This window comes from Melospiza melodia, chromosome 6 (genome assembly GCF_035770615.1).
Source record: "Melospiza melodia melodia isolate bMelMel2 chromosome 6, bMelMel2.pri, whole genome shotgun sequence".
Lineage (NCBI taxonomy): Eukaryota > Metazoa > Chordata > Aves > Passeriformes > Passerellidae > Melospiza > Melospiza melodia.
The window spans coordinates 37,404,860-37,475,979 of NC_086199.1; positions in this window are offsets into that span (position 1 = coordinate 37,404,860).

The following is a 71,120-nucleotide window of genomic DNA, read 5'->3' on the forward strand; positions in this document are numbered from 1 at the left end:
GTTAGGGAAGAGACACTTGTGCCAGAGTTTTACATTCTTCTTGAACACTGCTTAAGGAACTTAGATGCCATGTCCATTTGGATCTCTGTCTGCACAGAACTTTGTCATGCCAGCGCTTTGAAATGCATCTTGAAGAGAATTCACTAGCACAGAATGAAAGAGAGTGGAAGGGGTTGGTGGGGCTAACCAGGCCCAACCCCCCTGCCTAAACCAGGATACCTAGAGCCTCTTGCCCAGGATTCTATCTGGGTGTACTTTTAATGTCTTCAAAGATCCAGGCTCCACAATCTTTCTGGGCAGTCTGTGCCGTGGTTCAGTCACCCTGACAGTAAAGAAACATTTACTGATGTTCAAAGGCAATCTCCTGTATTTCAGTGTGTGCCCACTGCCTCTTGTCTTTTCCCTCAGCATCACTGAAAAGACACTGATTCCCTCCCCTTTGCACTATTGCTTCCATATGTATGTGTGATGCCATGTAGAGGTATGTCAAAAACCTCCCTGAAGCCCAGGCAGATAATATTCCCTTCATCTACCAGTCAAGTTGATTCATCAGAGGAGTTTAAAGTGATGTTCAGCATGAAATTCCCCTGAAAAATCATGCTAACTACATTATTTGGTCATCTGTCATGTGCCTGGCAAGGATTTCCAGGAAGAGCTGCTTCATCAACTTCCTGGGGATAAAAAAGAGGCTGGCTGGTTTGTACTATGGCGAGTCCTCTTAATTGCCTTTTTTGAAGATGGGTGTCATTTGCTAACATCCACTCTTTAGCTCCTCTTCTCATCTACACCTCGGCAAAAAGCTTTTCCACTATGTCTGGCTAGGAAAAACTGTGCCAGCACAGAAAACATCTCCCATCGTGTTCTAGAAGTTGCACGGATGTCTGCCAAGTGTTTGGCAGGAAGAAAAGAAAAGTTGTCCAAAACAGCTTCCAATCGAATGTTCCTGTGATTGGAAAAGTCAGGAGAGTGCAAAGGTACTGTTTTCTATCAGTTGGCAAGGTGCGCACACAATCCCAGTGTTGTACAGCTTGCTTCTTCACCTTCCCGAAGCTGCCGCTCTCGCCGGCTGCCGGAGCCCAAGAAGCGGCTTCTTCGCGCAAAGACGATTGTGCCGCTCACAGTGCTCTCCTTAGCGCGGCTTCTGCCGAAAGACGCCCGGCAGCGGCTCTTACCTCCGGAGAGCATCCTACCTTCGTCTTTAGCTCCTCTTCTCATCTACACCTCGGCAAAAAGCTTTTCCACTATGTCTGGCTAGGAAAAACTGTGCCAGCACAGAAAACATCTCCCATCGTGTTCTAGAAGTTGCACGGATGTCTGCCAAGTGTTTGGCAGGAAGAAAAGAAAAGTTGTCCAAAACAGCTTCCAATCGAATGTTCCTGTGATTGGAAAAGTCAGGAGAGTGCAAAGGTACTGTTTTCTATCAGTTGGCAAGGTGCGCACACAATCCCAGTGTTGTACAGCTTGCTTCTTCACCTTCCCGAAGCTGCCGCTCTCGCCGGCTGCCGGAGCCCAAGAAGCGGCTTCTTCGCGCAAAGACGATTGTGCCGCTCACAGTGCTCTCCTTAGCGCGGCTTCTGCCGAAAGACGCCCGGCAGCGGCTCTTACCTCCGGAGAGCATCCTACCTTCGTCTTTCGCGTCTTTTGTAGTCTACATCTTAGCAAAACGCTTCTCCACTATGTCTGGCTAGGAAAAACTGTGCCAGCACAGAAAACATCTCCCATCGTGTTCTAGAAGTTGCACGGATGTCTGCCAAGTGTTTGGCAGGAAGAAAAGAAAAGTTGTCCAAAACAGCTTCCAATCGAATGTTCCTGTGATTGGAAAAGTCAGGAGAGTGCAAAGGTACTGTTTTCTATCAGTTGGCAAGGTGCGCACACAATCCCAGTGTTGTACAGCTTGCTTCTTCACCTTCCCGAAGCTGCCGCTCTCGCCGGCTGCCGGAGCCCAAGAAGCGGCTTCTTCGCGCAAAGACGATTGTGCCGCTCACAGGGCTCTCCTTAGCGCGGCTTCTGCCGAAAGACGCCCGGCAGCGGCTCTTACCTCCGGAGAGCATCCTACCTTCGTCTTTCGCGTCTTTTGTAGTCTACATCTTAGCAAAACGCTTCTCCACTATGTCTGGCTAGGAAAAACTGTGCCAGCACAGAAAACATCTCCCATCGTGTTCTAGAAGTTGCACGGATGTCTGCCAAGTGTTTGGCAGGAAGAAAAGAAAAGTTGTCCAAAACAGCTTCCAATCGAATGTTCCTGTGATTGGAAAAGTCAGGAGAGTGCAAAGGTACTGTTTTCTATCAGTTGGCAAGGTGCGCACACAATCCCAGTGTTGTACAGCTTGCTTCTTCACCTTCCCGAAGCTGCCGCTCTCGCCGGCTGCCGGAGCCCAAGAAGCTTCTTCTTCGCGCAAAGACGATTGTGCCGCTCACAGTGCTCTCCTTAGCGCGGCTTCTGCCGAAAGACGCCCGGCAGCGGCTCTTACCTCCGGAGAGCATCCTACCTTCGTCTTTCGCGTCTTTTGTAGTCTACATCTTAGCAAAACGCTTTTCCACTATGTCTGGCTAGGAAAAACTGTGCCAGCACAGAAAACATCTCCCATCGTGTTCTAGAAGTTGCACGGATGTCTGCCAAGTGTTTGGCAGGAAGAAAAGAAAAGTTGTCCAAAACAGCTTCCAATCGAATGTTCCTGTGATTGGAAAAGTCAGGAGAGTGCAAAGGTACTGTTTTCTATCAGTTGGCAAGGTGCGCACACAATCCCAGTGTTGTACAGCTTGCTTCTTCACCTTCCCGAAGCTGCCGCTCTCGCCGGCTGCCGGAGCCCAAGAAGCGGCTTCTTCGCGCAAAGACGATTGTGCCGCTCACAGTGCTCTCCTTAGCGCGGCTTCTGCCGAAAGACGCCCGGCAGCGGCTCTTACCTCCGGAGAGCATCCTACCTTCGTCTTTCGCGTCTTTTGTAGTCTACATCTTAGCAAAACGCTTTTCCACTATGTCTGGCTAGGAAAAACTGTGCCAGCACAGAAAACATCTCCCATCGTGTTCTAGAAGTTGCACGGATGTCTGCCAAGTGTTTGGCAGGAAGAAAAGAAAAGTTGTCCAAAACAGCTTCCAATCGAATGTTCCTGTGATTGGAAAAGTCAGGAGAGTGCAAAGGTACTGTTTTCTATCAGTTGGCAAGGTGCGCACACAATCCCAGTGTTGTACAGCTTGCTTCTTCACCTTCCCGAAGCTGCCGCTCTCGCCGGCTGCCGGAGCCCAAGAAGCGGCTTCTTCGCGCAAAGACGATTGTGCCGCTCACAGTGCTCTCCTTAGCGCGGCTTCTGCCGAAAGACGCCCGGCAGCGGCTCTTACCTCCGGAGAGCATCCTACCTTCGTCTTTAGCTCCTCTTCTCATCTACACCTCGGCAAAACGCTTTTCCACTATGTCTGGCTAGGAAAAACTGTGCCAGCACAGAAAACATCTCCCATCGTGTTCTAGAAGTTGCACGGATGTCTGCCAAGTGTTTGGCAGGAAGAAAAGAAAAGTTGTCCAAAACAGCTTCCAATCGAATGTTCCTGTGATTGGAAAAGTCAGGAGAGTGCAAAGGTACTGTTTTCTATCAGTTGGCAAGGTGCGCACACAATCCCAGTGTTGTACAGCTTGCTTCTTCACCTTCCCGAAGCTGCCGCTCTCGCCGGCTGCCGGAACCGAAGAAGCGGCTTCTTCGCGCAAAGACGATTGTGCCGCTCACAGGGCTCTCCTTAGCGCGGCTTCTGCCGAAAGACGCCCGGCAGCGGCTCTTACCTCCGGAGAGCATCCTACCTTCGTCTTTCGCGTCTTTTGTAGTCTACATCTTAGCAAAACGCTTCTCCACTATGTCTGGCTAGGAAAAACTGTGCCAGCACAGAAAACATCTCCCATCGTGTTCTAGAAGTTGCACGGATGTCTGCCAAGTGTTTGGCAGGAAGAAAAGAAAAGTTGTCCAAAACAGCTTCCAATCGAATGTTCCTGTGATTGGAAAAGTCAGGAGAGTGCAAAGGTACTGTTTTCTATCAGTTGGCAAGGTGCGCACACAATCCCAGTGTTGTACAGCTTGCTTCTTCACCTTCCCGAAGCTGCCGCTCTCGCCGGCTGCCGGAGCCCAAGAAGCGGCTTCTTCGCGCAAAGACGATTGTGCCGCTCACAGTGCTCTCCTTAGCGCGGCTTCTGCTGAAAGACGCCCGGCAGCGGCTCTTACCTCCGGAGAGCATCCTACCTTCGTCTTTCGCGTCTTTTGTAGTCTACATCTTAGCAAAACGCTTCTCCACTATGTCTGGCTAGGAAAAACTGTGCCAGCACAGAAAACATCTCCCATCGTGTTCTAGAAGTTGCACGGATGTCTGCCAAGTGTTTGGCAGGAAGAAAAGAAAAGTTGTCCAAAACAGCTTCCAATCGAATGTTCCTGTGATTGGAAAAGTCAGGAGAGTGCAAAGGTACTGTTTTCTATCAGTTGGCAAGGTGCGCACACAATCCCAGTGTTGTACAGCTTGCTTCTTCACCTTCCCGAAGCTGCCGCTCTCGCCGGCTGCCGGAGCCCAAGAAGCGGCTTCTTCGCGCAAAGACGATTGTGCCGCTCACAGTGCTCTCCTTAGCGCGGCTTCTGCTGAAAGACGCCCGGCAGCGGCTCTTACCTCCGGAGAGCATCCTACCTTCGTCTTTCGCGTCTTTTGTAGTCTACATCTTAGCAAAACGCTTTTCCACTATGTCTGGCTAGGAAAAACTGTGCCAGCACAGAAAACATCTCCCATCGTGTTCTAGAAGTTGCACGGATGTCTGCCAAGTGTTTGGCAGGAAGAAAAGAAAAGTTGTCCAAAACAGCTTCCAATCGAATGTTCCTGTGATTGGAAAAGTCAGGAGAGTGCAAAGGTACTGTTTTCTATCAGTTGGCAAGGTGCGCACACAATCCCAGTGTTGTACAGCTTGCTTCTTCACCTTCCCGAAGCTGCCGCTCTCGCCGGCTGCCGGAGCCCAAGAAGCGGCTTCTTCGCGCAAAGACGATTGTGCCGCTCACAGTGCTCTCCTTAGCGCGGCTTCTGCCGAAAGACGCCCGGCAGCGGCTCTTACCTCCGGAGAGCATCTTACCTTCGTCTTAAGCTCCTCTTCTCATCTACACCTCGGCAAAACGCTTTTCCACTATGTCTGGCTAGGAAAAACTGTGCCAGCACAGAAAACATCTCCCATCGTGTTCTAGAAGTTGCACGGATGTCTGCCAAGTGTTTGGCAGGAAGAAAAGAAAAGTTGTCCAAAACAGCTTCCAATCGAATGTTCCTGTGATTGGAAAAGTCAGGAGAGTGCAAAGGTACTGTTTTCTATCAGTTGGCAAGGTGCGCACACAATCCCAGTGTTGTACAGCTTGCTTCTTCACCTTCCCGAAGCTGCCGCTCTCGCCGGCTGCCGGAGCCCAAGAAGCGGCTTCTTCGCGCAAAGACGATTGTGCCGCTCACAGTGCTCTCCTTAGCGCGGCTTCTGCCGAAAGACGCCCGGCAGCGGCTCTTACCTCCGGAGAGCATCCTACCTTCGTCTTTCGCGTCTTTTGTAGTCTACATCTTAGCAAAACGCTTCTCCACTATGTCTGGCTAGGAAAAACTGTGCCAGCACAGAAAACATCTCCCATCGTGTTCTAGAAGTTGCACGGATGTCTGCCAAGTGTTTGGCAGGAAGAAAAGAAAAGTTGTCCAAAACAGCTTCCAATCGAATGTTCCTGTGATTGGAAAAGTCAGGAGAGTGCAAAGGTACTGTTTTCTATCAGTTGGCAAGGTGCGCACACAATCCCAGTGTTGTACAGCTTGCTTCTTCACCTTCCCGAAGCTGCCGCTCTCGCCGGCTCCCGGAACCGAAGAAGCGGCTTCTTCGCGCAAAGACGATTGTGCCGCTCACAGGGCTCTCCTTAGCGCGGCTTCTGCCGAAAGACGCCCGGCAGCGGCTCTTACCTCCGGAGAGCATCCTACCTTCGTCTTTCGCGTCTTTTGTAGTCTACATCTTAGCAAAACGCTTCTCCACTATGTCTGGCTAGGAAAAACTGTGCCAGCACAGAAAACATCTCCCATCGTGTTCTAGAAGTTGCACGGATGTCTGCCAAGTGTTTGGCAGGAAGAAAAGAAAAGTTGTCCAAAACAGCTTCCAATCGAATGTTCCTGTGATTGGAAAAGTCAGGAGAGTGCAAAGGTACTGTTTTCTATCAGTTGGCAAGGTGCGCACACAATCCCAGTGTTGTACAGCTTGCTTCTTCACCTTCCCGAAGCTGCCGCTCTCGCCGGCTGCCGGAGCCCAAGAAGCGGCTTCTTCGCGCAAAGACGATTGTGCCGCTCACAGGGCTCTCCTTAGCGCGGCTTCTGCCGAAAGACGCCCGGCAGCGGCTCTTACCTCCGGAGAGCATCCTACCTTCGTCTTTCGCGTCTTTTGTAGTCTACATCTTAGCAAAACGCTTCTCCACTATGTCTGGCTAGGAAAAACTGTGCCAGCACAGAAAACATCTCCCATCGTGTTCTAGAAGTTGCACGGATGTCTGCCAAGTGTTTGGCAGGAAGAAAAGAAAAGTTGTCCAAAACAGCTTCCAATCGAATGTTCCTGTGATTGGAAAAGTCAGGAGAGTGCAAAGGTACTGTTTTCTATCAGTTGGCAAGGTGCGCACACAATCCCAGTGTTGTACAGCTTGCTTCTTCACCTTCCCGAAGCTGCCGCTCTCGCCGGCTGCCGGAGCCCAAGAAGCGGCTTCTTCGCGCAAAGACGATTGTGCCGCTCACAGTGCTCTCCTTAGCGCGGCTTCTGCCGAAAGACGCCCGGCAGCGGCTCTTACCTCCGGAGAGCATCCTACCTTCGTCTTTCGCGTCTTTTGTAGTCTACATCTTAGCAAAACGCTTTTCCACTATGTCTGGCTAGGAAAAACTGTGCCAGCACAGAAAACATCTCCCATCGTGTTCTAGAAGTTGCACGGATGTCTGCCAAGTGTTTGGCAGGAAGAAAAGAAAAGTTGTCCAAAACAGCTTCCAATCGAATGTTCCTGTGATTGGAAAAGTCAGGAGAGTGCAAAGGTACTGTTTTCTATCAGTTGGCAAGGTGCGCACACAATCCCAGTGTTGTACAGCTTGCTTCTTCACCTTCCCGAAGCTGCCGCTCTCGCCGGCTGCCGGAGCCCAAGAAGCGGCTTCTTCGCGCAAAGACGATTGTGCCGCTCACAGTGCTCTCCTTAGCGCGGCTTCTGCCGAAAGACGCCCGGCAGCGGCTCTTACCTCCGGAGAGCATCCTACCTTCGTCTTTCGCGTCTTTTGTAGTCTACATCTTAGCAAAACGCTTCTCCACTATGTCTGGCTAGGAAAAACTGTGCCAGCACAGAAAACATCTCCCATCGTGTTCTAGAAGTTGCACGGATGTCTGCCAAGTGTTTGGCAGGAAGAAAAGAAAAGTTGTCCAAAACAGCTTCCAATCGAATGTTCCTGTGATTGGAAAAGTCAGGAGAGTGCAAAGGTACTGTTTTCTATCAGTTGGCAAGGTGCGCACACAATCCCAGTGTTGTACAGCTTGCTTCTTCACCTTCCCGAAGCTGCCGCTCTCGCCGGCTCCCGGAACCGAAGAAGCGGCTTCTTCGCGCAAAGACGATTGTGCCGCTCACAGGGCTCTCCTTAGCGCGGCTTCTGCCGAAAGACGCCCGGCAGCGGCTCTTACCTCCGGAGAGCATCCTACCTTCGTCTTTCGCGTCTTTTGTAGTCTACATCTTAGCAAAACGCTTCTCCACTATGTCTGGCTAGGAAAAACTGTGCCAGCACAGAAAACATCTCCCATCGTGTTCTAGAAGTTGCACGGATGTCTGCCAAGTGTTTGGCAGGAAGAAAAGAAAAGTTGTCCAAAACAGCTTCCAATCGAATGTTCCTGTGATTGGAAAAGTCAGGAGAGTGCAAAGGTACTGTTTTCTATCAGTTGGCAAGGTGCGCACACAATCCCAGTGTTGTACAGCTTGCTTCTTCACCTTCCCGAAGCTGCCGCTCTCGCCGGCTGCCGGAGCCCAAGAAGCGGCTTCTTCGCGCAAAGACGATTGTGCCGCTCACAGGGCTCTCCTTAGCGCGGCTTCTGCCGAAAGACGCCCGGCAGCGGCTCTTACCTCCGGAGAGCATCCTACCTTCGTCTTTCGCGTCTTTTGTAGTCTACATCTTAGCAAAACGCTTTTCCACTATGTCTGGCTAGGAAAAACTGTGCCAGCACAGAAAACATCTCCCATCGTGTTCTAGAAGTTGCACGGATGTCTGCCAAGTGTTTGGCAGGAAGAAAAGAAAAGTTGTCCAAAACAGCTTCCAATCGAATGTTCCTGTGATTGGAAAAGTCAGGAGAGTGCAAAGGTACTGTTTTCTATCAGTTGGCAAGGTGCGCACACAATCCCAGTGTTGTACAGCTTGCTTCTTCACCTTCCCGAAGCTGCCGCTCTCGCCGGCTGCCGGAGCCCAAGAAGCGGCTTCTTCGCGCAAAGACGATTGTGCCGCTCACAGTGCTCTCCTTAGCGCGGCTTCTGCCGAAAGACGCCCGGCAGCGGCTCTTACCTCCGGAGAGCATCTTACCTTCGTCTTTAGCTCCTCTTCTCATCTACACCTCGGCAAAACGCTTTTCCACTATGTCTGGCTAGGAAAAACTGTGCCAGCACAGAAAACATCTCCCATCGTGTTCTAGAAGTTGCACGGATGTCTGCCAAGTGTTTGGCAGGAAGAAAAGAAAAGTTGTCCAAAACAGCTTCCAATCGAATGTTCCTGTGATTGGAAAAGTCAGGAGAGTGCAAAGGTACTGTTTTCTATCAGTTGGCAAGGTGCGCACACAATCCCAGTGTTGTACAGCTTGCTTCTTCACCTTCCCGAAGCTGCCGCTCTCGCCGGCTGCCGGAGCCCAAGAAGCGGCTTCTTCGCGCAAAGACGATTGTGCCGCTCACAGTGCTCTCCTTAGCGCGGCTTCTGCCGAAAGACGCCCGGCAGCGGCTCTTACCTCCGGAGAGCATCCTACCTTCGTCTTTCGCGTCTTTTGTAGTCTACATCTTAGCAAAACGCTTCTCCACTATGTCTGGCTAGGAAAAACTGTGCCAGCACAGAAAACATCTCCCATCGTGTTCTAGAAGTTGCACGGATGTCTGCCAAGTGTTTGGCAGGAAGAAAAGAAAAGTTGTCCAAAACAGCTTCCAATCGAATGTTCCTGTGATTGGAAAAGTCAGGAGAGTGCAAAGGTACTGTTTTCTATCAGTTGGCAAGGTGCGCACACAATCCCAGTGTTGTACAGCTTGCTTCTTCACCTTCCCGAAGCTGCCGCTCTCGCCGGCTCCCGGAACCGAAGAAGCGGCTTCTTCGCGCAAAGACGATTGTGCCGCTCACAGGGCTCTCCTTAGCGCGGCTTCTGCCGAAAGACGCCCGGCAGCGGCTCTTACCTCCGGAGAGCATCCTACCTTCGTCTTTCGCGTCTTTTGTAGTCTACATCTTAGCAAAACGCTTTTCCACTATGTCTGGCTAGGAAAAACTGTGCCAGCACAGAAAACATCTCCCATCGTGTTCTAGAAGTTGCACGGATGTCTGCCAAGTGTTTGGCAGGAAGAAAAGAAAAGTTGTCCAAAACAGCTTCCAATCGAATGTTCCTGTGATTGGAAAAGTCAGGAGAGTGCAAAGGTACTGTTTTCTATCAGTTGGCAAGGTGCGCACACAATCCCAGTGTTGTACAGCTTGCTTCTTCACCTTCCCGAAGCTGCCGCTCTCGCCGGCTGCCGGAGCCCAAGAAGCGGCTTCTTCGCGCAAAGACGATTGTGCCGCTCACAGTGCTCTCCTTAGCGCGGCTTCTGCCGAAAGACGCCCGGCAGCGGCTCTTACCTCCGGAGAGCATCCTACCTTCGTCTTTCGCGTCTTTTGTAGTCTACATCTTAGCAAAACGCTTCTCCACTATGTCTGGCTAGGAAAAACTGTGCCAGCACAGAAAACATCTCCCATCGTGTTCTAGAAGTTGCACGGATGTCTGCCAAGTGTTTGGCAGGAAGAAAAGAAAAGTTGTCCAAAACAGCTTCCAATCGAATGTTCCTGTGATTGGAAAAGTCAGGAGAGTGCAAAGGTACTGTTTTCTATCAGTTGGCAAGGTGCGCACACAATCCCAGTGTTGTACAGCTTGCTTCTTCACCTTCCCGAAGCTGCCGCTCTCGCCGGCTCCCGGAACCGAAGAAGCGGCTTCTTCGCGCAAAGACGATTGTGCCGCTCACAGGGCTCTCCTTAGCGCGGCTTCTGCCGAAAGACGCCCGGCAGCGGCTCTTACCTCCGGAGAGCATCCTACCTTCGTCTTTCGCGTCTTTTGTAGTCTACATCTTAGCAAAACGCTTCTCCACTATGTCTGGCTAGGAAAAACTGTGCCAGCACAGAAAACATCTCCCATCGTGTTCTAGAAGTTGCACGGATGTCTGCCAAGTGTTTGGCAGGAAGAAAAGAAAAGTTGTCCAAAACAGCTTCCAATCGAATGTTCCTGTGATTGGAAAAGTCAGGAGAGTGCAAAGGTACTGTTTTCTATCAGTTGGCAAGGTGCGCACACAATCCCAGTGTTGTACAGCTTGCTTCTTCACCTTCCCGAAGCTGCCGCTCTCGCCGGCTGCCGGAGCCCAAGAAGCGGCTTCTTCGCGCAAAGACGATTGTGCCGCTCACAGGGCTCTCCTTAGCGCGGCTTCTGCCGAAAGACGCCCGGCAGCGGCTCTTACCTCCGGAGAGCATCCTACCTTCGTCTTTCGCGTCTTATGTAGTCTACACCTCGGCAAAACGCTTTTCCACTATGTCTGGCTAGGAAAAACTGTGCCAGCACAGAAAACATCTCCCATCGTGTTCTAGAAGTTGCACGGATGTCTGCCAAGTGTTTGGCAGGAAGAAAAGAAAAGTTGTCCAAAACAGCTTCCAATCGAATGTTCCTGTGATTGGAAAAGTCAGGAGAGTGCAAAGGTACTGTTTTCTATCAGTTGGCAAGGTGCGCACACAATCCCAGTGTTGTACAGCTTGCTTCTTCACCTTCCCGAAGCTGCCGCTCTCGCCGGCTGCCGGAGCCCAAGAAGCGGCTTCTTCGCGCAAAGACGATTGTGCCGCTCACAGGGCTCTCCTTAGCGCGGCTTCTGCCGAAAGACGCCCGGCAGCGGCTCTTACCTCCGGAGAGCATCCTACCTTCGTCTTTCGCGTCTTTTGTAGTCTACATCTTAGCAAAACGCTTTTCCACTATGTCTGGCTAGGAAAAACTGTGCCAGCACAGAAAACATCTCCCATCGTGTTCTAGAAGTTGCACGGATGTCTGCCAAGTGTTTGGCAGGAAGAAAAGAAAAGTTGTCCAAAACAGCTTCCAATCGAATGTTCCTGTGATTGGAAAAGTCAGGAGAGTGCAAAGGTACTGTTTTCTATCAGTTGGCAAGGTGCGCACACAATCCCAGTGTTGTACAGCTTGCTTCTTCACCTTCCCGAAGCTGCCGCTCTCGCCGGCTGCCGGAGCCCAAGAAGCGGCTTCTTCGCGCAAAGACGATTGTGCCGCTCACAGTGCTCTCCTTAGCGCGGCTTCTGCCGAAAGACGCCCGGCAGCGGCTCTTACCTCCGGAGAGCATCCTACCTTCGTCTTTCGCGTCTTTTGTAGTCTACATCTTAGCAAAACGCTTTTCCACTATGTCTGGCTAGGAAAAACTGTGCCAGCACAGAAAACATCTCCCATCGTGTTCTAGAAGTTGCACGGATGTCTGCCAAGTGTTTGGCAGGAAGAAAAGAAAAGTTGTCCAAAACAGCTTCCAATCGAATGTTCCTGTGATTGGAAAAGTCAGGAGAGTGCAAAGGTACTGTTTTCTATCAGTTGGCAAGGTGCGCACACAATCCCAGTGTTGTACAGCTTGCTTCTTCACCTTCCCGAAGCTGCCGCTCTCGCCGGCTGCCGGAGCCCAAGAAGCGGCTTCTTCGCGCAAAGACGATTGTGCCGCTCACAGTGCTCTCCTTAGCGCGGCTTCTGCCGAAAGACGCCCGGCAGCGGCTCTTACCTCCGGAGAGCATCCTACCTTCGTCTTTCGCGTCTTATGTAGTCTACACCTCGGCAAAACGCTTTTCCACTATGTCTGGCTAGGAAAAACTGTGCCAGCACAGAAAACATCTCCCATCGTGTTCTAGAAGTTGCACGGATGTCTGCCAAGTGTTTGGCAGGAAGAAAAGAAAAGTTGTCCAAAACAGCTTCCAATCGAATGTTCCTGTGATTGGAAAAGTCAGGAGAGTGCAAAGGTACTGTTTTCTATCAGTTGGCAAGGTGCGCACACAATCCCAGTGTTGTACAGCTTGCTTCTTCACCTTCCCGAAGCTGCCGCTCTCGCCGGCTCCCGGAACCGAAGAAGCGGCTTCTTCGCGCAAAGACGATTGTGCCGCTCACAGGGCTCTCCTTAGCGCGGCTTCTGCCGAAAGACGCCCGGCAGCGGCTCTTACCTCCGGAGAGCATCCTACCTTCGTCTTTCGCGTCTTTTGTAGTCTACATCTTAGCAAAACGCTTCTCCACTATGTCTGGCTAGGAAAAACTGTGCCAGCACAGAAAACATCTCCCATCGTGTTCTAGAAGTTGCACGGATGTCTGCCAAGTGTTTGGCAGGAAGAAAAGAAAAGTTGTCCAAAACAGCTTCCAATCGAATGTTCCTGTGATTGGAAAAGTCAGGAGAGTGCAAAGGTACTGTTTTCTATCAGTTGGCAAGGTGCGCACACAATCCCAGTGTTGTACAGCTTGCTTCTTCACCTTCCCGAAGCTGCCGCTCTCGCCGGCTGCCGGAGCCCAAGAAGCGGCTTCTTCGCGCAAAGACGATTGTGCCGCTCACAGTGCTCTCCTTAGCGCGGCTTCTGCCGAAAGACGCCCGGCAGCGGCTCTTACCTCCGGAGAGCATCCTACCTTCGTCTTTCGCGTCTTTTGTAGTCTACATCTTAGCAAAACGCTTCTCCACTATGTCTGGCTAGGAAAAACTGTGCCAGCACAGAAAACATCTCCCATCGTGTTCTAGAAGTTGCACGGATGTCTGCCAAGTGTTTGGCAGGAAGAAAAGAAAAGTTGTCCAAAACAGCTTCCAATCGAATGTTCCTGTGATTGGAAAAGTCAGGAGAGTGCAAAGGTACTGTTTTCTATCAGTTGGCAAGGTGCGCACACAATCCCAGTGTTGTACAGCTTGCTTCTTCACCTTCCCGAAGCTGCCGCTCTCGCCGGCTCCCGGAACCGAAGAAGCGGCTTCTTCGCGCAAAGACGATTGTGCCGCTCACAGGGCTCTCCTTAGCGCGGCTTCTGCCGAAAGACGCCCGGCAGCGGCTCTTACCTCCGGAGAGCATCCTACCTTCGTCTTTCGCGTCTTTTGTAGTCTACATCTTAGCAAAACGCTTCTCCACTATGTCTGGCTAGGAAAAACTGTGCCAGCACAGAAAACATCTCCCATCGTGTTCTAGAAGTTGCACGGATGTCTGCCAAGTGTTTGGCAGGAAGAAAAGAAAAGTTGTCCAAAACAGCTTCCAATCGAATGTTCCTGTGATTGGAAAAGTCAGGAGAGTGCAAAGGTACTGTTTTCTATCAGTTGGCAAGGTGCGCACACAATCCCAGTGTTGTACAGCTTGCTTCTTCACCTTCCCGAAGCTGCCGCTCTCGCCGGCTGCCGGAGCCCAAGAAGCGGCTTCTTCGCGCAAAGACGATTGTGCCGCTCACAGGGCTCTCCTTAGCGCGGCTTCTGCCGAAAGACGCCCGGCAGCGGCTCTTACCTCCGGAGAGCATCCTACCTTCGTCTTTCGCGTCTTATGTAGTCTACACCTCGGCAAAACGCTTTTCCACTATGTCTGGCTAGGAAAAACTGTGCCAGCACAGAAAACATCTCCCATCGTGTTCTAGAAGTTGCACGGATGTCTGCCAAGTGTTTGGCAGGAAGAAAAGAAAAGTTGTCCAAAACAGCTTCCAATCGAATGTTCCTGTGATTGGAAAAGTCAGGAGAGTGCAAAGGTACTGTTTTCTATCAGTTGGCAAGGTGCGCACACAATCCCAGTGTTGTACAGCTTGCTTCTTCACCTTCCCGAAGCTGCCGCTCTCGCCGGCTGCCGGAGCCCAAGAAGCGGCTTCTTCGCGCAAAGACGATTGTGCCGCTCACAGGGCTCTCCTTAGCGCGGCTTCTGCCGAAAGACGCCCGGCAGCGGCTCTTACCTCCGGAGAGCATCCTACCTTCGTCTTTCGCGTCTTTTGTAGTCTACATCTTAGCAAAACGCTTTTCCACTATGTCTGGCTAGGAAAAACTGTGCCAGCACAGAAAACATCTCCCATCGTGTTCTAGAAGTTGCACGGATGTCTGCCAAGTGTTTGGCAGGAAGAAAAGAAAAGTTGTCCAAAACAGCTTCCAATCGAATGTTCCTGTGATTGGAAAAGTCAGGAGAGTGCAAAGGTACTGTTTTCTATCAGTTGGCAAGGTGCGCACACAATCCCAGTGTTGTACAGCTTGCTTCTTCACCTTCCCGAAGCTGCCGCTCTCGCCGGCTGCCGGAGCCCAAGAAGCGGCTTCTTCGCGCAAAGACGATTGTGCCGCTCACAGTGCTCTCCTTAGCGCGGCTTCTGCCGAAAGACGCCCGGCAGCGGCTCTTACCTCCGGAGAGCATCCTACCTTCGTCTTTCGCGTCTTTTGTAGTCTACATCTTAGCAAAACGCTTTTCCACTATGTCTGGCTAGGAAAAACTGTGCCAGCACAGAAAACATCTCCCATCGTGTTCTAGAAGTTGCACGGATGTCTGCCAAGTGTTTGGCAGGAAGAAAAGAAAAGTTGTCCAAAACAGCTTCCAATCGAATGTTCCTGTGATTGGAAAAGTCAGGAGAGTGCAAAGGTACTGTTTTCTATCAGTTGGCAAGGTGCGCACACAATCCCAGTGTTGTACAGCTTGCTTCTTCACCTTCCCGAAGCTGCCGCTCTCGCCGGCTGCCGGAGCCCAAGAAGCGGCTTCTTCGCGCAAAGACGATTGTGCCGCTCACAGTGCTCTCCTTAGCGCGGCTTCTGCCGAAAGACGCCCGGCAGCGGCTCTTACCTCCGGAGAGCATCCTACCTTCGTCTTTCGCGTCTTATGTAGTCTACACCTCGGCAAAACGCTTTTCCACTATGTCTGGCTAGGAAAAACTGTGCCAGCACAGAAAACATCTCCCATCGTGTTCTAGAAGTTGCACGGATGTCTGCCAAGTGTTTGGCAGGAAGAAAAGAAAAGTTGTCCAAAACAGCTTCCAATCGAATGTTCCTGTGATTGGAAAAGTCAGGAGAGTGCAAAGGTACTGTTTTCTATCAGTTGGCAAGGTGCGCACACAATCCCAGTGTTGTACAGCTTGCTTCTTCACCTTCCCGAAGCTGCCGCTCTCGCCGGCTGCCGGAGCCCAAGAAGCGGCTTCTTCGCGCAAAGACGATTGTGCCGCTCACAGTGCTCCCCTTAGCGCGGCTTCTGCCGAAAGACGCCCGGCAGCGGCTCTTACCTCCTGAGAGTGGCAGCTTCGGGAAGGTGAAGAAGCAAGCTGTACAACACTGGGATTGTGTGCGCACCTTGCCAACTGATAGAAAACAGTACCTTAGCACTCTCCTGACTTTTCCAATCACAGGAACATTCGATTGGAAGCTGTTTTGGACAACTTTTCTTTTCTTCCTGCCAAACACTTGGCAGACATCCGTGCAACTTCTAGAACACGATGGGAGATGTTTTCTGTGCTGGCACAGTTTTTCCTAGCCAGACATAGTGGAAAAGCGTTTTGCTAAGATGTAGACGACAACAGAGGCTAAAGAGTGGATGTTAGCAAATGACACCCATCTTCAAAAAAGGCAATTAAGAGGACTCGCCATAGTACAAACCAGCCAGCCTCTTTTTTATCCCCAGGAAGTTGATGAAGCAGCTCTTCCTGGAAATCCTTGCCAGGCACATGACAGATGACCAAATAATGTAGTTAGCATGATTTTTCAGGGGAATTTCATGCTGAACATCACTTTAAACTCCTCTGATGAATCAACTTGACTGGTAGATGAAGGGAATATTATCTGCCTGGGCTTCAGGGAGGTTTTTGACATACCTCTACATGGCATCACACATACATATGGAAGCAATAGTGCAAAGGGGAGGGAATCAGTGTCTTTTCAGTGATGCTGAGGGAAAAGACAAGAGGCAGTGGGCACACACTGAAATACAGGAGATTGCCTTTGAACATCAGTAAATGTTTCTTTACTGTCAGGGTGACTGAACCACGGCACAGACTGCCCAGAAAGATTGTGGAGCCTGGATCTTTGAAGACATTAAAAGTACACCCAGATAGAATCCTGGGCAAGAGGCTCTAGGTATCCTGGTTTAGGCAGGGGGGTTGGGCCTGGTTAGCCCCACCAACCCCTTCCACTCTCTTTCATTCTGTGCTAGTGAATTCTCTTCAAGATGCATTTCAAAGCGCTGGCATGACAAAGTTCTGTGCAGACAGAGATCCAAATGGACATGGCATCTAAGTTCCTTAAGCAGTGTTCAAGAAGAATGTAAAACTCTGGCACAAGTGTCTCTTCCCTAACTGAATCCCTTTCATGGGAAAATTCCCAGCTCTAGAAAGATCTTCTGATACGCATGCTTAAGACTGACACTGGCTGAGCAAATTTCTCCCTATGTATATCTAAGACCAGTTAGGATCTTCACCCAAAGTGCAGTCAACATAGTCACAGAATGCCTATTGTTAAGAAGTGACAGCTTCCATCAGAATGGCAGCTATTGGTCCACAAAATGGATTAATGGATGGGAATTATCTACGTGGGTTAAAAACAAAAATAAAGAGTTGGTCTTTATTTATCAATTTCATGGCAATATTGATAAGGGAAGAAAAAGATCTAAGTCCTTGACTTTCTGGACTCGAGGAAAGATTTTAAAAATTCCTTGTAAAAATGTATGATCACAATCAGACTATTGAAACCATTTTAGTTGGGAACAAAGTTCCAAAATTGTCTAGATAGTGGCAAAGAAGCCAAGAAAATAGGAAAGAAACAAAAAGAGAGCAAAAGAGTCAGCTTCAGTGTACAAGCTCGTTCTAGAAGTAGTCTGCTGGGAAAAGGAACCCCCAGCTAAATTTCCAATGTATTCCTGCGCTTGATTCAGTAACTGGTCAATGTAAAAACCAATCCTTTTGTACAACTTCTTCCAGCAACAAAAACTCCAACAGGTTGACACTACCATCATGCCTGTTCCAGACATATTTAAAAGAGAAATGATGATTTTCTTGAAAACCTACTTACATAAAAGTTGCAAAATGGTGGAGGGATTCCCACATCCTCCTTCCTCCATCTGGCTTGAAAGTATATTTGATAAAATATGCAACAAAGCACATGATTTATAAGGGAGAGTCAAATGGATGATTTGGGAATCGATCTCTTGTTGATAGTAAACTTCATATCCACTCGGTGTGACCTTTTTAAAACAAAATGTGGAGCTGAGGCATGAATCTGCCACAACAATTGTAAAGCAAACATACACACTCCCCTTCATATGCCCCCCCCTCCACACACACCTAGGCACACACAGAGATCAGCATAGCAGATCATGAACACCTTGGAAAAGACTGAAATGCTAAATGCCTCTCTTGATGGGCAAAAGAGCTGGTGCAGTAATTCAAATGCCTGGTACAAAAATTCTGTTTAATATTTAGCTCCTATTTAAAACACAGCTTTTCATTTCATTCTATTTACAGAATATTTTCATTTCATTTGTTTCTTTAAAATTACTTAGTTCTCACCTGTTGTATGTCTAGGAATATTTTCTTCCAAAAATAGAAAAAAATAGATGATATCTTTTCAGCAGAAAACATTGGTTGATACAATTTTAAACCATCATGATATGGAAGAATTCTTCTGTCCCTCTCGAAGGTGGAAGAAGCATTTGGATCACAGATCATCTACAATGAAATACTTGACATGTTTAAGATGCTTTCAATCAATTTTGATCGTCAATTGCTTATTTGTTGTAAACAGTAATTTTTCAGTGAAGGGAAAGTGTGTGTGGTATATCTACATGATATGTTCAAAGGCAGTTCCTACTAATGGCCAGGCTGAATTCCAGTAAATAATGTCCCGAATGATATTTTGCCGCCTTCTTTGGCACTTCATGAAATCTTACCCCGATGAAGTGCTGAAACAAAGAGATTTTCTCTTAGAGAGTGTCTCATGTTGTAACCTATCCCATGGATTTTATGCTGTAATTCTTATCTCTTTTAAAATTTACTATCTTCTGTACAGTTTTCATGAAACTTTCTGTTACAGTAGTGAATAGCACAGATAAATGTCATTTTGTACAACTTTGAATTTACCCCAAGAGCTGAGAGAAAACTTGATCCTATACTTCAATCCGAGTTTCTTCTATAGTCCAACTTTGTTTCTCTACCATCAAGCTTCTCCTTTGTTGCTGCTCCAAGCCCCGTCCAAGGTGACCTTGAATACTTTCAGGGATGGGACACCCACAACTTCTCTGGGCAACCTGTTCCAGTGTTCCAGCACTCCCACAGTAAAAAAGGCCTTCCTTTCATCTAATATGTGTAGGAAATCATAAATCTAGGCATAGAAGCTTGGAGTGCAAATTTGAAATTCTTTGGATTTGAAGCACATTTTATATGAATACTGACTTACAGATGACTAAAAGATGTTGATGGGCATTTGAGCTGACAAGTTTTGAAAAAGTGCACGGAAATTAAAATTGAAACCACTAAAATTAAAAACTCCTTGCCATTTTCTTTTTCCTCTCCTATTCAAAATTGCATATGTCAGATATCAGTGCTTCATGCAAACCTCTCAGATGCTCTCAGAGAAAAAGCTTTTCTTTCAGACTAAGTTGCGGTTGACGTAGAACACTAGCAGGAGTGAAAGATTTTCTGGGCATCGGGGCAGCCCGTTCTCCTTGGATTTGTGTGCAGAATGCATTTTATCCAAACTGGAAAATAGATCCCAGCTCTGTTCTATTCATCATTCTTACTTCATCAGGCCAGAAGATTCTGTGAAAAGTAGCCTGTGGACCTTGAAGACAGCGCATGTGAACCAGATGAGAGGTGATAGAGAAGTTGAGGGAGAGAAGAAAGAGCATGAGGCTGAAACCAGAAAGTATTTCTCCACGTGATCATGGAAGATTGCAGGAGCCACTTGGTACTATCAAACCAGCCCAACTTGGCACTGGTGCCACCTTGGGTCTGGGAGCCATGTTGCATATCGTGCATTTTAAGGAGCCAGCTGGCCACACCCAGCCATATGCCCCCAAACACAAACCAAGGCCCTTTTCTCTGGCAAACAAAACTCAGCTGCCCTGCTTCTGGATGGCAGATTGCAGGAACCACTTGGTACTATCAAACCAGCCCAACTTGGCACTGGTGCCACCATGGGTCTGGTCACCATCCTGCCTATTGTAGCTTTTCAGGAGCCAGCCGGTCACTCTCAGCCATAGGCCCCCAAACACAAACCTCGGCCCGTTTCCCTGGCAAACAAAAGTAAGCTGCCCCGCTTCTGGATGGCAGATTGCAGGAGCTACTTAGTACTATCAAATCAGCCCGACTTGGCACAGGTGCCACCTTGGATCTGGGAACCATCCTGTGTATCGTGGATTTTCAGGGGCCAGCCAGCCACTCTCAGCCATATGCCCCCAAAAACAAACCACGGACCTTTTCTCTGGCAAACAAAACTCAACTGCCCCTCTTCTGGATGGCAAATTTTAGGACGCACTTTGTACTACGAAAACCGCCCGACGTGGCACTGGTGCCACCTTGTGTCAGGGAACCATCCTGCATATCGAGCTTTTTAAGGAGCCAGCCGGCCAGGCCCAGCCATATACCCCCAAAAACAAACCACGGATCATTTCTCATGGAAACAAAAATCCGCTGCCCCGCGTCTGGATGGCAGATTGCAGGAGCCACTTTGCACCATCAAACCAGCCCGACTTGGCACTGGTGCCACCTTGGGTCTGGGAACAATCCTGCGTATCGTACATATTCAGGAACCAGCCGAACACTCCCAGCCACAGGCCCCCAAACACAAACAACGGCCCATTTCCCTGGCAAACAAAACTCAGCTGCCCCGCTTCTGGATGGCAGTTTGCAGGAGCCACTTGGGACTATCAAACCAGCCCGACTTGGCACTGGTGCCACCTTGGGTCTGGGAACCATCCTGCGTATGGTGGATTCTAAGGAGCCAGCCGGCCACTCCCAGCCACAGGCCCCCAACAAAAACCACGGCCCTTTTTTCTGGCAAACAAAACTTAGCTGCCTCACTTCTGGATGGCAGATTGCAGGAGCCACTTGGTGTAATCAAACCAGCCCGACTTGGCACTGGTGCCACCTTGGGTCTGGGAACCATCCTGCGTATCGTGGATTCTAAGGAGCCAGCCGGCCACTCCCAGCCACAGGCCCCCAAACAAAATCAACGGCGCTGTTCCCTGGAAAACAAAACACGCCTGCCAACTTTTTGATGGAGTTTGCAGGAGCCACTTGGTACTATCAAACCAGCCCGACTTGGCACTGGTGCCACCTTGGGTCTGGGAATCATCCTGCGTATCGTGGATTCTTAGGAGCCAGCCGGCCACTCCTAGCCACAGGCCCCCAAACAAAAACCTAGGCCTATTTCTCTGGCAAACAAAAGTAAGCTGCCCCGCTTCTGGATGGCAGATTGCAGGAGACACTTGGTACTATCAAACCAGCCCAACTTGGCACTGGTGCCACCTTGGATCTGGGAACCATGCTGTGTATCGTGGATATTCAGGGGCCAGCCGGCCACTCTCAGCCATATGTCCCCAAACAGAAACCTCGGCCCTGTTCTCTGGCAAACAAAACTCAACTGCCCCTCTTCTGGATGGCAAATTGCAGGATGAACTTGATACTAAAACCGCAGGCCGACTTGGTAGTGGTGACACCTTGGACCTGGGAACCATCATGCGTATCGAGCATTTTAAGGAGCCAGCCGGCCACTCCCAGCAATATGCCCCCAAAAACAATCCACGGAATTTTTCTCTGGCAAACAAAAATCAGCTGCCCCGCTTCTGGATGGCAGATTGCAGGAGCCACTTTGCACCATCAAACCAGCCTGACTTGGCACTGGTGCCACCTTGCATCTGGGAACCATGCTGCCTAGCGTGGATTTTCAGGAGCCAGCCGGCCACTCTCAGCCATAGGCCCCCAAACAAAACCCACGGCCCGTTTCCCTGGCAAACAAAATTAAGCTGCCCCGCTTCTGGATGGCAGATTGCAGGACGCACTTGGTAGTATCAAACCAGCCCGACTTGGCACTGGTGCCACCTTGGGTCTGGGAACCATCCTGCGTATCGTGGGTTCAAAGGAGCCAGCCGGCCACTCCCAGCCACAGGCCCCCAAATACAAACAACGGCGCTTTTCCCTGGAAAACAAAACTCGCCTGCCAACTTTTTGATGGCAGATTGCAGGAGCCACTTGGTACTATCAAACCAGCCCAACTTGGCACTGGTGCCACCATGGGTCTGGTCACCATCCTGCCTATTGTAGCTTTCCAGGAGCCAGCCGGTCACTCCCAGCCATACGTCCCCAGTCACAAACCTCGGCCCGTTTACCTGGCAAACAAAAGTAAGCTGCCCCGCTTCTGGATGGCAGATTGCAGGAGCCACTTGGTACTATCAAACCAGCCCGACTTGGCACTGGTGCCACCTCTGGTCTGGGAACCATGCTGCGTAAGACAGATTCTAAGGCGCCAGTCGGCCACTCCCAGTCACAAGCCCCCAAACACAAACAACGGCGCTATTCTCTGGCAAACAAAACTCCACTGCCCCTCTTCTGGATGGCAAATTGCAGGACGCACTTGGTACTATAAAAACAGCCCTACTTGGCACTGGTGCCACCTTGGGTCTGGGAACCATCCTGCGTATCGATCTTTTTAATGAGACAGCCGGCCACTCCCAGCCATATGCCCCCAAACACAACCCACGGCCCTTTTCTCTGGCAAACAAAACTCAACTGCACCGCTTCTGGATGGCAGATTGCAGGAGCCACTTGGTACTATCAAACCAGCCCAACTTGGCACTGGTGCCACCTTGGGTCTGGGAACCATCCTGCCTATCGTGGATTCTAAGGAGCCAGCCGGCTACTCCCAGCCACAGGCCCCCAACAAAAACCACGGCCCTTTTTTCTGGCAAACAAAACTTAGCTGCCTCACTTCTGGATGGCAGATTGCAGGAGCCACTTGGTGTAATCAAACCAGCCCGACTTGGCACTGGTGCCACCTTGGGTCTGGGAACCATCCTGCGTATCGTGGATTCTAAGGAGCCAGCCGGCCACTCCCAGCCACAGGCCCCCAAACAAAATCAACGGCGCTGTTCCCTGGAAAACAAAACACGTCTGCCAACATTTTGATGGAGTTTGCAGGAGCCACTTGGTACTATCAAACCAGCCCGACTTGGCACTGGTGCCACCTTGGGTCTGGGAAACATCCTGCGTATCGTGGATTCTTAGGAGCCAGCCGGCCACTCCTAGCCACAGGCCCCCAGACAAAAACCTAGGCCTATTTCTCTGGCAAACAAAAGTAAGCTGCCCCGCTTCTGGATGGCAGATTGCAGGAGACACTTGGTACTATCAAACCAGCCCAACTTGGCACTGGTGCCACCTTGGATCTGGGAACCATGCTGTGTATCGTGGATATTCAGGGGCCAGCCGGCCACTCTCAGCCATATGTCCCCAAACAGAAACCTCGGCCCGTTTCTCTGGCAAACAAAACTCAACTGCCCCTCTTCTGGATGGCAAATTGCAGGATGAACTTGATACTAAAACCGCAGGCCGACTTGGTAGTGGTGACACCTTGGACCTGGGAACCATCATGCGTATCGAGCATTTTAAGGAGCCAGCCGGCCACTCCCAGCAATATGCCCCCAAAAACAATCCACGGAATTTTTCTCTGGCAAACAAAAATCAGCTGCCCCGCTTCTGGATGGCAGATTGCAGGAGCCACTTTGCACCATCAAACCAGCCCGACTTGGCACTGGTGCCAGCTTGCATCTGGGAACCATGCTGCCTAGCGTGGATTTTCAGGAGCCAGCCGGCCACTCTCAGCCATAGGCCCCCATACAAAACACACGGCCCGATTCCCTGGCAAACAAAATTAAGCTGCCCCGCTTCTGGATGGCAGATTGCAGGACGCACTTGGTAGTATCAAACCAGCCCGACTTGGCACTGGTGCCACCTTGGGTCTGGGAACCATCCTGCGTATCGTGGGTTCAAAGGAGCCAGCCGGCCACTCCCAGCCATAGGTCCCAAGTCACAAACCTCGGCCCGTTTCACTGGCAAACAAAAGTAAGCTGCCCCGCTTCTGGATGGCAGATTGCAGGAGCCACTTGGTACTATCAAACCAGCCCAACTTGGCACTGGTGCCACCTCTGGTCTGGGAACCATGCTGCGTAACACAGATTCTAAGGCGCCAGTCGGCCACTCCCAGCCACAAGCCCCCAAACACAAACAACGGCGCTATTCTCTGGCAAACAAAACTCAACTGCCCCTCTTCTGGATGGCAAATTGCAGGACGCACTTGGTACTATAAAAACAGCCCTACTTGGCACTGGTGCCACCTTGGGTCTGGGAACCATCCTGCGTATCGATCTTTTTAATGAGACAGCCGGCCACTCCCAGCCATATGCCCCCAAACCCAACCCACGGCCCTTTTCTCTGGCAAACAAAACTCAACTGCACCGCTTCTGGATGGCAGATTGCAGGAGCCACTTGGTACTATCAAACCAGCCCGACTTGGCACTGGTGCCACCTTGGGTCTGGGAAACATCCTGCGTATTGTGGGTTGTCAGGAGCCAGCCGAACACTCTCGGCCACAGACACCAATCAAAAACAACGGCCCGTTTCACAGGCAAACAAAACTCAGCTGCCCCGCTTCTGGATGGGAGATTGCAGGAGGCACTTGACACTGTGAAACCAGCCCCACTTGGCACTGGTGCCACCTTGGGTCTGGGAACCATGCTGCGTATCATGGATTTTCAGGAGCCAGCCGGCCACTCCCAGCCACAGGCCCCCAAACACAAACCACAGCATTTTTCTCTGGCAAACAAAATTCAGCTGCCCCGCTTCTGGATGGCAGATTGCATGAGCCACTTGGGACTATCACACCAGCACAACATGGCACTGCTGCCACCTTGGATCTGGGAACCATCCTTCCTATCGTGGATTTTCAGGGGCCAGCCGGTCACTCTCAGCCATAGGCCCCAAACACAAACCACGGCCCTTTTCTCTGGAAAACAAAACTCAACTGCCCCTTTTCCTGATGGGAGATTGCAGGAGCCACTGGGTACTATGAAACCAGCCCTACTTGGCACTGGTGCCACCTTGGGTCTGGGAACCATCCTGCTTATCGTGGATTCTAAGGAGCCAGCTGGCCACTCCCAGCCACAGGCCCCAAAACACACACAACGGTGCTTTTCCCTGGAAAACAAAACTCGCCTGCCAAACATTTGATGGCAGATTGCAGGAGCCACTTGGTTTTATCAAATCAGCCCAACTTGGCACTGGTGCCACCATGGGTCTGGTCACCATCCTGCTTATCGTAGCTTTTCAGGTGCCACCCAGTCACCCCCAGCCAGAGGCCCCTAGACAAATATTTCGGCCCGTTTCCCTGGCAAACAAAAGTAAGCTACCCCGCTTCTGGATGGCAGATTGCAGGAGCCACTTTGCACCATCAAACCAGCCCAACTTGGCACTGGTGCCACCTCTGGTCTGGGAACCATCCTGCGTATCGTGGGTTCTAAGGAGCCAGCTAGCCACTCCCAGCCACAGGCCCCCAAACACAAACAACGGCGCGTTTCCTTGGAAAACAAAACTCGCCTGCCAACTTTTTGATGGCAGATTGCCGGAGCCACTTGGTACTATCAAACCAGCCCAACTTGGCACTGGTGCCACCATGGGTCTGGTCACCATCCTGCCTATCGTAGCTTTTCAGGAGCCAGCCGGTCACTCCCAGCCATAGGCCCCCAGACAAATATCTCGGCCCGTTTCCCTGGCAAACAAAAGTAAGCTGCCCCGCTTCTGCATGGCAGATTGCAGGAGCCACATGGTACTATCAAACCAGGCCAACATGGCACTGGTGCTACCTTGGCTCTGGGAACCATCCTGCTTATCGTGGATTTTCAGGGGCCAGCCGGCCACTCTCAGCCATATGCCCCCAAACACATACCACGGCCCTTTGCTCTGGCAAACAAAACTCAACTGCCCCTCTTCTGGATGGCAAATTGCAGGACGCACTTGGTACTACGAAAACAGCCCGACTTGGCAGTGATGCCACCTTGGGTCAGGGAACAATCCTGCGTATCGATCTTTTTAAGGAGCCAGCCGGCCACGTCCAGCCATATACCCCTAAAAAAAAACCACGGAACTTTTCTCCAGCAAACAAAAATCCGCTGCCCCGCGTCTGAATGGCAGATTTCAGGAGCTATTTAGTATTATCAAACCAGCCCGACTTGGCACTGGTGCCACCATGAGTCTGGTAACCATCCTGCCTATCGTAGCTTTTCAGTAGCCAGCCGGTCACTCCCAACCATAGGCCCCCAGACAAATACCTCGGCCCGTTTCCCTGGGAAACAAAGGTAAGCTGTCCCGCTTCTGAATGGCAGATTGCAGGAGCCACTTGGTACTATCAAACCAGCCCAACTTGGCACTGGTGCCACCTTGGGTCTGGGAACCATCCTGCGTATCCTGGGTTCAAAGGAGGCAGCCGGCCACTCCCAGCCACAGGCCTCTAAACAAGAACAACGGCGCTTTTCCCTGGAAAACAAAACTCGCCTGACAACTTTTTGATGGCAGATTGCAGGAGCCACTTGGTACTATCAAACCAGCCCAACTTGGCACTGGTGCCACCATGGGTCTGGTCACCATCCTGCCTATCGTAGCTTTTCAGGAGCCAGCCGCTCACTCCCAGCCATAGGCCCCCAGACAAATATCTCGGCCCGTTTCCCTGGCAAACAAAAGTAAGCAGCCCCGCTTCTGGATGGCAGATTGCAGGAGCCACATGGTACTATCAAACCAGGCCAACATGGCACTGGTGCCACCTTGGTTCTGGGAACCATCCTGCCTATCGTGTATTTTCAGGGGCCAGCCGGCCACTCTCAACCATATGCCCCCAAGCATATACCACGGCCCTTTTCTCTGGCAAACAAAACTCAACTGCCCCTCTTCTGGATGGCAAATTGCAGGACGCACTTGGTACTACGAAAACAGCCCGACTTGGCAGTGATGCCACCTTGGGTCAGGGAACAATCCTGCGTATCGATCTTTTAAGGAGCCAGCCGGCCATGTCCAGCCATATACCCCCAAAAAAAACCACGGAACTTTTCTCCAGCAAACAAAAATCCGCTGCCCCCTGTCTGGATGGCAGATTGCAAGAGCTATTTAGTATTATCAAACCAGCCCGACTTGGCACTGGTGCCACCATGAGTCTGGTAACCATCCTGCCTATCGTAGCTTTTCAGTAGCCAGCCAGTCACTCCCAGCCATAGGCCCCCAGACAAATACCTCGGCCCGTTTCCCTGGCAAACAAAATTAAGCTGTCCCGCTTCTGGATGCCAGATTGCAGGAGCCGCTTGGTACTATCAAACCAGCCCAACTTGGCACTGGCGCCACCTTGGCTCTGGGAACCATCCTGCCTATAATGGGTTCAAAGGAGGCAGCCGGCCACTCCCAGCCACAGGCCTCCAAACACAAACAACGGCGCTTTTCCCTGGAAAACAAAACTGGCCTGCCAACTTTTTGATGGCAGATTGCAGGAGCCACTTGGTACTATCAAACCAGCCCAACTTGACACTGGTGCCACCATGGGTCTGGTCACCATCCTGCCTATCGTAGCTTTTCAGGCGCCAGCCGGTCACTCCCAGCCATAGGCCCCCAGAGAAAAACCTCGGCCCGTTTCCCTGGCAAACAAAAGTAAGCTACCCCGCTTCTGGATGGCAGATTGCAGGAACCACTTTGTACCATCAAACCAGCCCGACTTGGCACTGGTGCCACCTCTGGTCTGGGAACCATCCTGCGTATCGTGGATTCTAAGGAGCCAGCTGGCCACTCCCAGCCACAGGCCCCCAAACAAAAACAACGGCGCTTGTCCCTGGAAAACAAAACTCAACTGCCAACTTTTTGATGGCAGATTGCAGGAGCCACTTGGTACTATCAAACCAGCCCAACTTGGCACTGGTGCCACCATGGGTCTGGTCACCATCCTGCCTATCGTAGCTTTTCAGGAGGCAGCCGGTCACTCCCAGCCATAGGCCCCCAGACACAAAGCTCTGCCAGTTTCCCTGGCAAACAAAAGTAAACTACCCCGCTTCTGGATGGCAGATTGCAGGAGTCACTTTGCACCATCAAACCAGCCCGACTTGGCACTGGTGCCACCTCTGGTCTGGGACCCATCCTGCGTATCGTGGATTCTAAGGAGACCGCTGGCCACTCCCAGCCACAGGCCCCCAAACACAAACAACGGCGCTTTTCCCTGGAAAACAAAACTCGCTTGCCAACTTTTTGATGGAAGATTGCAGGAGCCACTTGGTACTATCAAACCACCCCAACTTGGCAACAAGTGGTTCCTGCAATCTGACATCCAGAAGCGGGGCAGCTTACTTTTCTTTGCCAGGGAAACGGACCGTTGTTTGTGTTTGGAGGCGTATGGCTGGGAGTGGCCGACTGGCTCCTTAAAATCCACGATACGCAGGATGGTTCCCAGACCAGAGGTGGCACCAGTGCCAAGACGGGCTAGTTTGATGGTGCAAAGTGGCTCCTGCAATCTGCCATCCAGAAGCGGGGTAGCTTACTTTTGTTTGCCAGGGAAACGGGCCGAGCTTTTTGTCTGGGGACCTATGGCTGCGAGTGACCGGCTGGCTCCTGAAAAGCTACGATAGGCAGGATGGTGACCAGACCCATGGTGGCACCAGTGCCAAGTTGGGCTGGTTTGATAGTACCAAGTGGCTCCTGCAATCTGCCATCAAAAAGTTGGCAGGAGAGTTTTGTTTTCCAGGGAAAAGCGCCGTTGTTTGTGTTTGGGGGCCTGTGGCTGGGAGTGGCCGGCTGGCTCCTTATAATCCACGATACGCAGCATGGTATCCAGACCCAAGGTGGCACCAGTGCCAAGTTTTGCTGGTTTGATAGTACCAAGTGGTTCCTGCAATCTGCCATCCAGAAGCAGGGCAGCTTACGTTTGTTTGCCAGGGAAACGGTCCGAGGTTTTTGTCTGGGGGCCTATGGCTGGGAGTGACCGGCTGGCTCCTGAAAAGCTACGATAGGCAGGATGGTGACCAGACCCATGCTGGCACCAGTCCCAAGTTGGGCTGATTTGATAGTACCAAGTGGCTCCTGCAATCTGCCGTCAAAATTTTGCAGGCGAGTTTTGTTTTCCAGGGAAAAGCGCCGTTGTTTGTGTTTGGGGGCCTTTGGCTGGGAGTGGCCGGCTGGCTCCTTAGAATCCACGATACGCAGGATGGTTCCCAGACCCAAGGTGGCACCAGTGCCAAGTCGGGCTAGTATGATGGTGCAAAGTGGCTCCTGCAATCTGCCATCCAGAAGCGGGGCAGATTACTTTTGTTTGCCAGGGAAAAGGTCCGAGCTTTGTGTCTCGGGGCCTATGGCTGGGAGTGACCGGCTGGCTCCTGAAAAGCTACGATAGGCAGGATGGTGACCAGACCCATGGTGGCACCAGTGCCAAGTTGGGCTGGTTTGATAGTACCAAGTGGCTCCTGCAATCTGCCATCAAAATGTCGGCAGGCGAGTCTTGTTTTCCAGGGAAAAGCGCCGTTGTTTGTGTTTGGGGGCCTGTGGCTGGGAGTGGCCGGCTGGCTCCTTAGAATCCACGATACGCAGGATGGTTCCCAGACCTGAGGTGGCACCAGTGCCAAGTCGGGCTGGTTTGATAGTACCAAGTGCGTCCTGCAATCTGCCATCCAGAAGCGGGGCAGCTTACTTTTGTTTGCCAGGGAAACGGGCCGAGCTTTTTGTCTGGGGACCTATGGCTGGGAGTGAGCGGCTGGCTCCTGAAAAGCTACGATAGGCAGAATGTTGAGCAGACCCATGGTGGCACAAGTGCCAAGTTGGGCTGGTTTGATAGCACCAAGTGGCTCCTGCAATCTGCCATCAAAATTTGGCAGGCGAGTTTTGTTTTCCAGGGAAAAGCGCCGTTGTTTGTGTTTGGGTGCCTATGTCTGGGAGTGGCCGGCTGGCTCCTTAGAATCCACGATAGGCAGGATGGTTCCCAGACCAGAGGTGGCACCAGTGCCAAATCGGGCTGGTTTGATAGTACCGAGTGCGTCCTACAATCTGCCATCCAGAAGCGGGACAGCTTGCTTTTGTTTGCCAGGGAAACGGGCCGAGCTTTGTGTCTGGGGGCCTATGGCTGGGAGTGACCGGCTGGCTCCTGAAAAGCTAAGATAGGCAGGATGGTGACCAGACCCATGGTGGCACCAGTGTCAAGTTGGGCTGATTTGATAGTACCAAGTGGCTCCTGCAATCTGCCATCAAAAATTTGGCAGGCGAGTTTTGTTTTCCAGGGAAAAGCGCCGTTGTTTTTGTTTGGGGGCCTGTGGCTGGGAGTGGCCGGCTGGCTCCTTAGAATCCACGATACGCAGCATGGTTCCCAGACCAGAGGTGGCACCAGTGCCAAGTCGGGCTGGTTTCATAGTACCAAGTGGTTCCTGCAATCTGCCATCCAGAAGCGGGGCAGGTTACTTTGGTTTGCCAGGGAAAAGGGCAGAGCATTGTGTCTGGGCGCCTATGGCTGGGAGTGACCGGCTGGCTAATTAGAATCCACGATAGGCAGGATGGTGACCAGACCCATGGTGGCACCAGTGCCAAGTCGGGCTGGTTTGATAGTACCAAGTGGCTCCGGCAATCTGCCATCCAGAAGCGGGATAACTTACTTTTGTTTGTCAGGGAAACGGGCCGAGGTTTGTGTCTGGGGGCCTATGGCTGGGAGTGACCGGCTGGCTCCTGAAAAGCTACGATAGGCAGGATGGTGACCAGACCCATGGTGGCACCAGTGCCAAGTTGGTCTGATTTGATAAAACCAAGTGGCTCCTGCAATCTCCCATCAAAAATTTGGCAGGAGAGTTTTGTTTCCCAGGGAAAAGCGCCGTTGTTTGTGTTTGGGGGCCTGTGGCTGGGAGTGGCCGGCTGGCTCCTTAGAATCCACGATACGCAGCATGGTATCCAGACCCAAGGTGGCACCAGTGCCAAGTTTTGCTGGTTTGATAGTACCAAGTGGTTCCTGCAATCTGCCATCCAGAAGCAGGGCAGCTTACTTTTTTTTGCCAGGGAAACGGGCCGAGGTTTGTGTCTGGGGGCCTATGGCTGGGAGTGACCGGCTGCCTCCTGAAAAGCTACGATAGGCAGGATGTTGAGCAGACCCATGGTGGCACCAGTGCCAAGTTGAGCTGGTTTGATAGTACCAAGTGGCTCCTGCAATCTGCCATCAAAAAGTTGGCAGGCGAGTTTTGTTTTCCAGGGAAAAGCGCCGTTGTTTGTGTTTGGGGGCCTGTGGCTGGGAGTGGCCGGCTGGCTCCTTAGAATCCACGATACGCAGGATGGTTCCCAGACCAGAGGTGGCACCAGTGCCAAGTTGGGCTGGTTTGATAGTACCAAGTGCGTCCTGCAATCTGCCATCCAGAAGCGGGGTAGCTAACTTTTGTTTGCCAGGGAAACGGGCCGAGGTTTGTGTCTCGGGGCCTATGGCTGGGAGTGACCGGCTGGCTCCTGAAAAGCTACGATAGGCAGGATGGTGACCAGACCCATGGTGGCACCAGTGCCAAGTTGGGCTGGTTTGATAGTACCAAGTGGCTCCTGCAATCTGCCATCAAAAAGTTGGCAGGCGAGTTTGTTATCCAGGGAAATGCGCCGTTGTTTGTGTTTGGGGGCCTGTGGCTGGGAGTGGCCGGCTGGCTCCTTAGAATCCACGATACGCAGCATGGTTCCCAGACCTGAGGTGGCACCAGTGCCAAGTCGGGCTGGTTTGATGGTGAAAAGTGGCTCCTGCAATCTGCCATCCAGTAGCGGGATAACTTACTTTTGTTTGCCAGGGAAACGGGCCAAGGTTTTTGTCTGGGGGCCTATGGCTGGGAGTGACCGGCTGGCTCCTGAAATGCTACGATAGGCAGGATGGTGACCAGACCCATGGTGGCACCAGTGTCAAGTTGGGCTGGTTTGATAGTACCCAGTGGCTCCGGCAATCTGCCATCAAAATTTGGCAGGCGAGTTTTGTTTTCCAGGGAACAGCGCCGTTGTTTTTGTTTGGGGGCCTGTGGCTGGGAGTGGACGGATGGCTAATTAGAATCCACGATACGCAGGATGGTTCCCAGACCAGAGGTGGCACCAGTGCCAAGTCGGGCTGGTTTGATTGTGCAAAGTGGCTCCTGCAATCTGCCATCCAGAAGCGGGGCAGCTTATTTTTCTTTGCCAGGGAAACGGGCCGAGGTTTTTGTCTGGGGGCCTATGGCTTGGAGTGACCGGCTGGCTCCTGAAAAGCTACGATAGGCAGGATGGTGACCAGACCCATGGTGGCACCAGTGCCAAGTTGGGCTGGTTTGATAGTACCAAGTGGCTCCTGCAATCTGCCATCAAAATGTTGGCAGGCGAGTTTTGTTTTCCAGGGAAAAGCGCCGTTGTTTGTGTTTGGGGGCCTGTGGCTGGGAGTGGCCGGCTGGCTGCTTAGAATCCACGATACGCAGGATGGTTCCCAGACCAGAGGTGGCACCAGTGCCAAGTCGGGCTGGTTTGATAATACCTAGTGGATCCTGCAATCTGCCATCCAGAAGCGGGACAGCTTACTTTTGTTTGCCAGGGAAACGGGCCGAGCTTTGTGTCACGGGGCCTATGGCTGGGAGTGACCGTCTAGGTCCTGAAAAGCTACGATAGGCAGGATGGTGACCAGACCCATGGTGGCACCAGTGCCAAGTTGGGCTGATTTGATAGTACCAAGTGGCTCCTGCAATCTGCCATCTAAAAGTTGGCAGGCGAGTTTTGTTTTCCAGGGAAAAGCGCCGTTGTTTGTGTCTGGGGGCCTGTGGCTGGAGTGGCCGGCTGGCTCCTTAGAATGAACGATACGCAGGATAGTTCCCAGACCTGAGGTGGCACCAGTGCCAAGTCGGGCTAGTTTGATGGTGCAAAGTGGCTCCTGCAATCTGCCATCCAGAAGCGGGGTAGCTTACTTTTGTTTGCCAGGGAAACGGGCCGAGGTTTTTCTCTGGGGGCCTATGGCAGGGAGGGACCGGCTGGCTCCTGAAAAGCTACGATAGGCAGGATGGTGACCAGACCCATGGGGGCACCAGTGCCAAGTTGGGCTGATTTGATAGTAGCAAGTGGCTCCTGCAATCTGCCATCAAAATGTTGGCAGGCGAGTTTTGTTTTCCAGGGAAAAGCGCCGTTGTTTGTGTTTGGGGGCCTGTGGCTGGGAGTGACCGGCTGGCTCCTTAGAATCCACGATACGCAGGATGGTTCCCAGACCCAAGGTGGCACCAGTGCCAAGTCGGGCTGGTTTGATAGTACCAAGTGGTTCCTGCAATCTGCCATCCAGAAGCAGGGCAGCTTACTTTGTTTGCCAGGGAAACGGGCCGAGCTCTTTGTCTGGGCGCCTATGGCTTGGAGTGACCGGCTAGGTCCTGAAAAGCTACGATAGGCAGGATGGTGACCAGATCCATGGTGGCACCAGTGCCAAGTTGGGCTGGTTTGATAGTACCAAGTGGCTCCTGCAATCTGCCATCAAAATGTCGGCAGGCGAGTTTTGTTTTCCAGGGAAAAGCGCCGTTGTTTGTGTTTGGGGGCCTGTGGCTGGGAGTGGACGGATGGCTCCTTAGAACCACGATACGCAGGATGGTTCCCAGACCAGAGGTGCCACCAGTGCCAAGTCGGGCTGGTTTGATAGTACCAAGTTGTTCCTGCAATCTGCCATCCAGAAGCGGGGCAGCATACTTTTGTATGCCAGGGAAACGGGCCGAGGTTTGTGTCTGGGGGCCTATAGCTGGGAGTGACCGTCTGGCTCCTGAAAAGCTACGATAGGCAGGATGGTGACCAGACCCATGGTGGCACCAGTGCCAAGTTGGGCTGATTTGATAGTAGCAAGTGGCTCCTGCAATCTGCCATCAAAAAGTTGGCAGGCGAGTTTTGTTTTCCAGGGAAAAGCGCCGTTGTTTGTGTCTGGGGGCCTGTGGCTGGGAGTGGCCGGCTGGCTCCTTACAATGAACGATACGCAGGATGGTTCCCAGAGCTGAGGTGGCACCAGTGCCAAGACGGGCTAGTTTGATGGTGCAAAGTGGCTCCTGCAATCTGCCATCCAGAAGCGGGGTAGCTTACTTTTGTTTGCCAGGGAAACGGGCCGAGGTTTTTCTCTGGGGGCCTATGGCAGGGAGGGACCGGCTGGCTCCTGAAAAGCTACGATAGGCAGGATGGTGACCAGACCCATGGTGGCACCAGTGCCAAGTTGGGCTGATTTGATAGTAGCAAGTGGCTCCTGCAATCTGCCATCAAAATGTTGGCAGGCGAGTTTTGTTTTCCAGGGAAAAGCGCCGTTGTTTGTGTTTGGTGGCCTGTGGCTGGGAGTGACCGGCTGGCTCCTTAGAATCCACGATACGCAGGATGGTTCCCAGACCCAAGGTGGCACCAGTGCCAAGTTGGGCTGGTTTGATAGTACCAAGTGGTTCCTGCAATCTGCCATCCAGAAGCGGGGCAGCTTACTTTTGTTTGCCAGGGAAACGGGCCGAGGTTTTTCTCTGGGGGCCTATGGCTTGGAGTGACCGGCTAGGTCCTGAAAAGCTACGATAGGCAGGATGGTGACCAGATCCATGGTGGCACCAGTGCCAAGTTGGGCTGGTTTGATAGTACCAAGTGGCTCCTGCAATCTGCCATCAAAAAGTTGGCAGGCGAGTTTTGTTTTCCAGGGAAAAGCGCTGTGGTTTTTGTTTGGGGGCCTGTGGCTGGGAGTGGCCGGCTGGCTGCTTAGAATCTACGATACGCAGGATGGTTCCCAGACCAGAGGTGGCACCAGTGCCAAGTCGGGGTGGTTTGATGGTGAAAAGTGGCTCCTGCAATCTGGCATCCAGAAGCGGGATAACTTACTTTTGTTTGCCAGGGAAACGGGCCAAGGTTTTTGTCTGGGGGCCTATGGCTGGGAGTGACCGGCTGGCTCCTGAAAAGCTACGATAGGCAGGATGGTGACCAGACCCATGGTGGCACCAGTGTCAAGTTGGGCTGGTTTGATAGTACCAAGTGGCTCCGGCAACCTGCCATCAAAATTTGGCAGGCGAGGTTTGTTTTCCAGGGAAAAGCGCCGTTGTTTTTGTTTGGGGGCCTGTGGCTGGGAGTGGCCAGATGGCTAATTAGAATCCACGATACGCAGCATGGTTCCCAGACCTGAGGTGGCACCAGTGCCAAGTCGGGCTGGTTTTATACTATCAAGTGCGTCCTGCAATCTGCCATCCAGAAGCGGGGTAGCTTACTTTTGTTTGCCAGGGAAACGGGCCGAGGTTTGTGTCTGGGGGCCTATGGCTGGGAGTGACCGGCTGGCTCCTGAAAAGCTACGATAGGCAGGATGGTGACCAGACCCATGGTGGCACCAGCGCCAAGTTGGGCTGGTTTGATAGTACCAAGTGGCTCCTGCAATCTGCCATCAAAAAGTTGGCAGGCGAGTTTTGTTTTCCAGGGAAAAGCGCCGTTGTTTGTGTTTGGGGGCCTGTGGCTGGGATTGGACGGATGGCTCCTTAGAATCCACGATACACAGCATGGTTCCCAGACCAGATGTGGCACCAGTGCCAAGTCGGGCTAGTTTGATGGTGCAAAGTGGTTCCTGCAATCTGCCATCCAGAAGCGGGGCAGCTTACTTTTGTTTGCCAGGGAAACGGGCCGAGGTTTGTGTCTGGGGGCCTATGGCTGGGAGTGACCGGCTGGCTCCTGAAAAGCTACGATAGGCAGGATGGTGACCAGACCCATGGTGGCACCAGTGCCAAGTTGGGCTGGTTTGATAGTACCAAGTGGCTCCTGCAATCTGCCATCAAAAAGTTGGCAGGCGAGTTTTGTTTTCCAGGGAAAAGCGCCGTTGTTTGTGTTTGGGGGCCTGTGGCTGGGAGTGGCCGTCTGGCTGCTTAGAATCCACGATACGCAGGATGGTTCCCAGACCAGAGGTGGCACCAGTGCCAAGTTGGGCTGGTTTGATAGTACCAAGTGCGTCCTGCAATCTACCATCCAGAAGCGGGGCAGCTTACTTTTGTTTGCCAGGGAAACGGGCCGAGGTTTGTGTCTCAGGGCCTATGGCTGGGAGTGACCGGCTGGCTCCTGAAAAGCTACGATAGGCAGGATGGTGACCAGACCCATGGTGGCACCAGTGCCAAGTTGGGCTGGTTTGATAGTACCAAGTGGCTCCTGCAATCTGCCATCAAAAAGTTGGCAGGCGAGTTTGTTATCCAGGGAAAAGCTCCGTTGTTTGTGTTTGGGGGCCTCTGGCTGGGAGTGGCCGGCTGGCTCCTTAGAATCCATGATACGCAGGATGGTTCCCAGACCAGAGGTGGCACCAGTGCCAAGTCGGGCTGGTTTGATGGTGCAAAGTGGCTCCTGCAATCTGCCATCCAGAAGCGGGATGACTTACTTTTGTTTGCCAGGGAAACGGGCCGAGGTTTTTGTCTGGGGGCCTATGGCTGGGAGTGACCGGCTGGCTCCTGAAAAGCTACGATAGGCAGGATGGTGACCAGACCCATGGTGGCACCAGTGCCAAGTTGGGCTGGTTTGATAGTACCAAGTGGCTCCTGCAATCTGCCATCAAAAAGTTGGCAGGCGAGTTTTGTTTTCCAGGGAAAAGTGCCGTTGTTTGTGTTTGGGGGCCTGTGGGTGGGAGTGACCGGCTGGCTCCTTAGAATCCACGATACGCAGGATGGTTCCCAGACCAGAGGTGGCACCAGTGCCAAGTCGGGCTAGTTTGATGGTGCAAAGTGGCTCCTGCAATCTGCCATCCAGAAGCGGGGTAGCTTACTTTTGTTTGCCAGGGAAACGGGCCGAGTTTTGTGTCTGGGGGCCTATGGCTGCGAGTGACCGGCTGGCTCCTGAAAAGCTACGATAGGCAGGATGGTGACCAGACCCATGGTGGCACCAGTGCCAAGTTGGGCTGATTTGATAGTAGCAAGTGGCTCCTGCAATCTGCCATGAAAATGTTGGCAGGCGAGTTTTGTTTTCCAGGGAAAAGCGCCGTTGTTTGTGTCTGGGGTCCTGTGGCTGGAGTGGCCGGCTGGCTCCTTACAATGAACGATACGCAGCATGGTTCCCAGAGCTGAGGTGGCACCAGTGCCAAGTCGGGCTAGTTTGATGGTGCAAAGTGGCTCCTGCAATCTGCCATCCAGAAGCGGGGTAGCTTACTTTTGTTTGCCAGGGAAACGGGCCGAAATATTTGTCTAGGGGCCTCTGGCTGGGGGTGGCTGGCTGGCTCCTGAAAAGCTACGATAGGCAGGATGGTGACCAGACCCATGGTGGCACCAGTGCCAAGTTGGGCTGGTTTGATAGTACCAAGTGGCTCCTGCAATCTGCCATCAAAAAGTTGGCAGGCGAGTTTTGTTTTCCAGGGAAAAGCGCCGTTGTTTGTGTTTGGGGGCCTGTGGCTGGGAGTGGCCGGCTGGCTGCTTAGAATCCACGATACGCAGGATGGTTCCCAGACCAGAGGTGGCACCAGTGCCAAGTTGGGCTGGTTTGATAGTACCAAGTGCGTCCTGCAATCTACCATCCAGAAGCGGGGCAGCTTACTTTTGTTTGCCAGGGAAACGGGCCGAGGTTTGTGTCTCAGGGCCTATGGCTGGGAGTGACCGGCTGGCTCCTGAAAAGCTACGATAGGCAGGATGGTGACCAGACCCATGGTGGCACCAGTGCCAAGTTGGGCTGGTTTGATAGTACCAAGTGGCTCCTGCAATCTGCCATCAAAAAGTTGGCAGGCGAGTTTGTTATCCAGGGAAAAGCTCCGTTGTTTGTGTTTGGGGGCCTCTGGCTGGGAGTGGCCGGCTGGCTCCTTAGAATCCATGATACGCAGGATGGTTCCCAGACCAGAGGTGGCACCAGTGCCAAGTCGGGCTGGTTTGATGGTGCAAAGTGGCTCCTGCAATCTGCCATCCAGAAGCGGGATGACTTACTTTTGTTTGCCAGGGAAACGGGCCGAGGTTTTTGTCTGGGGGCCTATGGCTGGGAGTGACCGGCTGGCTCCTGAAAAGCTACGATAGGCAGGATGGTGACCAGACCCATGGTGGCACCAGTGCCAAGTTGGGCTGGTTTGATAGTACCAAGTGGCTCCTGCAATCTGCCATCAAAAAGTTGGCAGGCGAGTTTTGTTTTCCAGGGAAAAGTGCCGTTGTTTGTGTTTGGGGGCCTGTGGGTGGGAGTGACCGGCTCGCTCCTTAGAATCCACGATACGCAGGATGGTTCCCAGACCAGAGGTGGCACCAGTGCCAAGTCGGGCTAGTTTGATGGTGCAAAGTGGCTCCTGCAATCTGCCATCCAGAAGCGGGGTAGCTTACTTTTGTTTGCCAGGGAAACGGGCCGAGTTTTGTGTCTGGGGGCCTATGGCTGCGAGTGACCGGCTGGCTCCTGAAAAGCTACGATAGGCAGGATGGTGACCAGACCCATGGTGGCACCAGTGCCAAGTTGGGCTGATTTGATAGTAGCAAGTGGCTCCTGCAATCTGCCATGAAAATGTTGGCAGGCGAGTTTTGTTTTCCAGGGAAAAGCGCCGTTGTTTGTGTCTGGGGTCCTGTGGCTGGAGTGGCCGGCTGGCTCCTTACAATGAACGATACGCAGCATGGTTCCCAGAGCTGAGGTGGCACCAGTGCCAAGTCGGGCTAGTTTGATGGTGCAAAGTGGCTCCTGAAATCTGCCATCCAGAAGCGGGGTAGCTTACTTTTGTTTGCCAGGGAAACGGGCCGAAATATTTGTCTAGGGGCCTCTGGCTGGGGGTGGCTGGCTGGCTCCTGAAAAGCTACGATAGGCAGGATGGTGACCAGACCCATGGTGGCACCAGTGCCAAGTTGGGCTGGTTTGATAGTACCAAGTGGCTCCTGCAATCTGCCATCAAAAAGTTGTCAGGCGAGTTTTGTTTTCCAGGGAAAAGCGCCGTTGTTTGTATTTGGGGGCCTGTGGCTGGGAGTGGCCGGCTGGCTCCTTTGAACCCACGATACGCAGGATGGTTCCCAGACCCAAGGTGGCACCAGTGCCAAGTCGGGCTGGTTTGATACTACCAAGTGCGTCCTGCAATCTGCCATCCAGAAGCGGGGCAGCTTAATTTTGTTTGCCAGGTAAACGGGCCGTGGGTTTTGTTTGGGGGCCTATGGCTGAGAGTGGCCGGCTGGCTCCTGAAAATCCACGCTAGGCAGCATGGTTCCCAGATGCAAGGTGGCACCAGTGCCAAGTCGGGCTGGTTTGATGGTGCAAAGTGGCTCCTGCAATCTGCCATCCAGAAGCGGGGCAGCTGATTTTTGTTTGCCAGAGAAAAATTCCGTGGATTGTTTTTGGGGGCATATTGCTGGGAGTGGCCGGCTGGCTCCTTAAAATGCTCGATACGCATGATGGTTCCCAGGTCCAAGGTGTCACCACTACCAAGTCGGCCTGCGGTTTTAGTATCAAGTTCATCCTGCAATTTGCCATCCAGAAGAGGGGCAGTTGAGTTTTGTTTGCCAGAGAAACGGGCCGAGGTTTCTGTTTGGGGACATATGGCTGAGAGTGGCCGGCTGGCCCCTGAATATCCACGATACACAGCATGGTTCCCAGATCCAAGGTGGCACCAGTGCCAAGTTGGGCTGGTTTGATAGTACCAAGTGTCTCCTGCAATCTGCCATCCAGAAGTGGGGCAGCTTACTTTTGTTTGCCAGAGAAATAGGCCTAGGTTTTTGTCTGGGGGCCTGTGGCTAGGAGTGGCCGGCTGGCTCCTAAGAATCCACGATACGCAGGATGTTTCCCAGACCCAAGGTGGCACCAGTGCCAAGTTGGGCTGGTTTGATAGTACCAAGTGGCTCCTGCAAACTCCATCAAAAAGTTGGCAGGCGTGTTTTGTTTTCCAGGGAACAGCGCCGTTGACTTTGTTTGGGGGCCTGTGGCTGGGAGTGGCCGGCTGGCTCCTTAGAATCCACGATACGCAGGATGGTTCCCAGACCCAAGGTGGCACCAGTGCCAAGTCGGGCTGGTTTGATTACACCAAGTGGCTCCTGCAATCTGCCATCCAGAAGTGAGGCAGCTAAGTTTTGTTTGCCAGAAAAAAGGGCCGTGGTTTTTGTTGGGGGCCTGTGGCTGGGAGTGGCCGGCTGGCTCCTTAGAATCCACCATACGCAGGATGGTTCCCAGACCCAAGGTGGCACCAGTGCCAAGTCGGGCTGGTTTGATAGTACCAAGTGGCTCCTGCAATCTGCCATCCAGAAGCGGTGCAGTTGAGTTTTGTTTGCCAGAGAAAAGGGCCGTGGGTTGTGTTTGGGGGCATATGGCTGGGAGTGACCGGCTGTCTCATTAAAAAGATCGATACGCAGGATGGTTCCCAGACCCAAGGTGGCACCAGTGCCAAGTTGGGCTGGTTTGATAGTACCAAGTGGCTCCTGCAATCTGCCATCCAGAAGCGGGGCAGCTTACTTTTGTTTGCCAGGGAAACGGGCCGAGGTTTGTGTCTGGGGGCCTATGGCTGGGAGTGACCGGCTGGCTCCTGAAAAGCTACGATAGGCAGGATGGTGACCAGACCCATGGTGGCACCAGTGCCAAGTTGGGCTGATTTGATAGTACCAAGTGGCTCCTGCAATCTGCCATCAAAATTTGGCAGGCGAGTTTTGTTTTCCAGGGAAAAGGGCCGTTGTTTCTGTTTGGGGGCCTGTGGCTGGGAGTGGCCGGCTGGCTCCTTAGAATCCACGATAAGCGGCATGGTTCCCAGACCAGAGGTGGCACCAGTGCCAAGTTGGGCTGGTTTGATAGTACCAAGTGCGTCCTGCAATCTGCCATCCAGAAGCGGGGCAGCTTACTTTTGTTTGCCAGGGAAACGGGCCGAGGTTTGTGTCTCAGGGCCTATGGCTGGGAGTGACCGCCTGGCTCCTGTAAAGCTACGATAGGCAGGATGGTGACCAGACCCATGGTGGCACCAGTGCCAAGTTGGGCTGGTTTGATAGTACCAAGTGGCTCCTGCAATCTGCCATCAAAAAGTTGGCAGGCGAGTTTGTTATCCAGGGAAAAGCGCCGTTGTTTGTGTTTGGGGGCCTGTGGCTGGGAGTGGCCGGCTGGCTCCTTAGAATCCACGATACGCAGGATGGTTCCCAGACCAGAGGTGGCACCAGTGCCAAGTTGGGCTGGTTTGATGGTGAAAAGTGGCTCCTGCAATCTGCCATCCAGAAGCGGGATAACTTACTTTTGTTTGCCAGGGAAACGGGCCGAGGTTTGTGTCTGGGGGCCTATGGCTGGGAGTGACCGGCTGGCTCCTGAAAAGCTACGATAGGCAGGATGGTGACCAGACCCATGGTGGCACCAGTGCCAAGTTGGGCTGGTTTGATAGTACCAAGTGGCTCCTGCAATCTGCCATCAAAATGTTGGCAGGCGAGTTTTGTTTTCCAGGGAAAAGTGCCGTTGTTTGTGTTTGGGGGCCTGTGGGTGGGAGTGACCGGCTGGCTCCTTAGAATCCACGATACGCAGGATGGTTCCCAGACCAGAGGTCGCACCAGTGCCAAGTCGGGCCAGTTTGATGGTGCAAAGTGGCTCCTGCAATCTGCCATCCAGAAGCGGGGCAGCTTACTTTTGTTTGCCAGGGAAACGGGCCGAGTTTTGTGTCTGGGGGCCTATGGCTGCGAGTGACCGGCTGGCTCCTGAAAAGCTACGATAGGCAGGATGGTGACCAGACCCATGGTGGTACCAGTGCCAAGTTGGGCTGATTTGATAGTACCAAGTGGCTCCTGCAATCTGCCATCAAAAAGTTGGCAGGCGAGTTTTGTTTTCCAGGGAAAAGCGCCGTTGTTTGTGTCTGGGGGCCTGTGGCTGGGAGTGGCCGGCTGGCTCCTTACAATGAACGATACGCAGGATGGTTCCCAGAGCTGAGGTGGCACCAGTGCCAAGTCGGGCTAGTTTGATGGTGCAAAGTGGCTCCTGCAATCTGCCATCCAGAAGCGGGGTAGCTTACTTTTGTTTGCCAGGGAAACGGGCCGAGGTTTTTCTCTGGGGGCCTATGGCAGGGAGGGACCGGCTGGCTCCTGAAAAGCTACGATAGGCAGGATGGTGACCAGACCCATGGTGGCACCAGTGCCAAGTTGGGCTGATTTGATAGTAGCAAGTGGCTCCTGCAATCTGCCATCAAAATGTTGGCAGGCGAGTTTTGTTTTCCAGGGAAAAGCGCCGTTGTTTGTGTTTGGTGGCCTTTGGCTGGGAGTGACCGGCTGGCTCCTTAGAATCCACGATACGCAGGATGGTTCCCAGACCCAAGGTGGCACCAGTGCCAAGTTGGGCTGGTTTGATAGTACCAAGTGGTTCCTGCAATCTGCCATCCAGAAGCGGGGCAGCTTACTTTTGTTTGCCAGGGAAACGGGCCGAGGTTTTTCTCTGGGGGCCTATGGCTTGGAGTGACCGGCTAGGTCCTGAAAAGCTACGATAGGCAGGATGGTGACCAGATCCATGGTGGCACCAGTGCCAAGTTGGGCTGGTTTGATAGTACCAAGTGGCTCCTGCAATCTGCCATCAAAAAGTTGGCAGGCGAGTTTTGTTTTCCAGGGAAAAGCGCTGTGGTTTGTGTTTGGGGGCCTGTGGCTGGGAGTGGCCGGCTGGCTCCTTAGAATCCACGATACGCAGGATGGTTCCCAGACCAGAGGTGGCACCAGTGCCAAGTCGGGCTGGTTTGATGGTGAAAAGTGGCACCTGCAATCTGCCATCCAGAAGCGGGATAACTTACTTTTGTTTGCCAGGGAAACGGGCCAAGGTTTTTGTCTGGGGGCCTATGGCTGGGAGTGACCGGCTGGCTCCTGAAAAGCTACGATAGGCAGGATGGTGACCAGACCCATGGTGGCACCAGTGTCAAGTTGGGCTGGTTTGATAGTACCAAGTGGCTCAGGCAATCTGCCATCAAAATTTGGCAGGCGAGGTTTGTTTTCCAGGGAAAAGCGCCGTTGTTTTTGTTTGGGGGCCTGTGGGTGGGAGTGGCCAGATGGCTAATTAGAATCCACGATACGCAGCATGGTTCCCAGACCTGAGGTGGCACCAGTGCCAAGTCGGGCTAGTTTGATACTATCAAGTGCGTCCTGCAATCTGCCATCCAGAAGCGGGGTAGCTTACTTTTGTTTGCCAGAGAAACGGGCCGAGGTTTGTGTCTGGGGGCCTATGGCTGGGAGTGACCGGCTGGCTCCTGAAAAGCTACGATAGGCAGGATGGTGACCAGACCCATGGTGGCACCAGTGCCAAGTTGGGCTGGTTTGATAGTACCAAGTGGCTCCTGCAATCTGCCATCAAAAAATTGGCAGGCGAGTTTTGTTTTCCAGGGAAAAGCGCCGTTGTTTTTGTTTGGGGGCCTGTGGCTGGGAGTGGCCGGCTGGCTCCTTAGAATCCACGATACGCAGGATGGTTCCCAGACCAGAGGTGGCACCAGTGCCAAGTCGGGCTAGTTTGATGGTGCAAAGTGGCTCCTGCAATCTGCCATCCAGAAGCGGGGCAGCTTACTTTTGTTTGCCAGGGAAACGGGCCGAGTATTGTTTCTGGGGGCCTATGGCTGCGAGTGACCGGCTGGCTCCTGAAAAGCTACGATAGGCAGGATGGTGACCAGACCCATGGTGGCACCAGTGCCAAGTTGGGCTGATTTGATAGTACCAAGTGGCTCCTGCAATCTGCCATCAAAAAGTTGGCAGGCGAGTTTTGTTTTCCAGGGAAAAGCGCCGTTGTTTTTGTTTGGGGGCCTGTGGGTGGGAGTGGCCAGATGGCTAATTAGAATCCACGATACGCAGCATGGTTCCCAGACCTGAGGTGGCACCAGTGCCAAGTCGGGCTGGTTTGATACTATCAAGTGCGTCCTGCAATCTGCCATCCAGAAGCGGGGCAGCTTACTTTTGTATGCCAGGGAAACGGGCCGAGGTTTTTGTCTGGGGGCCTATAGCTGGGAGTGACCGTCTGGCTCCTGAAAAGCTACGATAGGCAGGATGGTGACCAAACGCATGGTGGCACCAGTGCCAAGTTGGGCTGATTTGATAGTACCAAGTGGCTCCTGCAATCTGCCATCAAAATGTTGGCAGGCGAGTTTTGTTTTCCAGGGAAAAGCGCCGTTGTTTGTGTTTGGGGGCCTGTGGCTGGGAGTGGCCGGCTGGCTGCTTAGAATCCACGATACGCAGGATGGTTCCCAGACCAGAGGTGGCACCAGTGCCAAGTCGGGCTGGTTTGATACTACCAAGTGCGTCCTGCAATCTGCCATCCAGAAGCGGGGCAGCTTACTTTTGTTTGCCAGGGAAACGGGCCGAGGTTTGTGTCTGGGGGCCTATGGCTGGGAGTGACCGGCTGGCTCCTGAAAAGCTACGACAGGCAGGATGGTGACCAGACCCATGGTGGCACCAGTGCCAAGTTGGGCTGGTTTGATAGTACCAAGTGGCTCCTGCAATCTGCCATCAAAAAGTTGTCAGGCGAGTTTTGTTTTCCAGGGAAAAGCGCCGTTGTTTTTGTTTGGGGGCCTGTGGCTGGGAGTGGACGGATGGCTCCTTAGAATCCACGATACACAGCATGGTTCCCAGACCAGAGGTGGCACCAGTGCCAAGTCGGGCTAGTTTGATGGTGCAAAGTGGTTCCAGCAATCTGCCATCCAGAAGCGGGGCAGCTTACTTTTGTTTGCCAGGGAAACGGGCCGAGGTTTGTGTCTGGGGGCCTATGGCTGGGAGTGACCGGCTGGCTCCTGAAAAGCTACGATAGGCAGGATGGTGACCAGACCCATGGTGGCACCAGTGCCAAGTTGGGCTGATTTGATAGTACCAAGTGGCTCCTGCAATCTGCCATCAAAATGTTGGCAGGCGAGTTTTGTTTTCCAGGGAAAAGCGCCGTTGTTTGTGTTTGGGGGCCTGTGGCTGGGAGTGGACGGATGGCTCCTTAGAATCCACGATACGCAGGATGGTTCCCAGACCAGAGGTGGCACCAGTGCCAAGTCGGGCTGGTTTGATACTACCAAGTGCGTCCTGCAATCTGCCATCCAGAAGCGGGGCAGCTTACTTTTGTTTGCCAGGGAAACGGGCCGAGGTTTGTGTCTGGGGGCCTATGGCTGGGAGTGACCGGCTGGCTCCTGAAAAGCTACGACAGGCAGGATGGTGACCAGACCCATGGTGGCACCAGTGCCAAGTTGGGCTGGTTTGATAGTACCAAGTGGCTCCTGCAATCTGCCATCAAAAAGTTGTCAGGCGAGTTTTGTTTTCCAGGGAAAAGCGCCGTTGTTTTTGTTTGGGGGCCTGTGGCTGGGAGTGGACGGATGGCTCCTTAGAATCCACGATACACAGCATGGTTCCCAGACCAGAGGTGGCACCAGTGCCAAGTCGGGCTAGTTTGATGGTGCAAAGTGGTTCCAGCAATCTGCCATCCAGAAGCGGGGCAGCTTACTTTTGTTTGCCAGGGAAACGGGCCGAGGTTTGTGTCTGGGGGCCTATGGCTGGGAGTGACCGGCTGGCTCCTGAAAAGCTACGATAGGCAGGATGGTGACCAGACCCATGGTGGCACCAGTGCCAAGTTGGGCTGATTTGATAGTACCAAGTGGCTACTGCAATCTGCCATCAAAATGTTGGCAGGCGAGTTTTGTTTTCCAGGGAAAAGCGCCGTTGTTTGTGTTTGGTGGCCTGTGGCTGGGAGTGACCGGCTGGCTCCTTAGAATCCACGATACGCAGCATGGTTCCCAGACCCAAGGTGGCACCAGTGCCAAGTTGGGCTGGTTTGATAGTACCAAGTGGTTCCTGCAATCTGCCATCCAGAAGCGGGGCAGCTTACTTTTGTTTGCCAGGGAAACGGGCCGAGGTTTTTCTCTGGGGGCCTATGGCTTGGAGTGACCGGCTAGGTCCTGAAAAGCTACGATAGGCAGGATGGTGACCAGATCCATGGTGGCACCAGTGCCAAGTTGGGCTGGTTTGATAGTACCAAGTGGCTCCTGCAATCTGCCATCAAAAAGTTGGCAGGCGAGTTTTGTTTTCCAGGGAAAAGCGCTGTGGTTTGTGTTTGGGGGCCTGTGGCTGGGAGTGGCCGGCTGGCTCCTTAGAATCCACGATACGCAGGATGGTTCCCAGACCAGAGGTGGCACCAGTGCCAAGTCGGGCTGGTTTGATGGTGAAAAGTGGCTCCTGCAATCTGCCATCCAGAAGCGGGATAACTTACTTTTGTTTGCCAGGGAAACGGGCCAAGGTTTTTGTCTGGGGGCCTATGGCTGGGAGTGACCGGCTGGCTCCTGAAAAGCTACGATAGGCAGGATGGTGACCAGACCCATGGTGGCACCAGTGTCAAGTTGGGCTGGTTTGATAGTACCAAGTGGCTCCGGCAATCTGCCATCAAAATTTGGCAGGCGAGGTTTGTTTTCCAGGGAAAAGCGCCGTTGTTTTTGTTTGGGGGCCTGTGGCTGGGAGTGGACGGATGGCTCCTTAGAACCACGATACGCAGGATGGTTCCCAGACCAGAGGTGGCACCAGTGCCAAGTCGGGCTGGTTTGATAGTACCAAGTGGTTCCTGCAATCTGCCATCCAGAAGCGGGGCAGCTTACTTTTGTATGCCAGGGAAACGGGCCGAGGTTTTTGTCTGGGGGCCTATAGCTGGGAGTGACCGTCTGGCTCCTGAAAAGCTACGATAGGCAGGATGGTGACCAAACGCATGGTGGCACCAGTGCCAAGTTGGGCTGATTTGATAGTACCAAGTGGCTCCTGCAATCTGCCATCAAAATGTTGGCAGGCGAGTTTTGTTTTCCAGGGAAAAGCGCCGTTGTTTGTGTTTGGGGGCCTGTGGCTGGGAGTGGCCGGCTGGCTGCTTAGAATCCACGATACGCAGGATGGTTCCCAGACCAGAGGTGGCACCAGTGCCAAGTCGGGCTGGTTTGATACTACCAAGTGCGTCCTGCAATCTGCCATCCAGAAGCGGGGCAGCTTACTTTTGTTTGCCAGGGAAACGGGCCGAGGTTTGTGTCTGGGGGCCTATGGCTGGGAGTGACCGGCTGGCTCCTTAAAAGCTACGATAGGCAGGATGGTGACCAGACCCATGGTGGCACCAGTGCCAAGTTGGGCTGGTTTGATAGTACCAAGTGGCTCCTGCAATCTGCCATCAAAAAGTTGTCAGGCGAGTTTTGTTTTCCAGGGAAAAGCGCCGTTGTTTGTGTTTGGGGGCCTGTGGCTGGGAGTGGACGGATGGCTCCTTAGAATCCACGATACACAGCATGGTTCCCAGACCAGAGGTGGCACCAGTGCCAAGTCGGGCTAGTTTGATGGTGCAAAGTGGTTCCTGCAATCTGCCATCCAGAAGCGGGGCAGCTTACTTTTGTTTGCCAGGGAAACGGGCCGAGGTATTTGTCTGGGGGCCTATGGCTGGGAGTGACCGGCTGGCTCCTGAAAAGCTACGATAGGCAGGATGGTGACCAGACCCATGGTGGCACCAGTGCCAAGTTGGGCTGATTTGATAGTACCAAGTGGCTCCTGCAATCTGCCATCAAAATGTTGGCAGGCGAGTTTTGTTTTCCAGGGAAAAGCGCCGTTGTTTGTGTTTGGTGGCCTGTGGCTGGGAGTGACCGGCTGGCTCCTTAGAATCCACGATACGCAGGATGGTTCCCAGACCAGAGGTGGCACCAGTGCCAAGTCGGGCTGGTTTGATAGTACCAAGTGCGTCCTGCAATCTACCATCCAGAAGCGGGGCAGCTTACTTTTGTTTGCCAGGGAAACGGGCCGAGGTTTGTGTCTCAGGGCCTATGGCTGGGAGTGACCGGCTGGCTCCTGAAAAGCTACGATAGGCAGGATGGTGACCAGACCCATGGTGGCACCAGTGCCAAGTTGGGCTGGTTTGATAGTACCAAGTGGCTCCTGCAATCTGCCATCAAAAAGTTGGCAGGCGAGTTTGTTATCCAGGGAAAAGCGCCGTTGTTTGTGTTTGGGGGCCTGTGGCTGGGAGTGGCCGGCTGGCTCCTTAGAATCCATGATACGCAGGATGGTTCCCAGACCAGAGGTGGCACCAGTGCCAAGTCGGGCTGGTTTGATTGTGAAAAGTGGCTCCTGCAATCTGCCATCCAGGAGCGGGGTAGCTTACTTTGGTTTGCCAGGGAAACGGGCCGAAATATTTGTCTAGGGGCCTCTGGCTGGGGGTGGCTGGCTGGCTCCTGAAAAGCTACGATAGGCAGGATGGTGACCAGACCCATGGTGGCACCAGTGCCAAGTTGGGCTGGTTTGATAGTACCAAGTGGCTCCTGCAATCTGCCATCAAAAAGTTGTCAGGCGAGTTTTGTTTTCCAGGGAAAAGCGCCGTTGTTTGTATTTGGGGGCCTGTGGCTGGGAGTGGCCGGCTGGCTCCTTTGAACCCACAATACGCAGGATGGTTCCCAGACCCAAGGTGGCACCAGTGCCAAGTCGGGCTGGTTTGATACTACCAAGTGGTTCCTGCAATCTGCCATCCAGAAGCGGGGCAGCTTAATTTTGTTTGCCAGGGAAACGGGCCGTGGGTTTTGTTTGGGGGCCTATGGCTGAGAGTGGCCGGCTGGCTCCTGAAAATCCACGCTAGGCAGCATGGTTCCCAGATGCAAGGTGGCACCAGTGCCAAGTCGGGCTGGTTTGATGGTGCAAAGTGGCTCCTGCAATCTGCCATCCAGAAGCGGGGCAGCTGATTTTTGTTTGCCAGAGAAAAATTCCGTGGATTGTTTTTGGGGGCATATTGCTGGGAGTGGCCGGCTGGCTCCTTAAAATGCTCGATACGCATGATGGTTCCCAGGTCCAAGGTGTCACCACTACCAAGTCGGCCTGCGGTTTTAGTATCAAGTTCATCCTGCAATTTGCCATCCAGAAGAGGGGCAGTTGAGTTTTGTTTGCCAGAGAACAGGGCCGAGGTTTCTGTTTGGGGACATATGGCTGAGAGTGGCCGGCTGGCCCCTGAATATCCACGATACACAGCATGGTTCCCAGATCCAAGGTGGCACCAGTGCCAAGTTGGGCTGGTTTGATAGTACCAAGTGGCTCCTGCAATCTGCCATCCAGAAGCGGGGCAGCTTACTTTTGTTTGCCAGAGAAATAGGCCTAGGTTTTTGTCTGGGGGCCTGTGGCTAGGAGTGGCCGGCTGGCTCCTAAGAATCCACGATACGCAGGATGTTTCCCAGACCCAAGGTGGCACCAGTGCCAAGTCGGGCTGGTTTGATAGTACCAAGTGGCTCCTGCAAACTCCATCAAAAAATTGGCAGGCGTGTTTTGTTTTCCAGGGAACAGCGCCGTTGATTTTGTTTGGGGGCCTGTGGCTGGGAGTGGCCGGCTGGCTCCTTAGAATCCACGATACGCAGCATGGTTCCCAGACCCAAGGTGGCACCAGTGCCAAGTCGGGCTGGTTTGATTACACCAAGTGGCTCCTGCAATCTGCCATCCAGAAGTGAGGCAGCTAAGTTTTGTTTGCCAGAAAAAAGGGCCGTGGTTTTTGTTGGGGGCCTGTGGCTGGGAGTGGCCGGCTGGCTCCTTAGAATCCACCATACGCAGGATGGTTCCCAGACCCAAGGTGGCACCAGTGCCAAGTCGGGCTGGTTTGATAGTCCCAAGTGGCTCCTGCAAACTGCCATCCAGAAGCGGGGCCGCTGAGTTTTGTTTGCCAGGGAAATGGGCCGTTGTTTGTGTTTGGGGGCCTGTGGCTGGGAGTGTTCGGCTGGTTCCTGAATATGTACGATACGCAGGATTGTTCCCAGACCCAAGGTGGCACCAGTGCCAAGTCGGGCTGGTTTGATGGTGCAAAGTGGCTCCTGCAATCTGCCATCCAGACGCGGGGCAGCGGATTTTTGTTTCCATGAGAAATGGTCCGTGGTTTGTTTTTGGGGGTATATGGCTGGGCCTGGCCGGCTGGCTCCTTAAAAAGCTCGATATGCAGGATGGTTCCCTGACACAAGGTGGCACCAGTGCCACGTCGGGCGGTTTTCGTAGTACAAAGTGCGTCCTAAAATTTGCCATCCAGAAGAGGGGCAGTTGAGTTTTGTTTGCCAGAGAAAAGGGCCGTGGTTTGTTTTTGGGGGCATATGGCTGAGAGTGGCTGGCTGGCCCCTGAAAATCCACGATACACAGGATGGTTCCCAGATCCAAGGTGGCACCTGTGCCAAGTCGGGCTGATTTGATAGTACTAAGTAGCTCCTGCAATCTGCCATCCAGAAGCGGGACAGCTTACTTTTGTTTGCCAGGTAAACGGGCCGAGGTTTGTGTTTGGGGGCCTATGGCTGAGAGTGACCGGCTGGCTCCTGAAAAGCTACAATAGGCAGGATGATGACCAGACCCATGGTGGCACCAGTGCCAAGTTGGGCTGGTTTGATAGTACCAAGTGGTTCCTGCAATCTGCCATCCAGAAGCAGGGCAGCTGAGTTTTGTTTGCCAGAGAAAAGGGCCTTGGTTTGTGTTTGGGGGCATATGGCTGGGTGTGGCCAGCTGGCTCCTTAAAATGCACGATATGCAACATGGCTCCCAGACCCAAGGTGGCACCAGTGCCAAGTTGGGCTGGTTTGATAGTACCAAGTGGCTCCTGCAATCTTCCATGATCACGTGGAGAAATACTTTCTGGTTTCAGCCTCATGCTCTTTCTTCTCTCCCTCAACTTCTCTATCACCTCTCATCTGGTTCACATGCGCTGTCTTCAAGGTCCACAGGCTACTTTTCACAGAATCTTCTGGCCTGATGAAGTAAGAATGATGAATAGAACAGAGCTGGGATCTATTTTCCAGTTTGGATAAAATGCATTCTGCACACAAATCCAAGGAGAACGGGCTGCCCCGATGCCCAGAAAATCTTTCACTCCTGCTAGTGTTCTACGTCAACCGCAACTTAGTCTGAAAGAAAAGCTTTTTCTCTGAGAGCATCTGAGAGGTTTGCATGAAGCACTGATATCTGACATATGCAATTTTGAATAGGAGAGGAAAAAGAAAATGGCAAGGAGTTTTTAATTTTAGTGGTTTCAATTTTAATTTCCGTGCACTTTTTCAAAACTTGTCAGCTCAAATGCCCATCAACATCTTTTAGTCATCTGTAAGTCAGTATTCATATAAAATGTGCTTCAAATCCAAAGAATTTCAAATTTGCACTCCAAGCTTCTATGCCTAGATTTATGATTTCCTACACATATTAGATGAAAGGAAGGCCTTTTTTACTGTGGGAGTGCTGGAACACTGGAACAGGTTGCCCAGAGAAGTTGTGGGTGTCCCATCCCTGAAAGTATTCAAGGTCACCTTGGACGGGGCTTGGAGCAGCAACAAAGGAGAAGCTTGATGGTAGAGAAACAAAGTTGGACTATAGAAGAAACTCGGATTGAAGTATAGGATCAAGTTTTCTCTCAGCTCTTGGGGTAAATTCAAAGTTGTACAAAATGACATTTATCTGTGCTATTCACTACTGTAACAGAAAGTTTCATGAAAACTGTACAGAAGATAGTAAATTTTAAAAGAGATAAGAATTACAGCATAAAATCCATGGGATAGGTTACAACATGAGACACTCTCTAAGAGAAAATCTCTTTGTTTCAGCACTTCATCGGGGTAAGATTTCATGAAGTGCCAAAGAAGGCGGCAAAATATCATTCGGGACATTATTTACTGGAATTCAGCCTGGCCATTAGTAGGAACTGCCTTTGAACATATCATGTAGATATACCACACACGCTTTCCCTTCACTGAAAAATAAGCAATTGACGATCAAAATTGATTGAAAGCATCTTAAACATGTCAAGTATTTCATTGTAGATGATCTGTGATCCAAATGCTTCTTCCACCTTCGAGAGGGACAGAAGAATTCTTCCATATCATGATGGTTTAAAATTGTATCAACCAATGTTTTCTGCTGAAAAGATATCATCTATTTTTTTCTATTTTTGGAAGAAAATATTCCTAGACATACAACAGGTGAGAACTAAGTAATTTTAAAGAAACAAATGAAATGAAAATATTCTGTAAATAGAATGAAATGAAAAGCTGTGTTTTAAATAGGAGCTAAATATTAAACAGAATTTTTGTACCAGGCATTTGGATTACTGCACCAGCTCTTTTGCCCATCAAGAGAGGCATTTAGCATTTCAGTCTTTTCCAAGGTGTTCATGATCTGCTATGCTGATCTCTGTGTGTGCCTAGGTGTGTGTGGAGGGGGGGGCATATGAAGGGGAGTGTGTATGTTTGCTTTACAATTGTTGTGGCAGATTCATGCCTCAGCTCCACATTTTGTTTTAAAAAGGTCACACCGAGTGGATATGAAGTTTACTATCAACAAGAGATCGATTCCCAAATCATCCATTTGACTCTCCCTTATAAATCATGTGCTTTGTTGCATATTTTATCAAATATACTTTCAAGCCAGATGGAGGAAGGAGGATGTGGGAATCCCTCCACCATCTTGCAACTTTTATGTAAGTAGGTTTTCAAGAAAATCATCATTTCTCTTTTAAATATGTCTGGAACAGGCATGATGGTAGTGTCAACCTGTTGGAGTTTTTGTTGCTGGAAGAAGTTGTACAAAAGGATTGGTTTTTACATTGACCAGTTACTGAATCAAGCGCAGGAATACATTGGAAATTTAGCTGGGGGTTCCTTTTCCCAGCAGACTACTTCTAGAACGAGCTTGTACACTGAAGCTGACTCTTTTGCTCTCTTTTTGTTTCTTTCCTATTTTCTTGGCTTCTTTGCCACTATCTAGACAATTTTGGAACTTTGTTCCCAACTAAAATGGTTTCAATAGTCTGATTGTGATCATACATTTTTACAAGGAATTTTTAAAATCTTTCCTCGAGTCCAGAAAGTCAAGGACTTAGATCTTTTTCTTCCCTTATCAATATTGCCATGAAATTGATAAATAAAGACCAACTCTTTATTTTTGTTTTTAACCCACGTAGATAATTCCCATCCATTAATCCATTTTGTGGACCAATAGCTGCCATTCTGATGGAAGCTGTCACTTCTTAACAATAGGCATTCTGTGACTATGTTGACTGCACTTTGGGTGAAGATCCTAACTGGTCTTAGATATACATAGGGAGAAATTTGCTCAGCCAGTGTCAGTCTTAAGCATGCGTATCAGAAGATCTTTCTAGAGCTGGGAATTTTCCCATGAAAGGGATTCAGTTAGGGAAGAGACACTTGTGCCAGAGTTTTACATTCTTCTTGAACACTGCTTAAGGAACTTAGATGCCATGTCCATTTGGATCTCTGTCTGCACAGAACTTTGTCATGCCAGCGCTTTGAAATGCATCTTGAAGAGAATTCACTAGCACAGAATGAAAGAGAGTGGAAGGGGTTGGTGGGGCTAACCAGGCCCAACCCCCCTGCCTAAACCAGGATACCTAGAGCCTCTTGCCCAGGATTCTATCTGGGTGTACTTTTAATGTCTTCAAAGATCCAGGCTCCACAATCTTTCTGGGCAGTCTGTGCCGTGGTTCAGTCACCCTGACAGTAAAGAAACATTTACTGATGTTCAAAGGCAATCTCCTGTATTTCAGTGTGTGCCCACTGCCTCTTGTCTTTTCCCTCAGCATCACTGAAAAGACACTGATTCCCTCCCCTTTGCACTATTGCTTCCATATGTATGTGTGATGCCATGTAGAGGTATGTCAAAAACCTCCCTGAAGCCCAGGCAGATAATATTCCCTTCATCTACCAGTCAAGTTGATTCATCAGAGGAGTTTAAAGTGATGTTCAGCATGAAATTCCCCTGAAAAATCATGCTAACTACATTATTTGGTCATCTGTCATGTGCCTGGCAAGGATTTCCAGGAAGAGCTGCTTCATCAACTTCCTGGGGATAAAAAAGAGGCTGGCTGGTTTGTACTATGGCGAGTCCTCTTAATTGCCTTTTTTGAAGATGGGTGTCATTTGCTAACATCCACTCTTTAGCTCCTCTTCTCATCTACACCTCGGCAAAAAGCTTTTCCACTATGTCTGGCTAGGAAAAACTGTGCCAGCACAGAAAACATCTCCCATCGTGTTCTAGAAGTTGCACGGATGTCTGCCAAGTGTTTGGCAGGAAGAAAAGAAAAGTTGTCCAAAACAGCTTCCAATCGAATGTTCCTGTGATTGGAAAAGTCAGGAGAGTGCAAAGGTACTGTTTTCTATCAGTTGGCAAGGTGCGCACACAATCCCAGTGTTGTACAGCTTGCTTCTTCACCTTCCCGAAGCTGCCGCTCTCGCCGGCTGCCGGAGCCCAAGAAGCGGCTTCTTCGCGCAAAGACGATTGTGCCGCTCACAGTGCTCTCCTTAGCGCGGCTTCTGCCGAAAGACGCCCGGCAGCGGCTCTTACCTCCGGAGAGCATCCTACCTTCGTCTTTAGCTCCTCTTCTCATCTACACCTCGGCAAAAAGCTTTTCCACTATGTCTGGCTAGGAAAAACTGTGCCAGCACAGAAAACATCTCCCATCGTGTTCTAGAAGTTGCACGGATGTCTGCCAAGTGTTTGGCAGGAAGAAAAGAAAAGTTGTCCAAAACAGCTTCCAATCGAATGTTCCTGTGATTGGAAAAGTCAGGAGAGTGCAAAGGTACTGTTTTCTATCAGTTGGCAAGGTGCGCACACAATCCCAGTGTTGTACAGCTTGCTTCTTCACCTTCCCGAAGCTGCCGCTCTCGCCGGCTGCCGGAGCCCAAGAAGCGGCTTCTTCGCGCAAAGACGATTGTGCCGCTCACAGTGCTCTCCTTAGCGCGGCTTCTGCCGAAAGACGCCCGGCAGCGGCTCTTACCTCCGGAGAGCATCCTACCTTCGTCTTTCGCGTCTTATGTAGTCTACACCTCGGCAAAAAGCTTTTCCACTATGTCTGGCTAGGAAAAACTGTGCCAGCACAGAAAACATCTCCCATCGTGTTCTAGAAGTTGCACGGATGTCTGCCAAGTGTTTGGCAGGAAGAAAAGAAAAGTTGTCCAAAACAGCTTCCAATCGAATGTTCCTGTGATTGGAAAAGTCAGGAGAGTGCAAAGGTACTGTTTTCTATCAGTTGGCAAGGTGCGCACACAATCCCAGTGTTGTACAGCTTGCTTCTTCACCTTCCCGAAGCTGCCGCTCTCGCCGGCTGCCGGAGCCCAAGAAGCGGCTTCTTCGCGCAAAGACGATTGTGCCGCTCACAGTGCTCTCCTTAGCGCGGCTTCTGCCGAAAGACGCCCGGCAGCGGCTCTTACCTCCGGAGAGCATCCTACCTTCGTCTTTCGCGTCTTTTGTAGTCTACACCTCGGCAAAACGCTGTTCCACTATGTCTGGCTAGGAAAAACTGTGCCAGCACAGAAAACATCTCCCATCGTGTTCTAGAAGTTGCACGGATGTCTGCCAAGTGTTTGGCAGGAAGAAAAGAAAAGTTGTCCAAAACAGCTTCCAATCGAATGTTCCTGTGATTGGAAAAGTCAGGAGAGTGCAAAGGTACTGTTTTCTATCAGTTGGCAAGGTGCGCACACAATCCCAGTGTTGTACAGCTTGCTTCTTCACCTTCCCGAAGCTGCCGCTCTCGCCGGCTGCCGGAGCCCAAGAAGCGGCTTCTTCGCGCAAAGACGATTGTGCCGCTCACAGTGCTCTCCTTAGCGCGGCTTCTGCCGAAAGACGCCCGGCAGCGGCTCTTACCTCCGGAGAGCATCCTACCTTCGTCTTTCGCGTCTTTTGTAGTCTACACCTCGGCAAAACGCTGTTCCACTATGTCTGGCTAGGAAAAACTGTGCCAGCACAGAAAACATCTCCCATCGTGTTCTAGAAGTTGCACGGATGTCTGCCAAGTGTTTGGCAGGAAGAAAAGAAAAGTTGTCCAAAACAGCTTCCAATCGAATGTTCCTGTGATTGGAAAAGTCAGGAGAGTGCAAAGGTACTGTTTTCTATCAGTTGGCAAGGTGTGCACACAATCCCAGTGTTGTACAGCTTGCTTCTTCACCTTCCCGAAGCTGCCGCTCTCGCCGGCTGCCGGAGCCCAAGAAGCGGCTTCTTCGCGCAAAGACGATTGTGCCGCTCACAGTGCTCCCCTTAGCGCGGCTTCTGCCGAAAGACGCCCGGCAGCGGCTCTTACCTCCGGAGAGCATCCTACCTTCGTCTTTCGCGTCTTTTGTAGTCTACATCTTAGCAAAACGCTTTTCCACTATGTCTGGCTAGGAAAAACTGTGCCAGCACAGAAAACATCTCCCATCGTGTTCTAGAAGTTGCACGGATGTCTGCCAAGTGTTTGGCAGGAAGAAAAGAAAAGTTGTCCAAAACAGCTTCCAATCGAATGTTCCTGTGATTGGAAAAGTCAGGAGAGTGCAAAGGTACTGTTTTCTATCAGTTGGCAAGGTGCGCACACAATCCCAGTGTTGTACAGCTTGCTTCTTCACCTTCCCGAAGCTGCCGCTCTCGCCGGCTGCCGGAGCCCAAGAAGCGGCTTCTTCGCGCAAAGACGATTGTGCCGCTCACAGTGCTCTCCTTAGCGCGGCTTCTGCCGAAAGACGCCCGGCAGCGGCTCTTACCTCCGGAGAGCATCCTACCTTCGTCTTTCGCGTCTTATGTAGTCTACACCTCGGCAAAACGCTTTTCCACTATGTCTGGCTAGGAAAAACTGTGCCAGCACAGAAAACATCTCCCATCGTGTTCTAGAAGTTGCACGGATGTCTGCCAAGTGTTTGGCAGGAAGAAAAGAAAAGTTGTCCAAAACAGCTTCCAATCGAATGTTCCTGTGATTGGAAAAGTCAGGAGAGTGCAAAGGTACTGTTTTCTATCAGTTGGCAAGGTGCGCACACAATCCCAGTGTTGTACAGCTTGCTTCTTCACCTTCCCGAAGCTGCCGCTCTCGCCGGCTGCCGGAGCCCAAGAAGCGGCTTCTTCGCGCAAAGACGATTGTGCCGCTCACAGTGCTCCCCTTAGCGCGGCTTCTGCCGAAAGACGCCCGGCAGCGGCTCTTACCTCCTGAGAGTGGCAGCTTCGGGAAGGTGAAGAAGGAAGCTGTACAACACTGGGATTGTGTGCGCACCTTGCCAACTGATAGAAAACAGTACCTTTGCACTCTCCTGACTTTTCCAATCACAGGAACATTCGATTGGAAGCTGTTTTGGACAACTTTTCTTTTCTTCCTGCCAAACACTTGGCAGACATATCTGCAACTTCTAGAAAACGATGGGAGATGTTTTCTGGGCTGGCACGGTTTTTCCTAGCCAGACATAGTGGAAAAGCGTTTTGCTAAGATGTAGACTACATAAGACGCGAAAGACGAAGGTAGGATGCTCTCCGGAGGTAAGAGCCGCTGCCGGGCGTCTTTCGGCAGAAGCCGCGCTAAGGAGAGCCCTGTGAGCGGCACAATCGTCTTTGCGCGAAGAAGCCGATTCTTCGGTTCCGGGAGCCGGCGAGAGCGGCAGCTTCGGGAAGGTGAAGAAGCAAGCTGTACAACACTGGGATTGTGTGCGCACCTTGCCAACTGATAGAAAACAGTACCTTTGCACTCTCCTGACTTTTCCAATCACATGAACATTCGATTGGAAGCTGTTTTGGACAACTTTTCTTTTCTTCCTGCCAAACACTTGGCAGACATCCGTGCAACTTCTAGAACACGATGGGAGATGTTTTCTGTGCTGGCACAGTTTTTCCTAGCCAGACATAGTGGAAAAGCGTTTTGCTAAGATGGAGACTACAAAAGACGCGAAAGACGAAGGTAGGATGCTCTCCGGAGGTAAGAGCCGCTGCCGGGCGTCTTTCGGCAGAAGCCGCGCTAAGGAGAGCACTGTGAGCGGCACAATCGTCTTTGCGCGAAGAAGCCGCTTCTTGGGCTCCGGCAGCCGGCGAGAGCGGCAGCTTCGGGAAGGTGAAGAAGCAAGCTGTACAACACTGGGATTGTGTGCGCACCTTGCCAACTGATAGAAAACAGTACCTTTGCACTCTCCTGACTTTTCCAATCACAGGAACATTCGATTGGAAGCTGTTTTGGACAACTTTTCTTTTCTTCCTGCCAAACACTTGGCAGACATCCGTGCAACTTCTAGAACACGATGGGAGATGTTTTCTGTGCTGGCACAGTTTTTCCTAGCCAGACATAGTGGAAAAGCGTTTTGCTAAGATGTAGACTACAAAAGACGCGAAAGACGAAGGTAGGATGCTCTCCGGAGGTAAGAGCCGCTGCCGGGCGTCTTTCGGCAGAAGCCGCGCTAAGGAGAGCCCTGTGAGCGGCACAATCGTCTTTGCGTGAAGAAGCCGCTTCTTGGGCTCCGGCAGCCGGCGAGAGCGGCAGCTTCGGGAAGGTGAAGAAGCAAGCTGTACAACACTGGGATTGTGTGCGCACCTTGCCAACTGATAGAAAACAGTACCTTTGCACTCTCCTGACTTTTCCAATCACAGGAACATTCGATTGGAAGCTGTTTTGGACAACTTTTCTTTTCTTCCTGCCAAACACTTGGCAGACATCCGTGCAACTTCTAGAACACGATGGGAGATGTTTTCTGTGCTGGCACAGTTTTTCCTAGCCAGACATAGTGGAAAAGCGTTTTGCTAAGATGTAGACGACAACAGAGGCTAAGGAGTGGATGTTAGCAAATGACACCCATCTTCAAAAAAGGCAATTAAGAGGACTCGCCATAGTACAAACCAGCCAGCCTCTTTTTTATCCCCAGGAAGTTGATGAAGCAGCTCTTCCTGGAAATCCTTGCCAGGCACATGACAGATGACCAAATAATGTAGTTAGCATGATTTTTCAGGGGAATTTCATGCTGAACATCACTTTAAACTCCTCTGATGAATCAACTTGACTGGTAGATGAAGGGAATATTATCTGCCTGGGCTTCAGGGAGGTTTTTGACATACCTCTACATGGCATCACACATACATATGGAAGCAATAGTGCAAAGGGGAGGGAATCAGTGTCTTTTCAGTGATGCTGAGGGAAAAGACAAGAGGCAGTGGGCACACACTGAAATACAGGAGATTGCCTTTGAACATCAGTAAATGTTTCTTTACTGTCAGGGTGACTGAACCACGGCACAGACTGCCCAGAAAGATTGTGGAGCCTGGATCTTTGAAGACATTAAAAGTACACCCAGATAGAATCCTGGGCAAGAGGCTCTAGGTATCCTGGTTTAGGCAGGGGGGTTGGGCCTGGTTAGCCCCACCAACCCCTTCCACTCTCTTTCATTCTGTGCTAGTGAATTCTCTTCAAGATGCATTTCAAAGCGCTGGCATGACAAAGTTCTGTGCAGAGATCCAAATGGACATGGCATCTAAGTTCCTTAAGCAGTGTTCAAGAAGAATGTAAAACTCTGGCACAAGTGTCTCTTCCCTAACTGAATCCCTTTCATGGGAAAATTCCCAGCTCTAGAAAGATCTTCTGATACGCATGCTTAAGACTGACACTGGCTGAGCAAATTTCTCCCTATGTATATCTAAGACCAGTTAGGATCTTCACCCAAAGTGCAGTCAACATAGTCACAGAATGCCTATTGTTAAGAAGTGACAGCTTCCATCAGAATGGCAGCTATTGGTCCACAAAATGGATTAATGGATGGGAATTATCTACGTGGGTTAAAAACAAAAATAAAGAGTTGGTCTTTATTTATCAATTTCATGGCAATATTGATAAGGGAAGAAAAAGATCTAAGTCCTTGACTTTCTGGACTCGAGGAAAGATTTTAAAAATTCCTTGTAAAAATGTATGATCACAATCAGACTATTGAAACCATTTTAGTTGGGAACAAAGTTCCAAAATTGTCTAGATAGTGGCAAAGAAGCCAAGAAAATAGGAAAGAAACAAAAAGAGAGCAAAAGAGTCAGCTTCAGTGTACAAGCTCGTTCTAGAAGTAGTCTGCTGGGAAAAGGAACCCCCAGCTAAATTTCCAATGTATTCCTGCGCTTGATTCAGTAACTGGTCAATGTAAAAACCAATCCTTTTGTACAACTTCTTCCAGCAACAAAAACTCCAACAGGTTGACACTACCATCATGCCTGTTCCAGACATATTTAAAAGAGAAATGATGATTTTCTTGAAAACCTACTTACATAAAAGTTGCAAGATGGTGGAGGGATTCCCACATCCTCCTTCCTCCATCTGGCTTGAAAGTATATTTGATAAAATATGCAACAAAGCACATGATTTATAAGGGAGAGTCAAATGGATGATTTGGGAATCGATCTCTTGTTGATAGTAAACTTCATATCCACTCGGTGTGACCTTTTTAAAACAAAATGTGGAGCTGAGGCATGAATCTGCCACAACAATTGTAAAGCAAACATACACACTCCCCTTCATATGCCCCCCCCTCCACACACACCTAGGCACACACAGAGATCAGCATAGCAGATCATGAACACCTTGGAAAAGACTGAAATGCTAAATGCCTCTCTTGATGGGCAAAAGAGCTGGTGCAGTAATTCAAATGCCTGGTACAAAAATTCTGTTTAATATTTAGCTCCTATTTAAAACACAGCTTTTCATTTCATTCTATTTACAGAATATTTTCATTTCATTTGTTTCTTTAAAATTACTTAGTTCTCACCTGTTGTATGTCTAGGAATATTTTCTTCCAAAAATAGAAAAAAATAGATGATATCTTTTCAGCAGAAAACATTGGTTGATACAATTTTAAACCATCATGATATGGAAGAATTCTTCTGTCCCTCTCGAAGGTGGAAGAAGCATTTGGATCACAGATCATCTACAATGAAATACTTGACATGTTTAAGATGCTTTCAATCAATTTTGATCGTCAATTGCTTATTTGTTGTAAACAGTAATTTTTCAGTGAAGGGAAAGCGTGTGTGGTATATCTACATGATATGTTCAAAGGCAGTTCCTACTAATGGCCAGGCTGAATTCCAGTAAATAATGTCCCGAATGATATTTTGCCGCCTTCTTTGGCACTTCATGAAATCTTACCCCGATGAAGTGCTGAAACACAGAGATTTTCTCTTAGAGAGTGTCTCATGTTGTAACCTATCCCATGGATTTTATGCTGTAATTCTTATCTCTTTTAAAATTTACTATCTTCTGTACAGTTTTCATGAAACTTTCTGTTACAGTAGTGAATAGCACAGATAAATGTCATTTTGTACAACTTTGAATTTACCCCAAGAGCTGAGAGAAAACTTGATCCTATACTTCAATCCGAGTTTCTTCTATAGTCCAACTTTGTTTCTCTACCATCAAGCTTCTCCTTTGTTGCTGCTCCAAGCCCCGTCCAAGGTGACCTTGAATACTTTCAGGGATGGGACACCCACAACTTCTCTGGGCAACCTGTTCCAGTGTTCCAGCACTCCCACAGTAAAAAAGGCCTTCCTTTCATCTAATATGTGTAGGAAATCATAAATCTAGGCATAGAAGCTTGGAGTGCAAATTTGAAATTCTTTGGATTTGAAGCACATTTTATATGAATACTGACTTACAGATGACTAAAAGATGTTGATGGGCATTTGAGCTGACAAGTTTTGAAAAAGTGCACGGAAATTAAAATTGAAACCACTAAAATTAAAAACTCCTTGCCATTTTCTTTTTCCTCTCCTATTCAAAATTGCATATGTCAGATATCAGTGCTTCATGCAAACCTCTCAGATGCTCTCAGAGAAAAAGCTTTTCTTTCAGACTAAGTTGCGGTTGACGTAGAACACTAGCAGGAGTGAAAGATTTTCTGGGCATTGGGGCAGCACGTTCTCCTTGGATTTGTGTGCAGAATGCATTTTATCCAAACTGGAAAATAGATCCCAGCTCTGTTCTATTCATCATTCTTACTTCATCAGGCCAGAAGATTCTGTGAAAAGTAGCCTGTGGACCTTGAAGACAGCGCATGTGAACCAGATGAGAGGTGATAGAGAAGTTGAGGGAGAGAAGAAAGAGCATATGGCTGAAACCAGAAAGTATTTCTCCACGTGATCATGGAAGATTGCAGGAGCCACTTGGTACTATCAAACCAGCCCGACTTGGCACTGGTGCCACTATGGGTCTGGGAGCCATGTTGCATATCGTGCATTTTAAGGAGCCAGCTGGCCACACCCAGCCATATGCCCCCAAACACAAACCAAGCCCTTTTCTCTGGCAAACAAAACTCAGCTGCCCTGCTTCTGGATGGCAGATTGCAGGAGCCACTTGGTACTATCAAACCAGCCCAACTTGGCACTGGTGCCACCTTGGCTCTGGGAACCATCCTGCCTATTGTAGCTTTTCAGGAGCCAGCCGGTCACTCCCAGCCATAGGCCCCCAAACAGAAACCTCGGCCCGTTTCCCTGGCAAACAAAAGTAAGCTGCCCCGCTTCTGGATGGCAGATTCCAGGAGCTACTTAGTACTATCAAATCAGCCCGACTTGGCACAGGTGCCACCTTGGATCTGGGAACCATCCTGTGTATCGTGGATTTTCAGGGGCCAGCCGGCCACTCTCAGCCATATGCCCCCAAACACAAACCACGGACCTTTTCTCTGGCAAACAAAAATCAGCTGCCCCACTTCTGGATGGCAGATTGCAGGAGCCACTTGGGACTATCACACCAGCACAACATGGCACTGCTGCCACCTTGGATCTGGGAACAATCCTGCGTATCGTACATATTCAGGAACCAGCCGAACACTCCCAGCCACAGGCCCCCAAACACAAACAACGGCCCATTTCCCTGGCAAACAAAACTCAGCTGCCCCGCTTCTGGATGGCAGTTTGCAGGAGCCACTTGGGACTATCAAAGCAGCCCGACTTGGTAATGGTACCATCTTGGATCTGGGAACCATCCGGCGTATCGTGGATTTTCAGGGGCCAGCCGGTCATTCCCAGCCATATGCTCCCAAACACAAACCTCGGCCCTTTTCTCTGGCAAACAAAACTCAACTGCCCCTCTTCTGGATGGCAAATTGCAGGACGCACTTGGTACTACAAAAAGAGCCCGACTTGGCAGTGGTGCCACCTTGGCTCTGGGAACCATCCTGCGTATCGAGCATTTTAAGGAGCCAGCCGGCAATTCCCAGCCGTATGCCCCAAAAAGAAACCACGGACCTTTTCTCTGGCAAAAAAAAATCAGCTGTCCCACTTCTGGATGGCAGATTGCAGGAGTCACTTTGAACCATACAACCAGCCTTACTTGGCACTGGTGCCACCTTGGATCTGGGAACCATCCTGCCTATCGTTGATTTTCAGGGGCCAGCCTACCACTCTCGGCCATAGGCCCCCAAATACAAACCACAGCCCTTTTCTCTAGCAAACAAAATTTAGCTGCCCCGCTTCTGGATGGCAAATTGCAGGAGCCACTGGGTACTACAAAAACAGCCCGACTTGGCACTGGTGCCACCTTGCGTCTGGTTACCATGCGGCGTATCGTGCATTTTAAGGAGCCAGGTGGCCACTCCCAGTCATATGCCCCCAAACACAACCCACGGCCCTTTTCTCTGGCAAACAAAACTCAGCTGCCCCGCTTCTGGATGGCAGAGTGCAGGAGACACTTGGTACTATCAAACCAGCCCGACTTGGCACTGGTGCCACCTTTGGTCTGGGAACCATGCTGCGTATTGTGGATTGTCAGGAGACAGCCGACCACTCTCGGCAAAAGACCCCAATCAAAAACAAAGGTCCGTTTCCCTGGCAAAAAAAAACTCAGCTGCCCTGCTTCTGGATGGGAGATTGCAGGAGGCACTTGACACTGTCAAACGAGCCCCACTTTGTACTGGTGCCACCTTGGGTCTGGGAACCATGCTGCGTATCGTGGATTTTCAGGAGCCAGCCGGCCACTGCCAGCCACAGGCCCCCAAACAAAAACCACAGCCTTTTTCTCTGGCAAACAAAACTCAGCTGCCCCGCTTCTGGATGGCAGATTGCAGGAGCCACTTGGTACTATCAAACCAGCCCGACTTGGCACTGGTGCCACCTTGGGTCTGGGAACCATGCTGCGTATCGCAGATTCTAAGGCGCCAGTCGGCCACTCCCAGCCACAAGACCCCAAACACAAACAACGGCGCTTTTCTCTGGCAAACAAAACTCAACTGCCCCTCTTCTGGATGGCAAATTGCAGGACGCACTTGGTACTATCAAACCAGCACGACTTGGCACTGGTGCCACCTTGGGTCTGGGAACCATCCTGCGTATTGTGGATTGTCAGGAGCCAGCTGGACACTCTCGGCCACAGACCCCAATCAAAATCAACGGCCCGTTTCACAGGCAAACAAAACTCAGCTGCCCCGCTTCTGGATGGGAGATTGTAGGAGGCACTTGACACTGTGAAACCAGCCCCACTTGGCACTGGTGCCACCTTGGGTCTGGGAACCATGCTGCGTATCATGGATTTTCAGGAGCCAGCCGGCCACTCCCAGCCATAGGCCCCCAAACAAAAACCACAGCATTTTCTCTGGCAAACAAAATTCAGCTGCCCCGCTTCTGGATGGCAGATTGCAGGAGCCACTTGGGACTATCACACCAGCACAACATGGCACTGGTGCCACCTTGGATCTGGGAACCATCCTTCCTATCGTGGATTTTCAGGGGCCAGCCGGTCACTCTCAGCCATAGGCCCCAAACACAAACCACGGCCCTTTTCTCTGGAAAACAAAACTCAACTGCCCCTCTTCTGGATGGCAGATTGCAGGTGCCACTGGGTACTATGAAACCAGCCCTACTTGGCACTGGTGCCACCTTGGGTCTGGGAACCATGCTGCGTATCATGGATTTTCAGGAGCCAGCTGTCCAGTGCCAGCCACAGGCCCCGAAACACAAACAACAGCCTTTTTCTCTGGCAAACAAAATTCAGCTGCCCCGCTTCTGGATGGCAGATTGCAGGAACCTCTTGGTACTATCAAACCAGCCCGACTTGGCACTGGTGCCACCTCTGGTCTGGGAACCATCCTGCGTATCCTGGATTCTAAGGAGCCAGCTGGCCACTCCCAGCCACAGGCCCCAAAACACACACAACGGCGCTTTTCCCTGGAAAACAAAACTCGCCTGCCAACTTTTTGATGGCAGATTGCAGGAGCCACTTGGTACTATCAAACCAGCCCAACTTGCCACTGGTGCCACCATGGGTCTGGTCACCATCCTGCCTATCGTAGCTTTTCAGGAGCCAGCCGCTCACTCCCAGCCATAGGCCCCCAGAAAAAAACCTCGGTCCGTTTCCCTGGAAAACAAAAGTAAGCTGCCCCGCTTCTGGATGGCAGATTGCAGGAGCCACTTGGTGCTATCAAACCAGCCCGACGTGGCACTGGTGCCACCTTGGGTCTGGGAACCATCCTGCGTATCGTGTGTTCTAAGGAGCCAGCCGGCCACTCCCAGCCACAGTCCCCCAAACACAAACAACGGCACTTTTCCCTGGAAAACAAAACTGGCCTGCCAACTTTTTGATGGCAGATTGCAGGAGCCACTTGGTACTATCAAACCAGCCCAACTTGGCACTGGTGCCACCATGGGTCTGGTCACCATCCTGCCTATCGTAGCTTTTCAGGAGCCAGGCGGTCACTCCCAGCCATAGGCCCCCAGACACAAACCTCGGCCCGTTTCCCTGGCAAACAAAAGTAAGCTGCCCCGCTTCTGCATGGCAGATTGCAGGTGCTATTTAGTACTATCAAACCAGCCCGACTTGGCACTGGTGCCACCTCTGGTCTGGGAACCATCCTGCCTATCGTGGATTTTCAGGGGCCAGACGGCCACTATCAGCCATATGCCCCCAAAAACAAACCACGGCCCTTTTCTCTGGTAAACAAAACTCAACTGCCCCTCTTCTGGATGGCAAATTTTAGGACGCACTTTGTACTACGAATACCGCCCGACTTGGCACTGGTGCCACCTTGGGTCAGGGAACCATCCTGCCTATCGTAGCTTTTTAAGGAGCCAGCAGGCCACGCCCAGCCATATAGCCCCAAAAACAAACCACGGACCATTTCTCTTGGAAACAAAAATCCGCTGCCCCGCGTCAGGATGGCAGATTGCAGGAGCCACGTTGCACCATCAAACCACCACGACTTGGCACTGGTGCCATCTTGGATCTGGGAACCATCCTGCCTATCGTAGCTTTTCAGGAGCCAGCCGGTTACTCCCAACCATAGGCCCCCAGACAGAAAGCTCTGCCCGTTTCCCTGGCAAACAAAAGTAAGCTACCCCGCTTCTGGATGGCAGATTGCAGGAGCCACTTGGTACTATCAAACCAGCCCAACTTGGCACTGGTGCCACCATGGGTCTGGTAAACATCCTGCGTATCGTGGATTCTTAGGAGCCAGCAGGCCACTCCTAGCCACAGGCCCCCAAACAAAATCCTAGGCCTATTTCTCTGGCAAACAAAAGTAAGCTGCCCCGTTTCTGGATGGCAGATTGCAGGAGACACTTGGGACTATCAAACCAGCCCAACTTGGCACTGGTGCCACCTTGGATCTGGGAACCATGTTGTGTATCGTGGATTTTCAGGGGCCAGCCGGCCACTCTCAGCCATATGTCCCCAAACAGAAACCTCGGCCCGTTTCTCTGGCAAACAAAACTCAACTGCCCCTCTTCTGGATGGCAAATTGCAGGATGAACTTGATACTAAAACCGCAGGCCGACTTGGTAGTGGTGACACCTTGGGCCTGGGAACCATCATGCGTATCGAGCATTTTAAGGAGCCAGCCGGCCACTCCCAGCAATATGCCCCCAAAAACAATCCACGGAATTTTTCTCTGGCAAACAAAAATCAGCTGCCCCGCTTCTGGATGGCAGATTGCAGGAGCCACTTTGACCCATCAAACCAGCCCGACTTGGCACTGGTGCCACCTTGCATCTGGGAACCATGCTGCCTAGCGTGGATTTTCAGGGGCCAGCGGGCCACTCTCAGCTATATGCCCCCAAACAAAACCCACGGCCCGTTTCCCTGTCAAACAAAAGTAAGCTGCCCTGCTTCTGGATGGCAGATTGCAGGACGCACTTGGTAGTATCAAACCAGCCCGACTTGGCACTGGTGCCACCTTGGGTCTGGGAACCATCCTGCGTATCTTGGATTCTAAGGAGCCAGCCGGCCACTCCCAGCCACAGGCCCCCAAACACAAACAACGGCGCTTTTCCCTGGAAAACAAAACTCGCCTGCCAACTTTTTGATGGCAGATTGCAGGAGCAACTTGGTACTATCAAACCAGCCCAACTTGGCACTGGTGCCACCTTGCGTCTGGGAACCATCCTGCCTATTGTAGCTTTCCAGGAGCCAGCCGGTCACTCCCAGCCATAGGCCCCCAAACACAAACCTCGGCCCGTTTCCCTGGCAAACAAAAGTAAGCTGCCCCGCTTCTGGATGGCAGATTGCAGGAGCCACTTGGTACTATCAAACCAGCCCAACTTGTTACTGGTGCCACCTTGGGTCTGGGAACCATGCTGCGTATCGCAGATTCTAAGGCTCCAGTCGGCCACTCCCAGCCACAAGCCCCCAAACACAAACAACGGCGCTTTTCTCTGGCAAACAAAACTCAACTGCCCCTCTTCTGTATGGCAAATTGCAGGACGCACTTGGTACTATAAAAACAGCCCGACTTGGCACTGGTCCCACCTTGGCTCTGGGAACCATCCTGCGTATCGATCTTTTTAATGAGACAGCCGGCCACTCCCAGCCATATGCCCCCAAACACAACCCACGGCCCTTTCCTCTGGCAAACAAAACTCAGCTGCACCTCTTCTGGATGGCAGATTGCAGGAGCCACTTGGTACTATCAAACCAGCAAGACTTGGCACTGGTGCGACCTTGGGTCTGGGAACCATCCTGCGTATTGTGGATTGTCAGGAGCCAGCTGAACATTCTCGGCCACAGAGCCCAATCAAAAACAACGGCCCGTTTCACAGGCAAACAAAACTCAGCTGCCCCGCTTCTGGATGGGAGATTGCAGGAGGCACTTGACACTGTGAAACCAGCCCCACTTGGCACTGGTGCCACCTTGGGTCTGGGAACCATGCTGCGTATCATGGATTTTCAGGAGCCAGCCGGCCACTCCCAGCCATAGGCCCCCAAACAAAAACCACAGCCTTTTTCTCTGGCAAACAAAATTCAGCTGCCCCACTTCTGGATGGCAGATTGCAGGAGCCACTTGGGACTATCACACCAGCACAACATGGCACTGCTGCCACCTTGGATCTGGGAACCATCCTTCCTATCGTGGATTTTCAGGGGCCAGCCGGTCACTCTCAGCCATAGGCCCCAAACACAAACCACGGCCCTTTTCTCTGGAAAACAAAACTCAACTGCCCCTCTTCTGGATGGCAGATTGCAGGAGCCACTGGGTACTATGAAACTAGCCCTACTTGGCACTGGTGCCACCTTGGGTCTGGGAACCATGCTGCGTATCATGGATTTTCAGGAGCCAGCCGTCCACTGCCAGCCACAGGCCCCGAAACACAAACAACAGCCTTTTTCTCTGGCAAACAAAATTCAGCTGCCCCGCTTCTGGATGGCAGATTGCAGGAACCACTTGGTACTAACAAACCAGCCCGACTTGGCACTGGTGCCACCTTGGGTCTGGGAACCATCCTGCGTATCGTGGATTCTAAGGAGCCAGCTGGCCACTCCCAGCCACAGGCCCCAAAATACACACAACGGCGCTTTTCCCTGGAAAACAAAACTCGCCTGCCAACTTTTTGATGGCAGATTGCAGGAGCCACTTGGTACTATCAAACCAGCCCAACTTGGCACTGGTGCCACCATGGGTCTGGTCACCATCCTGCCTATCGTAGCTTTTCAGGAGCCAGCCGCTCACTCCCAGCCATAGGCCCCCATTAAAAAACCTCGGTCCGTTTCCCTGGAAAACAAAAGTAAGCTGCCCCGCTTCTGGATGGCAGATTGCAGGAGCCACTTGGTGCTATCAAACCAGCCCGACGTGGCACTGGTGCCACCTTGGGTCTGGGAACCATCCTGCGTATCGTGTGTTCTAAGGAGCCAGCCGGCCACTCCCAGCCACAGTCCCCCAAACACAAACAACGGCGCTTTTCCCTGGAAAACAAAACTGGCCTGCCAACTTTTTGATGGCAGATTGCAGGAGCCACTTGGTACTATCAAACCAGCCCAACTTGGCACTGGTGCCACCATGGGTCTGGTCACCATCCTGCCTATCGTAGCTTTTCAGGAGCCAGGCGGTCACTCCCAGCCATAGGCCCCCAGACACAAACCTCGGCCCGTTTCCCTGGCAAACAAAAGTAAGCTGCCCCGCTTCTGCATGGCAGATTGCAGGTGCTATTTAGTACTATCAAACCAGCCCGACTTGGCACTGGTGCCACCTCTGGTCTGGGAACCATCCTGCCTATCGTGGATTTTCAGGGGCCAGACGGCCACTATCAGCCATATGCCCCCAAAAACAAACCACGGCCCTTTTCTCTGGTAAACAAAACTCAACTGCCCCTCTTCTGGATGGCAAATTTTAGGACGCACTTTGTACTACGAATACCGCCCGACTTGGCACTGGTGCCACCTTGGGTCAGGGAACCATCCTGCCTATCGTAGCTTTTTAAGGAGCCAGCAGGCCACGCCCAGCCATATAGCCCCAAAAACAAACCACGGACCATTTCTCTTGGAAACAAAAATCCGCTGCCCCGCGTCAGGATGGCAGATTGCAGGAGCCACGTTGCACCATCAAACCACCCCGACTTGGCACTGGTGCCATCTTGGATCTGGGAACCATCCTGCCTATCGTAGCTTTTCAGGAGCCAGCCGGTTACTCCCAACCATAGGCCCCCAGACAGAAAGCTCTGCCCGTTTCCCTGGCAAACAAAAGTAAGCTACCCCGCTTCTGGATGGCAGATTGCAGGAGCCACTTGGTACTATCAAACCAGCCCAACTTGGCACTGGTGCCACCATGGGTCTGGTAAACATCCTGCGTATCGTGGATTCTTAGGAGCCAGCAGGCCACTCCTAGCCACAGGCCCCCAAACAAAATCCTAGGCCTATTTCTCTGGCAAACAAAAGTAAGCTGCCCCGCTTCTGGATGGCAGATTGCAGGAGACACTTGGGACTATCAAACCAGCCCAACTTGGCACTGGTGCCACCTTGGATCTGGGAACCATGTTGTGTATCGTGGATTTTCAGGGGCCAGCCGGCCACTCTCAGCCATATGTCCCCAAACAGAAACCTCGGCCCGTTTCTCTGGCAAACAAAACTCAACTGCCCCTCTTCTGGATGGCAAATTGCAGGATGAACTTGATACTAAAACCGCAGGCCGACTTGGTAGTGGTGACACCTTGGGCCTGGGAACCATCATGCGTATCGAGCATTTTAAGGAGCCAGCCGGCCACTCCCAGCAATATGCCCCCAAAAACAATCCACGGAATTTTTCTCTGGCAAACAAAAATCAGCTGCCCCGCTTCTGGATGGCAGATTGCAGGAGCCACTTTGACCCATCAAACCAGCCCGACTTGGCACTGGTGCCACCTTGCATCTGGGAACCATGCTGCCTAGCGTGGATTTTCAGGGGCCAGCGGGCCACTCTCAGCTATATGCCCCCAAACAAAACCCACGGCCCGTTTCCCTGTCAAACAAAAGTAAGCTGCCCTGCTTCTGGATGGCAGATTGCAGGACGCACTTGGTAGTATCAAACCAGCCCGACTTGGCACTGGTGCCACCTTGGGTCTGGGAACCATCCTGCGTATCTTGGATTCTAAGGAGCCAGCCGGCCACTCCCAGCCACAGGCCCCCAAACACAAACAACGGCGCTTTTCCCTGGAAAACAAAACTCGCCTGCCAACTTTTTGATGGCAGATTGCAGGAGCAACTTGGTACTATCAAACCAGCCCAACTTGGCACTGGTGCCACCTTGCGTCTGGGAACCATCCTGCCTATTGTAGCTTTCCAGGAGCCAGCCGGTCACTCCCAGCCATAGGCCCCCAAACACAAACCTCGGCCCGTTTCCCTGGCAAACAAAAGTAAGCTGCCCCGCTTCTGGATGGCAGATTGCAGGAGCCACTTGGTACTATCAAACCAGCCCAACTTGTTACTGGTGCCACCTTGGGTCTGGGAACCATGCTGCGTATCGCAGATTCTAAGGCTCCAGTCGGCCACTCCCAGCCACAAGCCCCCAAACACAAACAACGGCGCTTTTCTCTGGCAAACAAAACTCAACTGCCCCTCTTCTGTATGGCAAATTGCAGGACGCACTTGGTACTATAAAAACAGCCCGACTTGGCACTGGTCCCACCTTGGCTCTGGGAACCATCCTGCGTATCGATCTTTTTAATGAGACAGCCGGCCACTCCCAGCCATATGCCCCCAAACACAACCCACGGCCCTTTCCTCTGGCAAACAAAACTCAGCTGCACCTCTTCTGGATGGCAGATTGCAGGAGCCACTTGGTACTATCAAACCAGCAAGACTTGGCACTGGTGCGACCTTGGGTCTGGGAACCATCCTGCGTATTGTGGATTGTCAGGAGCCAGCTGAACATTCTCGGCCACAGAGCCCAATCAAAAACAACGGCCCGTTTCACAGGCAAACAAAACTCAGCTGCCCCGCTTCTGGATGGGAGATTGCAGGAGGCACTTGACACTGTGAAACCAGCCCCACTTGGCACTGGTGCCACCTTGGGTCTGGGAACCATGCTGCGTATCATGGATTTTCAGGAGCCAGCCGGCCACTCCCAGCCATAGGCCCCCAAACAAAAACCACAGCCTTTTTCTCTGGCAAACAAAATTCAGCTGCCCCACTTCTGGATGGCAGATTGCAGGAGCCACTTGGGACTATCACACCAGCACAACATGGCACTGCTGCCACCTTGGATCTGGGAACCATCCTTCCTATCGTGGATTTTCAGGGGCCAGCCGGTCACTCTCAGCCATAGGCCCCAAACACAAACCACGGCCCTTTTCTCTGGAAAACAAAACTCAACTGCCCCTCTTCTGGATGGCAGATTGCAGGAGCCACTGGGTACTATGAAACTAGCCCTACTTGGCACTGGTGCCACCTTGGGTCTGGGAACCATGCTGCGTATCATGGATTTTCAGGAGCCAGCCGTCCACTGCCAGCCACAGGCCCCGAAACACAAACAACAGCCTTTTTCTCTGGCAAACAAAATTCAGCTGCCCCGCTTCTGGATGGCAGATTGCAGGAACCACTTGGTACTAACAAACCAGCCCGACTTGGCACTGGTGCCACCTTGGGTCTGGGAACCATCCT